This window comes from Quercus robur, chromosome 4, assembly GCF_932294415.1.
Source record: "Quercus robur chromosome 4, dhQueRobu3.1, whole genome shotgun sequence".
In the NCBI taxonomy this organism is placed as follows: Eukaryota; Viridiplantae; Streptophyta; class Magnoliopsida; order Fagales; family Fagaceae; genus Quercus; species Quercus robur.
In genome coordinates, this window is record NC_065537.1 from 60,237,357 (window position 1) to 60,308,965 (window position 71,609).

The 71,609-nt window shown below is 38.6% G+C and overlaps 5 protein-coding genes, 1 long non-coding RNA gene and 1 pseudogene across 8 annotated transcripts; 6 read left to right on the forward strand and 1 right to left on the reverse strand.

Moving 5' to 3' along the window:
* The first annotated feature begins 3,625 nt into the window (after nt 1–3,625).
* On the forward strand, nt 3,626–7,144 carry LOC126722297 (putative disease resistance RPP13-like protein 1). The gene has a single exon (XM_050425452.1). It carries the CDS (start codon nt 3,626–3,628, stop codon nt 7,142–7,144), a length of 3,519 nt encoding a protein of 1,172 aa, XP_050281409.1.
* Nucleotides 7,145–10,123: 2,979 nt separating this feature from the next.
* Nucleotides 10,124–10,985, forward strand: LOC126722298 (heavy metal-associated isoprenylated plant protein 7-like). The gene is made up of 3 exons (XM_050425454.1): nt 10,124–10,201; nt 10,369–10,450; nt 10,690–10,985. The coding sequence occupies exons 1-3, from the start codon at nt 10,124–10,126 to the stop codon at nt 10,983–10,985; spliced, it is 456 nt and encodes a 151-aa protein (XP_050281411.1).
* A 4,141-nt stretch (nt 10,986–15,126) lies between these two features.
* Nucleotides 15,127–17,606, forward strand: LOC126722299 (putative disease resistance RPP13-like protein 1). Its single transcript, XM_050425455.1, has 2 exons — nt 15,127–17,500; nt 17,580–17,606. The coding sequence occupies exons 1-2, from the start codon at nt 15,245–15,247 to the stop codon at nt 17,604–17,606; spliced, it is 2,283 nt and encodes a 760-aa protein (XP_050281412.1). The 5' UTR covers nt 15,127–15,244.
* On the forward strand, nt 17,536–19,346 carry LOC126723184 (putative disease resistance protein At3g14460). The gene is made up of 3 exons (XM_050426490.1): nt 17,536–18,790; nt 18,906–18,945; nt 19,053–19,346. The coding sequence occupies exon 1, from the start codon at nt 17,636–17,638 to the stop codon at nt 18,704–18,706; it is 1,071 nt and encodes a 356-aa protein (XP_050282447.1). The 5' UTR covers nt 17,536–17,635; the 3' UTR covers nt 18,707–18,790; nt 18,906–18,945; nt 19,053–19,346.
* Nucleotides 19,347–20,772: 1,426 nt separating this feature from the next.
* LOC126723185 (uncharacterized) lies at nt 20,773–28,806 on the reverse strand. Of its 3 annotated transcripts, none has more exons than XR_007654186.1 (5): nt 28,649–28,806; nt 27,996–28,047; nt 21,776–21,966; nt 21,550–21,634; nt 20,773–20,893 (listed from the first exon to the last, which is right to left on the reverse strand). It is a non-coding gene; the product is annotated as an uncharacterized LOC126723185 (long non-coding RNA). The 3 variants fall into 3 exon arrangements; XR_007654188.1 differs by having other exon boundaries at nt 20,773–20,896; XR_007654187.1 differs by having other exon boundaries at nt 21,776–21,981.
* A 797-nt stretch (nt 28,807–29,603) lies between these two features.
* On the forward strand, nt 29,604–39,704 carry LOC126723188 (LEAF RUST 10 DISEASE-RESISTANCE LOCUS RECEPTOR-LIKE PROTEIN KINASE-like 2.1). The gene is made up of 3 exons (XM_050426491.1): nt 29,604–30,337; nt 37,976–38,011; nt 38,302–39,704. Exons 1-3 carry the CDS (start codon nt 29,626–29,628, stop codon nt 39,420–39,422), a joined length of 1,869 nt encoding a protein of 622 aa, XP_050282448.1. The 5' UTR covers nt 29,604–29,625; the 3' UTR covers nt 39,423–39,704.
* A 25,776-nt stretch (nt 39,705–65,480) lies between these two features.
* The window catches only part of LOC126722300 (LEAF RUST 10 DISEASE-RESISTANCE LOCUS RECEPTOR-LIKE PROTEIN KINASE-like 2.1), a 7,218-nt pseudogene continuing 1,089 nt past the window's right edge, over nt 65,481–71,609 (forward strand).

A 71,609-nucleotide genomic window follows, 5' to 3' on the forward strand; every position in this document is an offset into this window, starting at 1 on the left:
TAACATGACTCCACTCATTCACGTGAGTTTGGCCCAACATCAATAAAAATAAAAAAATAAAATAAAATAAAATAAAGGGTCGAGGGAACGGTCTCTCACATACGTGGCTTACTCACTGACTTGAGAAAGATGTTGGCTACAAAGTTCTTCAATTCATCAACACGATGAAGATCACGAAGCTCCTTAATTATAAAACCCTACGGTGTACAAACACAACAGTTTCTTGAATAGAAAGATGAACAAGGGCATATGTCTCCAATTCACAATATGCTTGTGAAAAACTTTTGCATTGAGTTGCATCGAGTTTAAACAGCTTTTTAAATCTTGATAGATACTAGTTGTCGAGCTAGCTGTTGAGCTTTAAAATTCAGCACTTCTTCACTTGATTCTTGGACAGACTTGCATGGCTTTAACACTTGAACTTGAAACCTTGTTCCTTGAAGCATTAAACACTATCTAAATCTACCCAATTACAAGTAAAGTACGTTTTGTCAAATGATTAGTCAATTCTATATTGACATATGTTCCTAACATGATTCACATATGTTCTAACAAGTAGGAGATAAATTTTGTGGTCTATATGATTTTATTACAAATTTGTTCATAGTACTAAAATGATAATAAAAGATCAACTATAAGTTCTTTTGGTATATTGTTTTTTCATATAATGAGCATAATAATTATGATTGTTAAGATAAAGTCTTGTAAATAATCTATTGTTTCGAAATACAATACTACTACGCACCCTCACCATGATAGTCACTTCATAAATACAAGTTCTTATGGGAGGGTAAAGGCCAGATTTCAAGTCTTTAAGAGGAAGTTTCATACACATATATACTTAGATTAAACTAGAATGAGATTTCTATCTTAGAATAAAAAAATAATAATAAAAACAATAAACATATTAATTATTGTTATTAAGTTAACTTTAATTGTTATTGCTTAGAATATTTTTATCAATAAGTTTATATATTTACTCTGTACAATTCTTTTATTTAACAATTCAACTCAACTTTGACAACTAATGGTCTTTGTAATTCTATTAAGAGAATTTTTATTGTGTTAACATTTTTTTTTTCTTCACTCAATCTATAAGGTTGAATTTAATCAACCATTTTGTTGGCTTTATTCCGTGCCAAATTTACTTGTAATTCAGCATTTAGAAACCCTGTATTTAGGTGAGAATCATGTAAGGGTAGTGTGTGAGAGAGTGTGAAGAAAAAGTTCAAGAGTGTGCATTCAAGCAGGGCTTCGCAACTGGATCTTACGACTAACTCGCGGCTGACAAGTCGCCAAAGCTGGCACACGTGTGAAGCATGTAAGGGAGCTGAAGGGTCACGCCAGCTGTTGCACTACAAGACAAATCTTCCAGTTTGGCTAGGCAGTTAGCTCGCGACTCAGTCAAGTCGCAAGGCCAAGTTGCTAGAACACCCTATTTGTTACAAAACTGACTCTTCGCATTCCATACACACCCTACTATATATAGACCCTTATACCCACGAAATGTAGAGAGGTTCTAGAGAGAATTTTGAGAGGGAAACCCTAGAGAAAAACAAGATTGACTCATCCACAATCTTCATCCTTTGATTCTCCAAATTCCTCTACTCTCACCCTCTCAATTGTTACATCCTTGAGAGGCACATTAGCCAAAACCTTTTCTCACCATACCCATATCTGTGAGGAGGCTATTTCGTACTTGGGAAGTAGTTAGGAAGGGACCAATTGAGATTGGTTGATGCTATGGGCTATAGCGGAATCCGGTAAGTTAGAGAAGACAAAGGTTTGGCGTAACCTCGTTGGAGCAAGAAGCTTGGAGGGTTTAGGTACATTGAGTAGAATAGGCTTGGAGGGTCTTCTGCTGTTCATGTATCCCAACTTCATTCTCTAGTGGATTATTAACTGCTTGAAGGGCGGTGGAGAGGTTTTACGCTGAGGACTTCGGTTTCCTCTTTGATAACACATCGCTGTGTTGTCTTTGTGTTTGCATCTCTCTTCCTTTAATCTTTGCCATTTAATTTCTGCTGTGGTTGTGATTTTATTTGGTTGAGATTGTTTTATCAATTTTGGTTTAACTTATTTTCATATTTCACATATACATTGTTTGATAATAAGCTTGAATTGGTAATTTGTAATTTGGGGATCTAAACGTTCAAGATGTTTTACACACTATTTGAACATTCACAATCACTCCCTTGTCACACCCCCTTGTCTAATTTTTTTAATTTTTTATTTAGAATCACCCATTGTCTAATTGTTTAATTGTCTTTTAGTATTAACATGTACTAACTATCGATTGATTGATTGGCCCATGCTCTAATCCCTACTTAACAAGTAAAAAATAAAATTCACATTAAATTCAACCACACCACTTGCAAATTAGATCAAAAGTATAAATTAATTCACTTTATTTAACAATTCAACTCAACTTTGACAATAATTGGTTTTTTTAATTCTATTGAGAAAATTTTTGTTGTGTTAACATATGTTTTTTTTTTTTTCACTCAATCACTCCCCTGTCCCATGCCCATTGTCTTTTTTTTCTTTTCTTTTTTAAATATTCCTTGTCTAATTGTTTAATTATCTTTAATTTTTATTTTAATTAAGGGGTCAACTTTGACATTAAATTCTCCTAATATGAGAATACAACAATCTTACAAATTTTTTTCCAAACACCTTCACATCCTCTACCAGCATAGAATAATTAGTAATAAAGAATTCAAAACCGTGTTATGCAAGAAATTAACAAGCTACTTGTTTTTCTTCTAATTATTATTTAATATTTATTGGTGGGTGGATAATGGTGACAAAGAGCATGCACAATACAAAGCATGAACATTTATGCAATAATCCATGTACTCCACAAATAGCCTATGCTCCTCAAAAACCAATTTGAATTGTTGCAATAAAAACTTTTTAGACCGAGCAAGGTTTCACAGAAGAATCCAACAACTTCTGCTTTGCATAATTCCCTCATTCTTTCATTCCCTTTCTATCAAAGAAAACATTGGCTATGGCAGAGGCCATTCTTTCTGCCTTCATTCAAGCAGTGCTTGAGAGATTGTCTACAGAGCTGTTGGACTATGCACATCCAAAGGAAGTTAAAAAGGAGCTGGAGAAGTGGAAAAATACATTGCCAGAAATTAAGGCAGCGCTAGAAGATGCAGAGGAGAAGCAGCAAACTGAGGGGGCGGTGAAAAGGTGGCTGGATGATCTCAGAGACTTCACTTACGATTTGGAAGACATGCTGGATGAGTTTGCCACAGAAGGAAAGCTACACAAGTTGAAGGGTAAAGCTAAGGCCAGCACAAGTAAGGTACAGAAGCTCATCTCTACTTATATTACTTCTTTGAGTCCAAGTGCTCTTATGGGCAATAGTAGGATGGGGTCAAAGATAAATGAAATCAGTGCTAGATTTGAGGATATGATGACAAAAAAAAGTAAGCTGGATTTGAGAGAAAATGTTAATAGGAAGTCGTATGGAACAAGAGGGAGATTGCCCCCAACTTCCTTAGTGAATGAAGCTCATGTTTATGGTAGGGAAGATGATAAAGAGGGTGTACTTCAATTTTTGTTTAGTGAAAATTACAGCGCAGATGAAGTGTCTGTGATTCCCATTGTTGGTATGGGAGGTATAGGAAAGACAACTCTTGCCCAGCTTGTATACAATGATGCTAAAGTGAATAGCTATTTTGATATGAAAGCATGGGCTTGTGTTTCTGAAGAGTTTGATGGTGTTAAGGTTACAAAAACAATTCTAAAATCTTTCTCCTCTGATAACTGTGATGACAATGATTTAAATTTGTTGCAAGTGAAACTAAAGGAAAAACTGTACGCAAAGAAGTTTCTAGTCATTTTGGATGATGTTTGGAATGAAAACTACAACGATTGGACCATTCTCCGTGCTCCTTTTGAAGTAGGGGCTCCAGGAAGTAGGATTGTAATCACAACTCGCAATGAAAGTGTTTCATCAATGATGGGCACCATTCCAACTTATGCTTTGAAAGAGTTGTCAGATGATGCTTCTTTGTCTATATTTACCCGTAATGCATTGGGGACCAAAGACTTCAATGCACATCCAGACCTTAGAGATATTGGTGAGGAAATTGTTAAAAAGTGTAAAGGCTTGCCTTTGGCAGCAAAGACCCTTGGAGGCCTCTTACGCACTAAACTAGACCGTTCTGAGTGGGAAGATGTGCTAAATAGCAAGATATGGGAAATACCAGAAGAGAGAAGTGGAATTGTTCCAGCTCTTATGTTGAGTTACTACCATCTCCCTTCACATTTAAAGAGGTGCTTTGCATATTGCTCAATACTCCCCAAGGACTACGAATTTGAGGAACAGCAGTTGGTACTATTATGGATGGCAGAAGGTTTAATACAACTAGAAGATGGGAGAAAATCACCAGAAGATTTGGGTAGTGAGTATTTTCGCAATCTCTTGTCAAGGTCATTTTTTCAACAATCAAGCAAGGATATATCACGGTTTCTAATGCATGATCTCATCAATGATTTGGCTCAATGGGTTGCAGGAGACATATGCTTTAGAATGGGAGATAAACTGGAGGTTAATAACATAGGGAAATTTTCTAAACAGGTCCGGCATTTATCTTACCTTGGTGGCCGATATGATGGCGCTAAAAGGTTTGAGGCTTTTTCTGAAGCCACATGTATACGTACCTTCCTACCTCTTATGTTGCCAAATCCAGGGAACTGTTACTTGACTAGTAATGTTCCTTTTAATTTTTTTCCAAAATTAAGGGTGCTCTCTTTGAGTGGATACTGCATAACTGAGCTACCTGATTCCATTGTTGATCTGAAGCATCTACGGTACATTGACCTTTCTCACACTAGAATCAGAAGCTTGCCTGAATCAATAGCCTTTCTCTGCAACTTACAAACATTGATATTAGAGAACTGTGTTTATCTAAAGAAATTGCCTTCAAAGTTCGGGAATCTTGTCAAACTGCGCCACCTCAATATTCTAAAAGCAGATTCATTGGAAGGAATGCCTCCACAACTAGGTAAATTAACTTGTCTCCGGACATTGTCTAATCTAGTTGTGGGAAAAGGCCATTGCTCCAAGCTAAAGGAGCTTGGGTTTTTGACACATATTCGAGGGACACTTTGCATTTCAAGATTGGAGAATGTCACTGTACCCAGGGATGCCAGGGATGCTAATTTAATTGGTAAGCCCGGTCTTAATGAGTTGCTGTTGGAATGGAGTAGCAAAATTGATGAGTCACAAGACCGAACAAATGAATTAGACGTACTTGACATGCTACAGCCTCCCAAGGCTTTGAAAAAGCTCACTATCAGGTGCTATGGTGGTACAAGATTTCCAACTTGGTTAAGAGGTCATTCATTTCCTAATATGATGCTCCTGAGGATTGTAAATTGTAAAAAGTGCACATCCCTCCCACCAGTCGGACAACTACCATCACTCAAAGCCCTTTTTATCAAAGGAATGGCCAGAGTGAAAAATGTTGGTCCTGAGTTTTATGGGGAAGGTTGTTCACAACCTTTTAGATCCTTGGAAACTTTGTGTTTTGAGAATATGCAGGAATGGGAGAGCTGGACTCCTTACGGAGAATTCCCATGCCTATGCCAGCTTTCGATTACAAGTTGTCCCAAGCTATTGGGGAAGTTACCAAACCAGCTTCCTTCACTGGAAAATTTTGTGATAAATGGATGTGGACAGTTGGTGGTTTCAGTTTCAAGCTTTCCAATGCTATGCAATCTAGAAATTGAGAAATCCAAAGGGGTAGTACAGGGAGGTGAGGTTGAGTTTAGCTCACTAAACTTCACATTTCTTTCAAAAATGTCAGAATTCAAATGTCAAACGGAAGGGCCTATACAAGGACTAGAAAAGGTAGAAGACTTGACTATTGATAATTGTGAGGAGCTGGTGTCTTTGTGGTCAAATGATGTGGGATTACAACATCTTCGTTCTCTTCGTGTTCTGAAGATTTCTACTTGTCCCAAACTAATGTCTTTGGTGGCAGAAGAAGTAGAAGAGCATCTGCAATTGGGTTTGCCATCCACACTAAGAGAAATTGAGATCATAAATTGCAATGCCCTGGTATCTCTACCCAAGGCAATGATGTACAACATCACCTGTCTTGAGCGTATTTCTATTGATAGATGTGATTCGTTGACATCCTTTGCAATAGGCCAGCTGCCTCCAACTCTGAAGTGGCTAAAGATTGATCGTTGCAAGAATATGTTGATTTTGCTGGAAAAGGACGATATCAATTATTTCTGCAGCAACAAGTCTCTTCTTGAGTACTTGGAAGCTGTTGAATGTCCTTCACTCAAGTCCTTAACATCAAGTGGAGAGTTACCTACGACACTTAAACAGCTCCACATTAGCTCTTGTCAAAACCTTGAGTCAATAGCAAAGAGGTTACATGACAACTCATCTCTCGAACGCATTAGCGTCTCAGATTGTGACAACTTTAAATCTTTACCCATGGGCATACACACCCTCAGTTCTCTAGATGAGATTCACATTTGGAATTGTCCAAGTCTTGTAACTTTCCCAGATGGAGGGCTGCTCCCAACCAGCCTGAGAGTGCTTTGGATTTTCGGTTGTAAAGATATGCAGGCCCTGCCCAACTGCATTCACAACCTCACCTCTCTTCAAGAATTGAATGTATGGGAGTGTCCAGGCATTGTAAAATTTCCGGAAGAAGGTTTTCCCACCAACATAACATCACTTTTTATCTGTGATCTCAAAATCTATCCAGCCTTGTTTAAGTGGGGTTTGGACAAGTTCACCTTTCTTAGACAACTTAACATTAGAGGTGGATGTCCAAATCTAGTTTCGTTTCCAGAGATGATGCTTCCAGCCTCCCTAACGAGCCTCACCATTCAAATCTTTCCGAATCTGAAGTCCCTGTCTTCCAAAGGCTTTCAAATCCTCGCGTCTCTTGAATATCTTTCAATCTATCAGTGCGAACGGCTCAAGTCCTTCCCAAAGGATGGCCTGCCGCCCTCACTCCTTGAACTTCATATCCAAAGATGTCCTCTGCTGAAAGAACGCTGCAAGAAATTTGTAGGACAAGAGTGGTCCAAGATAGCCCTCATCCCTTGTGTTCAGATTGATGGCAGGTTCATCTATGACCCAGAAAATGAGAATTGAATTTTGTAAAGACTCCATAAGATAAGAAAGAATAGTAGAAGCAGACACTACACTCTTTTCCAGGTACTTTTATGCAAATATATAATAACAGTTCATAATAAGCATATCATCTGCCTTCCTGAAATTTTATGATAACAATTCTATATTGCATTTACAGGCAGAAAGCTAGCAGAACTCAGTAAGATCCAGAAAAAGTAGAATATGGTAGAATCCAGGGTCAGCTGCATTATTCTCTTTATCTGGTATGTTTTATTGTTGTTTTTATGTAGAGTAGATTGGATTTATTTTTTATGCTGTCGTGAAAACACTCTAGAATTTTTCAATTTCAATGGATTTATTTTGGTATTTAGTTAATTTTTGTTTGATAATTATATGCCGTTGCACTAATAAAGCTTGGCCTTGCCCCAGCCAAACAAAACCACCACAGCCATGGTGTTACCCTCAAGAGTTTTTGGTGATTCTCCTGGAGTGGACTCCACCATCACTCAATCTCATTGTATTGTAGTCATATGTACCTATGTACTTTTGTTTTACCAATATGTAACCATGTACTTGTTGGGCAAACAAAATAATTATAATTTTACTAATAGTGCACGACCTATAACTAGGGCGGCTCAAGGTATTGTGGGACCTAAGGCAACAACTTCAAGTGAGGTCTATTCTTATATTTTGAATATTAATAGAATATTTATTTAACTTTTTTTTTTTCATTTGAAATCTATTTTTTTTAGAAAAAAAATTACAAATTAAAACAAACTCATCGCATTATTCAATGACTATACAACTAAAATAAACACTATTCATTGAATGAAGTAACCAAATACTAAAAAATTATGATTGAAAATTTTAATAAAGTTATATATTTGATATTTCTAAATAGAATTTGAGTATAAATTTATTTACTAGTGTAAGATTAATGAGTTCTTTTAACATTTATGTGTGAGAGATTAAATGATTGACTCATTCAATGAAAATATTTTCTTTAAATAGTTTTTCTTTGATAAAAAACAACTACTTTTTTATTTTTTGGTGAATATTTAGGGCTTAATTAATACTTCTATTGGTATAGGAATATCTCTATTGGTAAAAATTTAGGGGTCTTTTTTCATTGGGGGCCTTAGGCGGTTGCCTATTTAGCTCACCCATTGAGCCGGCACTGACTACAACACTAAGGTTAGCTACTATAAATACCTTGCATTGTATCTATTGTAACAAATAGAATTTAATAGTAAGATCTGAAAAACAACATCTGCATCAAAAGGAATTAATCATTGATTATAGAATCAAATTATACTGCGAAGCAACAGAAAATTAAGAAATAAATAAATTTTTTAATATTCTTACAAAATTAACATCGACACTGTTTCTAAGCATTGCATAAGGAGGTATGAATTTTTCTATAAAATTTCTATTTTTAAGGTTGTATTCATTAACACTTATTTTATATATATATATATATATATATATATATATAGGTTAGGGTCAAGTTACACCACTCAATATTTTTTAATTGGATGCGAATTTTAACAAATCCACCGTTAGATTACATTATCTTCATATATTCTTCATGCTTGCAAAATTTCAAAGTGATCGAATATTAATAGCCATGTCATCAATCAATTGTTTAAATTCAAGTTTTTGTAGTTTAAAATAATGCATAAAAAATAAGTTTATTGATCGAAAGATAAATAACATCCAATTAACATGAAAATTGGTGTGAGTGTTAAGAATATACATATCATATAATTCAACGGTGAGATTTTCAAAATATGAATTTTATAATAAATTATTGGGTGGTATAACATTACTTAGAGTTACACCTGATGTAACCTGAACCCAGTCCTCTATATATATATATATATATATATATATATATATATATTTATTAATACTTATTGTTGAAGTTTCATGTATTGCATCTAGTTATTATATAATTTCCCAATAAAAGTAAGAATGCATTGTTTTGTTTTAGTCACAACTCTCTTAAGCGACACACGATCTCTTAGGTATTTTATAACCACGTCTTCATCTTAATCAACTTTTAGCATTGGTGCACAACATTTTATATTTATGGTAATGATATACTGTACTTAAAACAAATTATGGCCCACAATATTTAGTATTTTTTTTTTCTCTCGTTTATGGTGATGATATCATCACTGAAATATAAATTGTGTAAAATTTATAATTTATTTAAATTTTATTTTTGAGTATTTTATTTATTTTTTTGAGGAAAAAAGTTTTCTAATATTTTTTTCACGCATGCAAAAAATATGGTCAACCAGTAACCCAATCAACCCAACACACTCGTAACTTATTTAGAATGACCTGTATCCTAATTAACTTGACCCATTTGCCAAGTCTATAAGATAATTTTCTCATCTTTTGGCCGATTAGGGAACTCTGGCTATACTCTTCGAAGGTTCCTAATGTTCATGTTTGTCTACATCTCATCAATTATCTCAACTTTGGTGGAAGCATATAGGTTTGTGAAAGAATCGCTTCCAATTGAATTCTCCAACTTCCCCCCATTTTTAGTTGGATATGTAATATGTGATATTTATTTGATTTTTAAATGCTACATACATATCTTACATTTAAATAAAAATATGATAAAATTGAAAGATTTAACGGGAGGAGATTTTATCCCGATAGTTTAAAACCTTAGCCTTTTTTTTTCAATAAATGAGATTATTAAAAAAAATCATCACCTGAATACTATTTTCAACGTGTGTGAATTGATTGATTGACATTAAACACGCAACAGGTGGGAATTAACTTGGGCTCCAACTTGTGCATACCATCAATTTCGCATGCACTTGCTATATAAATTTTAATGCTAGCAAGCATGCATGCAAATGTCTCTCTCTCTCTCTCTCTCTCCTATATATTAAGTAACCAGATTGAAATAGAGAGCAAAAACAGGCACAAAGAAAACATACCAGAGTAACACAGAAGGCAGGTGAAGAAAAGGAAGAAATGACGTTCGATATTTTAGATCTTTTAAAGGGTAAAAAGAAAGTGGAACCCCCTACAGCAGAAGAATTAGAAAAACATGTATGTTGACAGGAGAGTGTTAGAATTTAAATTTTAGTGATGTTCTTTTCTTTTCTCAATTTAATGAAGGAGAGAAGATCTTTTAGTATCACATGTAAACATTTGGTTTATTTGTTAATATATGGGTCATCATGTTGGCTTCAACTTTAGTGCCCTTGTTGTTTCAGGGGATCAGAGTGGTGATACAGTACAACATGACTTGCGATTCTTGTGCAAAAAAAGTCCTGAAATGCTGTAAAAGTTTTCCTGGTATAATTCTAAATCTTTTATCCAAATCAACCTTTTTCTTAATATTATTCATTCTGATCATTTATTTTTGTTGGACATAACTGAAAGATTCATCATCAAATTTCTGTATATTCATTTTTTTTTTATATATAAATGAAATCTAGTTCTTGTCTGATAGAACTCACTTTTTGCAGTTAGGACCTTATGAACAATCAATTCCATTATCAGTTATAATTTATTTGAATTATTATATTTGTTAGGAGTTTCTGAAGCAAATCTTGATGCTACACGCTTACTGGTAACTGTGATTGGTGTGTTTGAACTAGAAAAGTTCGTAAAAACACTCTGGGAAAAGCGTAATAAAAAAGTAAAAATTGTAGAGGAAGAAAGGATAGGAGGAAAAACAAGCAAGGGAGATGGAGGAGGACAAGAGAGCATCGAAGCAGTGAAGGAAAACAAGCTAGCAATGAAGGAGGAGGAGGAGGAGCAAACAAAGAAAGGCAAACATGTAATGGACGAGGGACAAGCTAGCAATGGAGGACAACAAGGAAATTAACAATGGAGGAGGATAAGGGCGCAGTGGAAAACTAGGATTACACCCCCTTTGCACTTTAAAATAGAAGTTTTACATATATATAATCCCCTTTCGAAAGTTTCTTTCTGAGTTATCATAAGCTTATAGCAATATGATAATTGAAATAAAAATGCTTAGTAGCAAAATTGCTTCTGATTTAGTCGAATCTAAAATTCTCAAACTTTAACAAAACTGCTACCATATATGAAAGAATCCCAACATGCAAGAACCAAAAAGAGGCAGTCAAGTAATTCCATTCCAAGTACATAGAGCTTCACATATTTTTGCGTATAAATGTTAATTCATGAGAAATTGAATATCAATCTAAAAATGTTTTTTTTTTTTATTGGTGAAAATATATATACTAAAGAATATGTTCATACAACTCATGATGTTATTCATCCAAAAAATAAATACGTAAATGATACTCATCTTATAAGTTCACTTGCAACAATGTCTTGAAAAAAAAAATCACTGAATTAAGCAACCACATTGGGATGAAGTGAGATAGAGAATGATATTCTTGGGCTTATAAAGGAATGGGTTTTTCGGCCCAATTTTCTAGTGGAGTGGGAAATAATTTTATAGGCCCAAAATACTCAAAATAGCCTCTCTCTCTCTCTCTCTCTCTCTCTCTCTCTCTCTCTATATATATATATATATATATATATATGAAAGTTCAAATATGTGTATAAAACACCCTTGAATGTTTAGACCTCCAATTACAACCAATTCAAGTTTTATGTCAAACAACTAGTGTGCGGAAAATGAACAAAAGCTATAAACAAAATTGGTAAACAATCTAAGCCAATTAAAAACACATCCACAACAGAAAATAAAAGGCAAAGTGAAAGTTCAAAAACGTGTACCAATACACTTTTGAACGTTTAGACCCCCAAAAACCAACTTAACCAACACAAGCAATATGTCAAACAACTAGTGTGCGGAAACTTAACATATGCTATAATCTGAAATAGGTTAAAAACTATCTAAGCCATAACATAATAAAATCACAGCAGATAATATAAAGGCAGAGATAGAGAGGAAGGAAGATGCAAACACAAAGATAACACCCGATGTGTTATCGAAGAGGAAACCGAAGACCTCGGCGAAAAACCTCTCCGCCGCCCTCCAAGCGGTAATCAATCCACTAGAAAATACAGTTGGGATACAAGGACAGCAATAAACCCTCAAAGCCTAATCTACCCAGTGCACCTAAGCCCTCCAAGCTTCTTGCTCCAACGAGGTTGCGCCGAACCTTTTTCTTTTCTAGCTTTCCGGATTCCGCTACTACACCGTAGCATCAACCAATGAAGATTGGCTCCTTCCTAACTGCTTCCCAGAACTCCAAACGACTGTCTCACAGAGATGATAATGGCGAGAACCAGGTTTGGTATAATGCCTCTCAAGGTTTTGACAATGGAGAGGAAGAGAGTGAGGGATTTTGATGAGACTCTAAGGTAGGGATTGTGTGTGAAACAATCTTGTTTTTCTTTAGGGTTTCTCTCTCAAAATTCTCTCTGGAAGCTCTCTTTCAATCGTGGGTTAAAGGGGTATTTATACTAGAGTGGAGAGGAATGTGAAACGTCAGGATTTTACAAAACAGGGGTGGCTCGCGGCTTGACCTCGCGGCTTGACTAAGTCGCGAGATCCAGTCGCGAGTTAACCGTATGGCCAGTTGTCCTGTTTTGTCCTGTAGTGCTCCAGCTAGCATGACTGTTCATCTTCCAGCATGCTTGGCACGTGTGCAGCTTCTGGCGGCTTTCAGCCGCGAATCCACCCGCGAGTCCCAGCCGCGACACTCTGTTTTCTTGCACACTCTTGAGCAGTCTTCACTCTATCTCACTCACTACCCTTACAACAAACCCACCTAAATACAGGGTTACTAAATGCTGAATTACAAGAAAATTTGGCACGGAATAAAGCCAATTAGATGGTTGAATAAATTCAACCTTACACAAAGATAAAGGGAAGAGAGATGCAAATACAAAGACAACACACGATGTGTTATCGAAGAGAAAACCGAAGCCCTCGGCGTAAAACCTCTCCGCCGCCCTCCAAGTGGTCAATAATCCACTAGAAAATGTAGTTGGGATACATGAACAGCAATAGACCCTCCAAGCCTAATCTACCCGATGTACCTAAGCCCTCTAAGCTTCTTGCTCCAACAAGGTTGCGCTGAACCTTTTTCTTTTCTAGCTTACCGGATTCCGCTACTTGACCATAGCATCCGCCATCCTTGGCATCTTCCAATACTTCTCAAAACTCCAAAAACACTCAACACTCTAAATGGGTGTGGGTAGTGTTTGGATAGAAATCTCCTCTCAATAGGTATGACAATGAGAGAGGGAATAAAAAGAGACTACAAAGATTTCTCTCTAAGAATGAGTAGCTCTCTCTAATTGGGTGGGTGTTTTAAAGAAACCTCTCTTAGGGTTTTTCTTTCTGAATGGCCACACATATTTTGTGGGAATGAGGGGTATTTATACTGGTGTGAGAATAGAATGCAAAGAGTCAATTTTTCCAAAACAGGGCTAGCTGGCGACTTGACCTCGCGACTTGACTGAGTCGTGAGTTCAAGTTGCGAGCTAACTGAGTGGCCAGTCTGGATTTTTGTCCTGTAGTGCTCCAGCTGGCATGACTGTTCAGCTCCCTTGCATGCTCTGTGCGTGTGCAACTTTTGGCGGCTTGCAAGCCGCGAGCCTCTCGCGAGTCCCAGCTGCGAGTCTCTGCTTCACTGCACTGTCTTGAGCATTTCTTCACACTCTCTCACACACTACCCTTACATGATTCCCACCTAAATACAGGGTTTCTAAGTGCTGTATTACAAGCAAATTTTTCACGGAATAAAGTCAACACATGGTTGATTAAATTCAACCTTACGATATATATATATATATATATATATATATATGCACGCACGGCGAAATTGTATACCTATATTTAACGATATCAAAATAGAGAAAATATAAGACAACAATCTTTTGTGTCACAATTTTACTACAATTCTGATATGACAAATTGTGAGTAGTGGAGAAAAAGTTGTGAGTTCATGTAAAAGTGATAGACAATCTGTTACATTCTGGCACATAAAATATATATAATTGTGACAAATTGTGTGGTAAAGATTGTGGTCCTTAAATAATTTATAGAAATATTTCTTTCCAATCAAAACAAATGTATTCACTCCTTTAATCTCTTCACATGCTACCTACCAGACATTTTAAATTTTTCATTCAAGCTCATTAATTAGCTGATTACATCTGGTTAATTTCTCGTTACCTTCCAAAAGTCTTCATGCAGATGACTTTGACCTGCATAGTAGAAAAGTCTCATGCAACCAGACCACAAATTGGGGTAAGCCTAAGAAAAAATCAGAAAAACAAGAACCATTGTAGACTTTTTGACCTTTCCTAGAACAAATTAAGCAAAACTCTTCACTCCTAACTCATTTGCTGAGTCTCTTTGGCAACCAGACCACAAATTGGGGTAAGCCTAAGAAAAAATCAAAAAAACAAGAAATATTGTAGACTATTTGAACTTTCCTAGAACAAATTAAGTAAAACTCTTCACTCCTACCTCATTTTCTGAGTCTCTTTGGTTACTTTTCTATATTTCCTTACAAGCAAATCATGTCAGTTATTGGAGAGGCTGCTCTATCCGGTTTCTTTCAGGTGCTGTTTAGCAAGTTAACCTCCCCGGAATTGTTGGAGTTCTTGAACCAAGATCAAGTTCAAGCTGACCTCAAGAAGTGGAAGACAATGTTACTGAAAATCCCGGCAGTTCTAGATGATGCAGAAGAGAAACAAATGACAAGCCGGGCCGTGAAGATCTGGTTGGATGAACTCAGGGACTTAGCTTTTGATGTGGAGGACGTCTTGGACAAGTTTGCAACCGAAGCTTTGCAACATAAGTTGAATGCAGAACACAGCACAAGTAAGGAACACATGCTCATCCCTGCATATGTTAGTTTTAATCCAAGTTCTGTTATGTTCAATACTAACATGCGGTCCAAGATTAAAGAGATTAATACAAGATTGCAAGAAAGTATGACACAAAAGAATTATCTGGAATTGAGATACTATGATGGGGGAAGAACTAAAACAGCAAGACTACCCACAACTTCTCTTGTGAATGAAGGTCACGTTTATGGCAGAGATGAAGATAAAAAGGCTATTGTCAACTTGTTGCTGGGTGCTGGATCAAGTGACTCTCAACTCTCTGTGATTCCCATACTTGCTATGGGGGGAATGGGTAAGACAACTCTTGCTCAACTAGTTTACAACGACCATGATGTGAATCGTCATTTTGATATGAAAGCATGGATTTATGTTTCTGATGATTTTGACATTGTAAGGGTGACAAAAGCAATTATACAATCTGTCACTTCTGAGCCCTATGATGTTAATGATTTAGATTTACTTCAAGTCAAACTGAAGAACATATTATTTGGGAAGAAGTTTTTATTCATTTTGGATGATGTTTGGAATGAAAATTACAATAATTGGACTGTCTTACAATGTCCATTTGAATTTGGGGCTCTAGGAAGTAAGGTTGTTGTCACAACTCGAAATGATGGTGTTTCATCATTAATGGGCACTACTCCAAGTTACAAGTTGAAGGAGTTGTCACCAAATGCTTGTTTGCATGTATTTACCCAACACGCATTGGGAGCAACAGATTTTAGTGAACATTTGGAACTTCAAGAAATTGGCCAAAAAATTATAGAGATGGGTAAGGGCTTGCCTTTGGTAGCAAAAGAACTTGGAGGCCATTTACGCACTAAGCACAACCATGATCAGTGGAAACATGTGCTATATAGCAACATCCGAGATATACTGGAGGAGAAAAGTGCTATTATTCCAACTCTTAGATTGAGTTACCAATACCTCCCTTCACAATTAAAGAGGTGTTTTGCCTATTGTTCTCTATTCCCAAAGGCCTACGAATTCGAAGAGATAGAACTAGTCTTGTTATGGATGGCAGAAGGTTTGCTTCAAGAAATAGAAGGAAACAAGCAAATGGAAGATCTTGGTAGTGAGTATTTTCTTGATCTACTAGGGAGATCATTTTTCCAACAATCAAGCAATCATCCATCACGTTTTTTCATGCATGACTTGGTCAATGATCTAGCTCAATGGGCTGCAAGAGACATGTGTTATAGGTTGGACAACAAATTGAATGCAAATAATCAATCCAAGATTCCCACAAAGGTACGCTATTTCTCATATATTCCTTGCTTTTGTGATGGCATCAAAAGATTTGAAGACTTCCACGAAGGCATGTCATTACGGACTTTCCTACCACTACCAGAAAGGAAAGTTTGCTACTTAACAAATCATGTTTCTTATCATATGTTGCCACAATTGAAATGTTTAAGGGTATTATCTTTAAGTGGATATCAAATTATTGAGCTATCAAGTTCTATTGGTGATTTGATACATTTAAGATACCTCAACCTTTCTGGTACTTTGATTACCAGTTCACCAAAATCAGTAAGTTCTTTATACAATTTGCAAACATTGATATTGAGACGTTGTTTCAAACTTACAAGGTTACCAAAGAAAATTGGGAATCTAGTCAATCTTAGACATCTTGATACTACAGATGCTTATTTAATCAAAGAGATGCCAGTGGGACTAAAAAATTTAAAAAGCCTACAAACACTACCTGAATTTGTTGTGGGAAAAGATACCGGATCTAAGGTAGGAGACTTGATGAACTTGAAGTTTCTTCGCAAAACACTTTGCATTTCAGGCTTAGAGAATGTAATTAATGTTGAGGATGCTAGAAAGGCTGATTTAAATGGTAAGAACTTAGATGTATTGGTTATGAAATGGGGGTCTGTGCTTAATGATTTACTAGATGCAAGAGTTGCAATAGATGTTCTTGACATGTTACAACCTCCAACAATGGTAAAAGAACTTTCCATTAAGGGTTATGTTGGTGCAAGATTTCCAACTTGGTTAGGAGATCCTTTATTTTCTAAATTGGTGCTCCTTAAGATGAATAGTTGTGAAAAATGCACATCCTTGCCTGCGATTGGACAATTACCCTCCCTAAAGGATCTTGTCATTATAGGAATGGCTGGGGTGAGAAGTGTTGGTTCTGAGTTTTATGGGGATGGTTTCGTTAATCCTTTTAGATCTTTAGTTAGACTTTGCTTTGAGGATATGCAAGAATGGCAAGACTGGATTCCTTGTGGAGTTGAGCATGAAGAATTCCCTTGCTTGCATGAGCTTTCTATCATTAAATGCCCCAAATTGCAAGGAAAAATGTCCCACCATCTCCCATCATTGGAAAAAATTTCTATTCGTAAATGTGAGCAGTTGGTTGTTTCGATTCCAAATTTTCCAATGCTTCATGAGGTAGAAATTGTCGGATGCAAAGAGGGGATAAGCAAAAGTCCTGTTGAGTTAAGCTCACTGAAGTCCATGGTTCTTTCTATTTCAGATTTGACAAGTTTGACAGAGGAATTCATGCAAGGATCAACAAAGGTAGAATATGTGACGATAGATGATTGTAAGGAGCTAACATCTTTATGGCAAGAGAGGCTCATTTCCCTTGTAACGCTAGATATCAGATCATGCCCAAGACTTGTGAACATCAGTCTACCATATACGTTAAGGACAATGAAAATTAAAAATTGCAATGCTCTGAAATCCTTGCCGATGTCCAATAGTATGTGTATTGAATACGCATATATTGATAACTGCCATTCTCTCACCTGCATTTCAAGAGGCCATCTACCTCCAACTTTGAGAAGGCTACACATTAAAAATTGTGAGAATTTGCAAGTTGTGCTTGATGAGGAGGAGGCCTCTTCCTCTTCTTCTTTAGTGAGGAATGAGGGAAATCGTTATGGCAATAGCAGTAGTAATGAGTCACTTCTTGAACACTTGGAGATTAGGGAATGTTCATCTCTAAAATGCTTGTCATCAAAAAACCAGTTTCCTGCTGCCTTGAAAAACCTTTTTGTATACAAATGTCCAGAGCTGGAGTCAGTAACAAAAGAGTTACAAAATGATGCCTCTCTTGAACACTTCCAAATTTGTCATTGTGAAAAGCTTAAGTCCTTACCTGAGGGCCTACACAGACTCTGCCACCTCTATGTGATCAAGATATGGGACTGTTCTAGTCTTGTTTCCTTCCCGGATGGAGGTCTCCTCCCAACCAGCCTGAGAAAGCTTTCAATCGAAAACTGCGAGAAACTTGAGGCCTTGCCTAACTGCTTGCCCAACCTCACCTATCTTCAAGAACTAGTTATATGCCGGTGTCCAAGCATCATATCCTTCACGGAAGAGGGTTACCCCACAAATCTTACATCACTTTGGCTGTCAGGGGTTAATATCTGTAAGCAACTATTTGAGTGGGGGATCCACAGACTCACATCTCTTAGAGATCTCAACATTATGGGCGGGTTTCCGAATTTGCAGTCATTTCCTGAGGCTGAGGAAGGTGGGAAGACAATGATGATGATGCTGCTGCCTATCTCTCTCACTAGCCTGAGTATTATAAATTTTCCAAATTTAGTACTCCTGTCCAAAGGCTTTCAACACCTCTCTGCTCTTGAAATGTTGTATATCAAAGATTGTCCTAAACTTGACTACCTCCCAGAGAACGGTCTGCCTCCTTCACTTCTGAAACTTTATATTTATAGGTGTCCTCTACTGGAACAGCACTGCAAGAAAGGCAAAGGTTGAGAGTGGTTCAAAATTGCCAACATCCCTCGTGTTGAGATTGATTGGAGGTCTGTCTATGAGGTGGAGGAGGAGCAAGAATAATTGGTATTTCTCTCTCTTTCTCTCTAAATGTATATGTTTACATATGATTTTTTTAAATTTAATAGTACAACGTGATTTTAAGAATTCCAACCCCCACCCAAGTTAATTATTCTTGCAGTATCGCCTGAACTCCTAAAAATTCTTCTCAATACTTGGAGGTACGTTAAATTTTGGGTTGCACTGGTATCTTATTATTATTAGCTCATCAATATCTAGTTTAGTTAATAATATATTTGAAATATCTAAACGAGGTATTGTATTGCAGAATTTGATGATTGCTAGTTAGATATCATGTTGAGGAACACAATGATCAATGAGTATGTACAGAATATCAAGATGCCATTTTCATACTAGGCCTGAGTGGAATGACATTTCAACCAAAGGTCATGTCTTGCACAGATGAATAAAGCATTCTCACCTTTGCTGCAGGTGGGCAGGTATCTCATTTATTCCAAAGCAATTATGGTATGAAATGAAATGCCATAGTTTCATTAAAATGTGCACCAACCTTATACTAGAATATAAGAAATGATCTGGACCATTCCAGAATTTATGTTGATGTTTGGTCTTAATATTCTGTCAAATAATTATCATATGATGAATTGTTCTCCAAGTTAATGGATTATAAGACCTTGGTGATACAAATTTGATAATTTGATGACTGCTGCTTGTTTATCTCATTTGTCACCTGGTTTTCTTTTGCTATAAACAAGACTTTTCTCTATTTTGTGAACTATGGAAATTTTAATTACAACATTTGGTTAATTTTAGATGAGACTTGCTCAGATTCTGGAAGTGGGAATTCAAACTACATTAATTGGCAAACATCCAGGCCAAGCTCATGAGTTGGCTGTTGAGCCTGTGAGACCTCATATCTTTCATACCTGTGGTGAAGATGGATTGGTGCAGTGTGTGAGTTATGGTTTCCTATTGCTAATTTAATCGTTGATTGCTTGGTCTCACTCAAGAACCTGAACTTGTATCTTGCCAAATATGCAGAGTTTTGCCAAACAAACACTAACTTTAAGATAGCTATAAGTTTTGGACAGAAGTGAGAAACTTTGGCTTCATATTTCTACTTGTTTGATCTGGATTTAAGTTAGTTTTAGTGTTGCAAGATGAATCGTGTTTCGGTGAAAATAACCATCCATAGTATAATATGAAATTAGGAAATAAGAATACATTGCTGAAGATAGATCTGGTAGAATGTTTAAGGGGATTCCTTATATGCTTACTCCCCCACCTTCTTTTCCATTTTATTTTTCATGTTCCTCTCCACTGCCCATTTTATGTTCTACTTGGCATTGTGGCACAATCTCCAGTGGACTTAAAACAAAGGAAAGCAGGCATTCTGGTCTGAGAGGGCAAACAACTACTTGACTTTTTCATCTGTGTTAATGTAAATAACAATGTTAGTGCCCTTTTCTTTGATCTCATTCCTCTTCCAAAACATCAGCAAGTTAGAGATGACTACTAGAAGTTAATTGGTGATGAATTCTTTTCTCTTTTTTTTCATCTTCAAAGTTTTATCTCTCTAGTATAGTTTTTGCCATAGTAATTTCTTTTCCATAAATGTCACATGGCATTTCTTCCCTTTAAAAAAATGTCACGTGGCAGTATAGCACAAAAAACTTGTAATAATAAAATTTTTTTTTAAAAAAAATGCAAGATGAATATTGCCAATGTAAATTTACATAGATACTATAACAAACTTATAAATTTACATAATTATACACTCACTGATGTGGATCCTTTTTGGGCAAAAATGTATAAATTTTACACATTTTTTCTATTATACATCCACTAATGTGAGTGCTCTTATTCCCCATTGATTTAGCCTCTGCTCAACGTGAGCACATAGGGCATGACATCCTTCACAAGAGTTCTTTTTGGCAGAATACCTGCAGCAGGCAGTGCAGAAAACTGTCCAAGCCATTCCTTTTTCTTTTTTTCTTTTTTCTTTTTTTCTTTTTTTGATAGGAATCTAAGCCATTCTTGTTTCTCAAACACCAGAGCCCCTCCAAAAATTGACCTTCTGTAGCTCTCTCCCTCTAATCCAAGCAGTGGGCAAACTTGACAGAAGACTTGAGCATCAAATGCCAGAATCTGCTATTTTAGTATCTTGACTGTCAGTTACGGAATAAATATGTTTCCTTAAACTGTAATGGGGCATAAACAATTAAAAAGTAAGAATTTTAATTTGGGCAGTTGTACTCCTAAAGAAATAGGCTCATTGTCAATGCAATTTGAGGGCAGAATCAAGTAAAGTAGAATAAGAGAAGAAATAAAATCGCCGCACTGTTGCTTACTTTTCTGCTTGTGCATCGCTCTCCAAAGGTTAGTCCAACAAACAAGCCATAATTACCAAGCATTCCTTTTACAAGAGACTATTTCATTCAATTCTTACTAGAATTTGTATTACCATCAAAGGGAGAGTAAATAGATGACAATTTCTATAACATTTATCCTGATATAAACAGTTCTATAAAATAAATACAAATATCATCATGGTTATAGGTAGACCATATGGTCCATATCTGTAAATTTGCAACTGGCAACTAAGGACCCATTTAATCCAACAACACAAATTAGTTCCACACTACCAAATATGTCAAGTAATTTCCTTTATTTGATAAGTCCAAATTTAACCAATTATATGTCAAGTAATTTCTTATTTTGGGTTAAAAAGAAATTACTATATGTCAAGCAATTTCTGCTTAACCCAAAATGCCAAATTACTATGTCAAGAAATTCATTATTACCATTCACTTCTACAAGGTGCCCAGCAAGTGCCACACTGTCATCGTTATCTGATCCACATGATGCTTCTGGTTTCCAGAAAGCTGCCTGTGGAAAAAAAGAAAAAAAAATACCAAGTTGAGTATCCATGCCAGTTGCTCCCAAGAGTTTTGTAGGCACATTATCAAAGCCCCTGGTCTAGACTGCCAGAGTTCAAAATGGTGAACATTTCAGTTCAAAAGGCATCACCTTTCACCAGTTTGCAACACCCCTTGAGCTCAGAATAGCTCCATGCTTATGTGGCAGTTGCTTCTCTACTTCTCTGTATAGCACATCAATAGTCAAATTCAGAGCTCCACTCTTATGTGGCAGCTGCTTCTCTACTTGTCTTTATGGCACATCAATAACCACATTGAGATATTTCTATGGTCTCATAACAGCTGCATTTGAGCCATCTAGTGTAAATAGAATATTAAACACTGATGATAATATACCCGAAAATACACGGAAAATTAATGATTGTTCCAATACAAGTTGTGTTTGGACCTGAAGCAGTCCAAAAGGAATGTTAAACATAAATGCAATATGCCTGAAACACTGCAAAAGATTTAGTTATTCCAAATGGAATGCTAAGAATTTGATCTTTCAGTTCTACTATTTCCAATTCTTAGTCTCTTAACAACTACTCTTTCTCATTTCTTCATCTTTAGTGTATGTTTCACCCAGGCAACAGATTACCAGCCATAATACTAAAGGTACTCTAAATATAGAAATTTCAACTAATGTATCTCCAAACACACAAATTCTGAACATTCAACTAATTTCAGCGTTTAACTATGCACTAGCTAAGAATTGCAATGACAACGACTATAATTGATTGAGGATGCATCCTGTACGCAACTGGATACACTGTCAGGAAAGCAAATAGATAGCAAAATGAATGCTAAAGACACGTATCCTGGCAGCAAGCTCAGACAACAAATAAATAAATCTTCATCATTCTGTATGTCAAATTGCTACTGTAGTATGGTAGATTCCAGCTGAAACTACAATTGCAACACCTTAATGCACCAATACATTTCCAGTTACTGCTTTTTTGTTTAAATTATCAATGAAAATATTATTTCCATTTTGCCACTGCTGATTGTAACAAAGGGACGCTGATAGAAGCAAATATGTTGAGTAGGATTAGTGGTGTAATTTACTGGTTTTACAACTGGCTGATCAAATGGCTAATATGACCTCAAGAGCATATAACCAATAATACCGTAACTCCTCAAATTCTAACCTAAAGCTAAAACAAGATGATTAATTATGTATGTGAGACTAAAGAGCAAAGCCACCATCCTTTTCTTTTTTTTTTTTTCTTTTTTTTTGAAACATCCTAGTTTAATGATTAACCAAGAAAACTTTACTACTAAAAACAATACTGAATAACTCCTCTTTTTTTCCCAGGGAAAACATTCATTAACAACAAAGAAAACAAAACAAGAACAAAAGAATCGAAAAAAAAATAACCGTCGTAAACAAGATTGATGTACCGGTTCTCTGAATACGGCGTTAACCATCTGCGTGTTGGTTGATCCTGATTGCCCTGCGAAATCTCTCCTCAGATGGTTATTGTTGTATCGATCCAACCTGAAATCATTCCTCTTTTGAGGGATGATCTTCTCCTTTCCTTTCCCTTGCAGTTGGTCCTCTTCCACTCTTTTGTATTTGTCAATCCGGTTCATAAGTTGACGAACGCCGGTGACAGGCTTGCCAATCAAGGATTTCCTCAAGCCGTGCTCGGTTGGGAGATGGCTTTTAAAAGTGTTGATGGTGATGTCATCAAAGTTGCTGTCCATCTCATTGTACATTTCCCAATATCTATCCAAGTATGCTTTTAGAGTTTCTCCCTCATGCATGGATAATGACAACAACGAACTCAGAGGCCGAGGAACCCTACTATTCGTAATGAAACGAGAGACAAAGGCTTGGGTGAGCTACTTATAGGAATTTATGGAATCCGTTTTCAAGCCATTGAACCACCTCATCGCTACGGGTCCTAGGCTGGACGGGAAAACCTTGCACATCAAAGTTTGGTTCTAGGAGTGGATGGCCATTCTTTGATTAAACTGGCTCACATGCTCTACGAGGTCCATTCGACCATTATAAACGGTGAGCGTAGGCTATTGGAATCGCCGAGGTAGCCTAGCCCCTTCTATCTTGTGCGTGAAGGGTGACTTAGAAATCTGATCCAGAGCCTTATTCATGGCATCATTACCCAGGCCCTTACTAGATAGACCCTTGTGTTTTCATCTATGATGGTGCTCGTCTTCATAAGAGAAGGTCTCACTTTGAGGAGTTCTTGATCTCCGCTTGTGATTGCCGTCCTCTTCATCATTAGAGGATTTGTTGGAGCTGGAAGGGGACCGCCTCCACTGTGCATGGCGTAGTCTCTTTTTCAAGTCATCTATCTCCTACTGCATGGCTTGGTGGTTGTTTTGTCTTTAGGATACGCGACTACCCACTTGGGTGGGGCTTTTGCTCGTCTGGGTGGCATGCACACTCCCCTCTAGATTTCTTTCATTCTCCTAATTTTGTTCAAGTTCAGGGCCAGGAAAATTACCCTGTCGCTGGGACCCTATGGGTTCTGTCCGTTGGGGACCTGGTTAGCGTGGGTTTTCCTGGTGTAGACCTGATCCTTCCATGTCTAACTGTTGCACTCACTAACACACAAGTTCTCCCCACAGACGGCGCCAATTGTAGGAGCACGATTTGGGGCCCAAGCCCAAAATATATGGAGCCTTGGTCTAATGAGCCTAATACAATGAATTTGTAGAGTATGGGTCAAAGAACTAGATCTTAATGAATTGGGCAACGGCTAATGTTGAATTAAAAGACAATCAAGCACAAATAAGAGATATTGGTGTCAATGGATTTTTAGTCCGAGGAGGCCAAAGTTATTGTATATTGATCACAGTTGGATATTAAGATAGTTTAGTATGCTACAGTGTTCTCTCTTTGTTTTTCACGACCCCTTTCCCATGGGGGTTCTTCCACATTATATAACTCCTTTCTAGTCATCTAGACCCCACACTTGTTGATCATCTGGATCCCCACTTGAGTGCCTATCCCATCAAACACTCCTTCCAGCCTTTTGTGAGTTGTGGTAGCCAAGGCAGCATATTCAGAGGTTCTCTCCACATTAATGCAGCCAAAAAAGTAGCTGCAGCGCATTCAATGCAGTGATAACAGCTTTTCCTTAGATATTTCAAGTTCCCTTCCCCCTCACATGTTCATGGGGTGCATTTCAACTGCCAGAGTACATATTTGGGCTGCATTCGTCATGTCTAAGGAGGAATTCCTCCTCAGATTTCCTTCCCTTCCCCCTCGTTAGTGTCCTCGGACAAGGCTCAAGACCCAATACATTATTTTGGGCCCTAGTCCCTATAGTAGTGTTTAGCTGAGATAAGAAATGAATATAAAAGAAAAGAGTAACAGAGTCACATGGGTAGGAGTGAAAAGGTGAGTTTGGAAACTTCTTGGAAAGTACGTACTTTATAAATACCCTAAAAATGTTTGCTTATTTACAAAAATACCAAAATTTATGTATATAATATTTTATAAGCAATCTATTTCATTTTATCAAGATTTAAAAAATAAACAAATAAATTATATATATCTTGTGCGTTATTTCAAAACAATGCACCAGTATACTTTGAAAATTCCATGGAATGATCTTCGAAACAGAATTCAAAACTTTAGAATAAAGTTATAATATATAGAGAGAGAAGAGTCTATAGAGAACATATAATATTGTTTGGTGTTTGACACTTTGATTGTTTGTTTGTAGTGGGGCAATAGTAAAGAATAGGCGAGAGATAGAGATGCAAAAAAAAATAGTCTTTTGTTTTTGTTGATAGATAATTGCATCTTAATATATTAAGAAACAATAATTTTGTGTATTTATCTTGGTTGATAGTTTGTTAATATTATATAAATGTTTATTCGAAGTTTTTTTATTTTTTATTTTTGCTTATAGTCTGGCCCCCCAACTTGAAATCCTGGGTCTGTCCCTACTACAAAATGTATGGTCTTTGTTTCAAAGCAACTTAAAGAGTCAGTCCTTATCTTTGAAACCCACGTCACAATGTAGTACCAACTAAAGTCCCTAAAACTTTCCATCTTTGTTGTGCTTGGTTGTGGGGAGGGCATAGGGATGGCAATGGGGCGAGGCGGGGCCGAAGGATGGAGTCTTCATCTCCATCCCACATGGTTTTGTCTTACCACATCCCCATCCCACCCCGCCCTGCCCTGCATGATAGGGAAAAATTTCTCACCCCATCCCTGCCCCTTGGGGCCCCACGAAGCCCCACCCATCCCGTAAAACTCTACTTTTTGTTAATTTGTCCTACAACTAGTACAATTTTTTTAATGCAACCTATTTCATTAATAAAAATATACTTGAAATTACAACTAAATTTATCCCATCAAATCAAATCAATTTTTAGAAAGAAAAAAAAAATTGAATAATATATCCAAGTGTTTAACAAGACAATCAAACAACAACAACAACAACAACAACAACAACAACAACAAAAAAAACTCATAGTATAACACATAACAAAATAAAGGCAAAAAACCACATTAGGTGTAATAAAATAAGCTAATATTATATGTTTATTTAAATAGTAGGGTTTTAGGGTATGAAAATTTTAAAATTATAAATCTTAGCAACACGGGATGGGGCGGGGACGGGGAGGGGCGGGGTGGGTCTAAAAAGTCTAAACTTATCCCAGCCCTACCCTGCCCTGTGGTGCGGGGCTAAAATCTTGCCCCATCCTTGCCCCGCCACCTTTGTAGAGTGGGGAAAATCTGTGTGGGACGAAAGGGGGGAAAGGCAAGTTAAGCGGGGCGGGGTAAAATTGTCATCCCTAAAGTAAGGGATAGGGATAAGTCTTTAGGAGTGTCACGCCCCAAACCCCAAAGGGTCCAAAGCATGAGAAATACGTCTCAAGGTACCTATAGATTTTTTTCTTCCTTTTTGACAATTCAATCCATAAAAATCATAACAAGTACCAACATCAAGAATTATCATAATAATTCCATTGAATATACTCTCAGAGTAAGTCAGAGCTCTAAGCAATAATTACAAGGACCAATGGCCACAAAAGAATAGAGGTCTGAATAAATAATTATATATTAACAGCTTATCCTATTAGTAGGAATAAAGTCACAACCACTATAATATACAAAAGAATAAGTCAAGCCTATTCTAAGATGTACAACATCTAATATCTCCATTACAAAAGTTCAGCCTCCATCAGTAGTTAGTCTAACTACTATTAGCCACCAAAAAGCTGTCTCAAAAGATTGTTGCCTACTCTGAAAAGTTTATAAAATAATAGAATGAGACAGAGCCTAGTAAGTAGCATATTTAATGGGGGTGGGGGAAATGTAAGTTTCATCTTCAATAATAATAATATGATATGACAAGAATGATTGAATATTGAAACTCAAAGTTACTCAAAGTAGATACCTTGAAATTATATACTATAATCTATGAGCACCAACAATATAATTTCCAAAGTCATAATATCTAACGCAAGGTAAATTATCATAAATATATCACACTACCACATAGACCGGTCAGGGGATCCACCCATTCACAACCGGCATGATATTGTCCTTTCTGGTATACAGACTCTTGGCCCCATTGATAGCAGCCTCACCCATACCCTCAAGATTTTTCTCTCCCCCCATGGACAGCAGAGAAAGCGCGTCAAATAGGACATCTCTTGCATGTGGTCTCTTGGCCCCATGGGCAGCAGCTTCACCCACACACAATCAAGAAACTTCTTCCCCCATTGGCAGCAGGGAATAACTCGTCATCCAAAGTGAAAGAGCACTGACTTGGATCTGATTCCGTTGTCACAAAGACTACGGAAACCAAATCGGGTGATCACCGGGAAATCACACATGGCATGGTGTTAAAACCACATGAAGCTCACAGGTTACATATACTTTGAAACACATAATTTATGTCTAGGTAATTTTAGAAAAACCTTAAATAATCTATCTTCTACAAAGTTTGTAAGGTTTTCAACTTCATTCTTGTCAATGGATTTTCTATCAATTTCCCACATAACAAAACAAGATAAACATCTTTAAATTTTATAATATACCATAAAATCCATGATTTCCTTATCAAAGATTAAATAAAAGATGCTCATTTTCTTTTCATATCAACAATTCATACATTTCCCCAACTGCAATACCAAATATGATGCATTTTCATATATAATCATATATATAAATATAAATACATATATATATATATATATATATATATATTAAGGTTACGACACAATAGTTTTTAGGAAAATATAGTTTCCATAGGTAATTTCCAAAAGTGTGTCTAACCTAAAAATAATATTTATGTAACATGGTTATTTTTCAAAAATCCCATTAAAAAGCTACTTACCTCGCAACCGCAAAATCATAATTCTCCAAGCTCCAAGAAGATTAGCTAGAACCTAAACAATATCAAGTAAACCTATCAAAATAAGCATAGAGCTTGAAATTGTATCTAGCTACAATTTAAGAATTGCCAAATGAGCGCTTAATTAGGCAAGCCTAGTATTTAACCACATCAATAATAATATATCCCACTTCCAGAATTTCTTAACAAATTGATTCATAAGGCATAAACTCCAATTTATAAAGTTAACCCATTTAATATCATCTCCAACATTATGACTAGCTTCCAAAAATTTACACTACATCATTAAGAGACCCATGAAAGCAAAATCAATATATCCTCCAAGACAAGAAATTTAGAACTTCAACTAACTCCAAATAAACCCAATGGCAATGAAAAAATTAAATTTACCAACCATCACATGTTATAACTTGAAACTCCTAAATTTTCCACCATACATAAGCCTTAAGTAGTCATCATTAAAACAAATTATATACCCACTCATCAAATAATTCCACAATAAAAAACCCATGCATAAAAACACATAAATATCACTTCCAATACTCATAAATCACATGAGTATCATTATTAAAGTTTAGATAAAAATAACCTCAAGCAAAAGTGTAAAACCCACCAAAAAGATTAGAAATTTTTACCTCAAAAAAAAGATGTGAAGGTGTTTATGGGTTCACAACAATTTTCCAGTGATCTTGCCGGAAAAATGATGGTGGAGATGTTGATTTGGAGTGGGTACCATGGGAGAGGATGAAGGAGTATGAGAGAAATGTTTGTGTTGTGTTGAGAGGAAATGAAAAAGAAAGAAAATAATTGAAGTGAGCTAGCCAAAGAGTAAAGAAATAAGTGAATGAGTGGTGGGGAAGGGGGTTAGGTGGGGCACGTGTGGTTCACTAAAAATCTGACATTTCCTTTTTCTTTTTCTTTTTCTGACTGATTGGGACATCACAAGGAGTGAGCTTCACACATATATACTTAGAATAGACTAGAATAGAATTTCTATTTTGTAAAAAAAAAAATAATAATTATAAAAAAAAAAAACCATTTTTGTTGTGTAACTCAGAAGTCAACCAGTCAACCCTTTAAAACTCCTAGACACCGTCATCCCACACTCTCCTATCATGTTGGGAAAAAAAAAATTCCAACATAAAGATTTATGTGAAAAATCATTTTTCTTTGAAGGGAAAAATTACGGGACAAATTCCGAATAATTTGATTACAACACTTAAAAATATAACTTGAGCAAAGAAAAAATGCATTTTTTCTTTTCACTCACTTATCTTTCACAATTTTCTCACACTCTCTATTTTTCACTTCTCTTTTACTTGCTCACTCACTCAATTCTTCGAGACTACACTGGTCCTGGGACTTCTCTTCTTCTCTGCATCAAATGGCCGAATAGCCTCATTTATATTTCTTCAATTTTTTTTTTTTTCTTTCTTCTCTATCTTGTAGGACACGCACACGTAATACTCATCCTTTTATAAATGTTGCTTGACTTTTGTACATCCCTCCATTGCTTGACTTTTGTACATAATTAATGAGTTAAGATAAAGTGTGGGCTGGACTCAAGTGCAAATGCACCCAACACATCATTCCTCATTCCATTTCCACCACAATGCTGCACCCAGTCACCTCCCCTCTGCTTAATTTCTTCCTCTTCCTTTCACTCCTCTCCGTCGCTGTCGCCGTCGCCACCACGACGTCGTTTGCCGACGAATGTTATCATCAGCCGCCCTTCGACTGTGGGCCCTTTAAGAATCTCTCTTACCCCTTCACCTCCGAACTCCAGCCCTCCCAGTCCCACTGCGGCCAGCCCGAGTTACGACTCACCAACTGCGACCCCACCGCGTCACCCGAGTTGACCATCCCCCCACTGAGTTACCGAGTCCTCCGACTCAACCAGGCCAACAAAACCATGACCCTTGCCCGCTCAGACCTATGGAACAACACGTGCCTCGCGGATCAATTCACAAATTCCACGATTCTAAATTCTACTATTCTGAATTACACAACCGACAATGAGGACCTCACTATCTACTATGGTTGCTTCTTTAATTACACGGTGATGCCAATGCCTGCTAATCTCTTTAATTGTAGCAGCACTAATGAGGAGGAAATGAGCGCTTCTTTTTATCTGACCGGTCCGGTTCCGGGAGATCCAATTCTCAATATTACCACCTGCCACGTCGGGGTCACACTCAAAATCCTTCAAACGGCGGCGTTTCAGCTAACAAGCAAACAGGCCTCACTTAGGGAGGTTTTGATGGAAGGTTTTAATGCGACTTATAGTGATTGTGTCTCTCAGCCGTGTCCCAACTCCAAGTCAGGTATTAGAGAGTTTATTTCCAAATCAGTAACTTTTGGGCTTTTAGATTATTATTTTTTTACCAACGAAATAATAGGGAAAAGTCAACCTTCCATTTATCATGTTATTCTTCATTATGGTATTCGAGCTTTCTACCCTATGAAAATTGCATTTTGCTTGGGAGTGGTCATTGGGATGGAAATGAAGTTCCAAAATCAGTAATTTTTATAGCCTTTAGAGCATCTGGTCTATGTCAAAACAAAATATTCCCTATAATGTTCTCAATAATTGAGAATGAGACCAAAAAAAAAAAAGTCACTCCAATGAATTCTTTATATTTAAAAAAAAATTTTGGCTCATGAACAGTAACACATCAAGTCTGATGGGCTATTGTCCATTCTTCAAATTTTTTTTCTATTATAATAAAAAAAATGTTGGAAGATATGTAATTGTTAAAAAAATAATAAATAATTAATGAAAAAATAATATTTAAATGAGATAGAAAATTTGTTGAAAAGTATATTTGAAAAAGTGGGTAGATATAGGTAAAAGTCACTGTTCATTCTCCATACAGTACAAAAATTTGATGAATTTACTAGAGATGCTCTTAAAGTAAGAGATTGTTTATTGATATTATTGATAAATCTAGAACCCATAACTGTTTTATTTTTAAAAATAATTATTTTTGAGGACCATAACTGTTGCTTGTTCAAGAAATTCAGTTTATTAAGCCCCAAGAGGCCTGATTATATCGTAACTTGTAAGCACGTGTGGGGCTAATCCTAGCTCTTATATTGATACGGTGCTTTGTAACGTAACTTTTTTTTTCTTTTTATTTTTTTGAAAATTATAACACAAACTTAAAAATACTGTAAAGATGTAGCCTCTAAGGATTTATATCATATATGTAGTCGGTCAAGCTTCCCTTGTTCTCTCTCTCTCTCTCTCACTTACTTATCTTTCTTACTCAATATTTCATTTCAACAATGTCTAAAGATGGCCAAGACCGCTCAATTTGCATCTCTTATGGTCCATTTGGATTGAGAGAGAAGAAGGGAAAGTAAAGTAGAGTAAATTTGATCCAAAATTAACCTATTTTCAATCAACTCAACTCTACTTTCTTCCATTCCCCCTTCTTTCCCCTTCAATCCAAATAGGCAATAATTTTCCAATGAAGTCGTTTAGATTCATATCTCCTTCTTCCAGCTATCCAATCAAAAAAAAAAAAAAAAAGTGCCTAAAGATGCTCAGTGGTTTAGAGTGTATACTTAATTGAATAGCCTACTTCCCTTAGTTTCATGGGTTCTATGTGGGTTGGTCATGTGAGTGGCCATACTCTGCATTTAAAAATATTTTTCTGACTTCCATATATTGAAAAATCAAGCTTTCATTTCTTTTGTTTTCTTGATTAGTTGAATAATGGATCATGATCCATTCTCTTTATCCCCAACTAGGTTTTTTCTACGGGAAGAGTTGCCATTTGAACTAGAGCCTGCTGGTATACTTCCCTTTGTGCATAAGTAATCCTTTCACTAGTTTTATTGCTTTCTTTAGAATCCAGAAAATGCCTGAAGCTTTGCACTCAATCATCTAGTTTAGATTCTGATCGTATTTGCTGGAACAAGCTTTTTTATTTAATTTGGTACGTCTAGAACATCTCTCACTAGGTTTCTAGTTTTTCGGTAAGGAAATGTTATGATGCCAGTTACACGAGGGATGTCATGCTTATCATCTTGTCATTAGATATCATATATTGTATCCTTGTCAGACCATTATTGGCAGAGTTTACTTTTGATCCTGGTATGAATTAAAATAATAATGTGCTACATATCTTCTTCTTTCTACAATTTAATGAGATTTTTTGTTACGAGGTATATATGGAGCTGCTTTTTTGGTCACACTTTCCATCATTACCTCTATAGACTATAGATAATATCAGTTTGCATTTATTCTTCTCGATTTCTTAAAACTGGTTTCTTTCCAGCCAGGGACACCTCACCAGCATCATTTACCCTGTTTCAAATAAAACTGCTTCAAAGTGTCCTCTGTAATTTTAGTACATAATGCAGAATTTTTCTATATATAAAATCCTTATATTTGAAATGAAAGATAGTTTCTTATCTTTTTCAGTGGCGGCGCCACGTACAGGTCAGGGTGTTCCCAGGAACACCCTGACCTGAAAAAAATTAAAAAAAAAAAAAAAAAATTTATATTTAATCTATGCTAGGAACACCCTCATCCCAAAATTAGGAACACCCTGAATCAAAAAATTAGGAATACCCTCAAATTAAATAATTAAAAAAAAAATTTATCTGTCCTACTTTCAAGCCAAAAAAAAAAAAAAAACCCAAAAAAAAATTTTGAACTAAAATCTGAAAAAAAAAAAAAAAAAATTTGTTAACAGAACCAAGCCCACTGCCCACGGCAAGCCAAGCCCACGGCAAACCCGGAAAGCCCAACATAATACGGAGGTAGCAAAACCCATGGATTCGCACCCAAAAAAAAAAAAAAAAAAAAAATTCAGAGAAAATCAGAAATCAAACCACGGTCACGTCGTTGGCAGAGATCAAGACAGCCTATACTCTATACAAAGCCAAAACAAATCAAACCCCATTACCCAACACTGCAATACAGTCATACAGAGGCGTTTATCAAAAAAAAAAAGAAACCAAATACAGAGCAAAAGAGAAACAAAATACAGAGCAAAAAAGAAACCCCAAACCCAGAGCAAACCAAACCCACGGTGGCGCCTAGTGGCAGCTCGCAGGCGCAGGCGCAGCTCGCTCGCTCCGTGACCTCCGCCGCTCCTCGTCTAGTCGTCGTCGCTCGTCGCCCGCCGTCGTCGCTCGTCGCTGGCCCGTCGTCGCAGATCAGAACGGTCTCACCGTCTCAGCTGTTCCGCCGTCGTCGCTTGCCCGTCGCCAGTCGGCCTCAAGGTATTTCTCCCCCTTTTTCTCTCTGACTCTCGCTCTCTCTCTCTCTCTCTCTCACACTGAAATGCAAACCGTGAAATGATAAAATGCAAAAGTCTGATGCCTCTCTCTCTATTTATTCTAGTCTTTAAGTCATTATCTCTCTCTCTCTCTTTTGAAATTTGAACTGGAATAATCTGATTGGCTGGCTGTGCCAGTGTGCCGAATCTTTACTCTTTCTTTTTTTTTTTTTCTTTTTTTTTGGGAACCAATCTTTACTTTTAACTTTATTTTGTTTTTTTGTCTGTTTTTTTGGCTTTATCTTATAGCTTTATTCGTTGCTTTTGTCTGTTGGGCAGTGACTCAGTGTGTTGCTGATTAGTAATATGTATTGTGATTGTGAAATTTTCTGATTGGCAGGTTGTGATTGGGGGATGATTTGTGCTTGTCTGTTGAGTGGGGTTGAGTGGGGTAGGGATAAATGGGCTGATAGGCAGTGGGCACATGGGGCCGGACAGTAAATGATAATTAAAGCAGTGTAATGTGTTGCACATTACACTGCTTTTATTATGCTGCACATGAGATGTATAATGTTTAGCTCTTTTAGTGTAATGTGCACAAAGAACTAAACAATATAACAAATTAAAGTAATATAATTAATAACAAATAAATTAAAGTAATATAGTTTATTGTTACGCTAAACAATAATAATTAAAACAGTATAATTAATCAATGTATTATAAAAGACAAATAAATTAAATTATGTTAGGCTAAATAATAATTAATAATTTTATAATTAATGAAACAATAATGTAACAAATTATAGTTTATAAAAAACAAATAAATTAATAAAACAACTAAACAATAATAATTAATAATTTTATTAATATTTCAAATAAACTTATAGTTTTTTGTTTATTCTTTTGCTAGAATTATGGACAAATATTTGATAAGAAAACCACGTACCCAAGATTCAGCTCCTGCACAAGATTCATCTTCATCTTCTAAGCGAGTTCGTGTTGACTTTAACTTAGAGAATCTTCCTTCAGATCCTGGGCTACGAGAAAAAATATCATCTTATCATCCTAATCATCATGATGAAATAAGAAGATATTATTTAACAAAAGGCCCTTGTCAACCTGTTTTACACAGTGATGATTACCCTATATCTTTTTTTTCTGGAAAGCCCCGTCGATTTTTATCCAAATGGTATAAAGATAGATGCTGGTTGGAATATAGTATAGACAAAGATGCAGTATTCTGTTTTTATTGCTACCTATTTGGACAAGACGTTGGTAAGCAAGGGGGAGGTGACACTTTTGTAACGAAGGGATTCAAACTTTGGAATCAGAAAGATAAGTTAAATTCCCATGTTGGGGGAGTTAATAGTGCTCATTACCAAGCTGTCAAAAAGGGTAATGATTTGTTGAATGAAAAGCAACACATTCAAAGTGTTTTTGTTAAGCAATCAAATCAAGATAAAATTGACTATCGGATTCAATTAAATGCAATAGTTGATTGCATAAGATTCCTTTTATGCCGAGGATTAGCTTTTCGTGGTCACGATGAATCTCAAGATTCAAGTGATAAAGGAAATTTCCTTGAGCTTGTACAATTTTTGGGGGATCACAATGAATCTATCAATGAAGTGTTGCAAAAAGCTTCGAAAAATTGCAAGCTTACCCACCCTGACATTCAAAAAGATATTGTGAATGCAATTGCACGTGAAACATCCAAAGCCATCATCAAGGATCTCGACAATGGGTTCTTTTCAATATTAGTTGATGAGTCACGTGATATCTCAGTGAAAGAACAAATGGCCCTCGTTCTTCGTTATGTGAACAAAGAAGGAATTATTATAGAGCGATTCCTTGGTATTGTACATGTAGCAAGTACTACCGCTTTGTCACTCAAGCATGCTATTGAATGTTTACTTTGTGAACATAATTTGAGTTTATCGAACCTACGTGGGCAAGGTTATGACGGGGCTAGTAATATGCAAGGTGATATCAATGGTCTCAAAACTTTAATTTTGAAAGAGAACAAGTCAGCATTTTATGTCCATTGTTTTGCTCATCAACTTCAATTGACACTTGTTGCTGTTGCTAAAAATCACATTAACATTGCTGAATTTTTTTATGTGGTTAGTAATTTAGTAACTGTTGTTGGAGGCTCTTGTAAGAGACGAGATGCTCTTCGAGATACACAATTTGCCAAGATTAAAGAAGATTTAGAGAATGGTGTACGTAGAAGTGGGCAAGGTTTGAATCAAGAGACAAATCTTAAACGTCCTGGTGATACACGTTGGGGATCATATTATGGGACCATTCTCAGTTTGATTTTGATGTTCTCTGCTGTTGTTGATGTACTAGAGATTATTGAAGAAGATGGCCTCTCCGACCAAAAAGTTGAAGCTCGATCTATTATGAGGTCAATTCTTTCTTTTGAATTTGTCTTTGCTCTACACTTGATGAAAAATATTTTAGGGATCACAAATGAGTTGTCAATAGCATTACAAAAAAAAAATCAAGATATAGTAAATGCTATGGATCTTGTTAAAGTGTCTAAGCAACGGTTGCAAGTGATGAGAGATGATGGATGGGCATCTTTATTGGCTGAAGTATCTTTATTTTGTACCTCACATGATATTCCTATCTTGGACATGGAAGTGATATTTGTAGTTAGTGGGAGGCCGCGACGCAACACCCAACAAAATACAAATTTACATCATTATCGTGTTGAGCTATTCTACACAGTCATAGATATGCAACTTCAAGAGCTTAACAACCGTTTTTCTGAGGCGAATACTGATTTGCTACTTTGTATGGCTTGCTTGAATCCAAGTAATTCATTTGTGGCTTTCGATAAGGAAAAGTTGATACGTCTAGCTAAGTTCTATCCCTCTGATTTTCTTGGGACAGATATTTTGGCACTTGACTCTCAACTGCAAAATTATATTTTTGATATGCGCAGCAATGACTTCTTTTTAGAGCTTCAAGGAGTTAGTGAACTTGCTGAAAAGTTAGTGAGCACAAGAAAACACGAGACTTATCCATTAGTCTATTTGCTAGTGAAGCTAGCTTTGACCCTTCCAGTTGCTACTGCAACAGTAGAAAGAAGTTTTTCAGCAATGAAATATGTAAAGAATGAACTGCGCAATCGAATGGGAGATCAATGGATGAATGATTGCTTGATTGTGTATATTGAAAAAGATGTAGCTTGTAGCATTGATAATGAGACTATTATGCAACGATTTCAAAATATGAAAACTCGTAGAAAGCAATTGTAAATTCTATGTATTTGTGTATTTTTTGATTGTTGTTGTTGTCAATATATAAAATTTTCTTTTTATTAGATTGTGTAATTTATGCTTATTGAGGAACACCCTGAAAATATTTCCTGGAGTCGCCACTGATCTTTTTGCATGTCATCCTTTAGCGTGTGTTTTTTTCCTAGCCAGTCCCAAGCCTGTAATAGTAAAGTGGCATTGAAGGACTCATGTAGCTTACCCTGCAAGGCTTGGTTCAGTAGAGTTGTGTAGTGAAGCACTCATGTAACGTACCCTGCAGAGCTTAGTTGGGTAGAGTCGTAAAAATTTTGGAATGAACATATAGAGCAGTATTAATCAAAATATTAATATGTGGCTAGGGAAGAATTATCTGTTTTGCAAGTCAATGAGTAATGTGAAACCAAGCAAAAAGCTTTTATGGTCCAAGAACGAAGTTGTGGGATTGGGTTTTATTTTATTAATGGGTGACTCTCATTGAGTTTATGGATTTTATTTTGCAGAGTTTGGTTGAGCCCAATCTAGAGTTTTTTTGTTGGTCAAAGTGGGTGTTTGTCTTCTTTGGAAATTCAAGAGTCAAAGAGTATATACATGTCTTATTGTAACCAAAGAGTTAGGGATTTGGTAATGGGAATTGACTATTTTGGTTTATAGAAGAAGCATGTGTATTGTTTACCTTAGTGTGACTGTGATCTTTCTCTCTCTTTTAGCCTTCCCTTTTCTTTTTCCTTTTTTTCTCCTGGTTACCGTTTTCCTTATTATTCATGAAACTGTTCACAGCTTTAAATATTCTTCTTCCTAGCAACCCTTTGATCTTAAATACTCAACCTTTTTGCTTGATAATTTGAACCCTTTAATCTTGGAATTTCCATAGTGCAACCCATCAAATAAACCCTTCAAACAACCTTAGAAATATCAAAGCTTTTTGTTGCCAGAAAAATCCATGCAAGCTGTTTGCTTCGATATAGGGTTCTTCACCCTCTTGTCCCCATCTTTTCCAAACCTAATTTCTTATGTAAATCTTGCAAAAGACAGCGTTCTCTACTCCCAAGGCCGCCCACACCAAAATTAGTACACAGATTTCTCTGAGTCTCAACAAAATAAACTTCTATTTCCTTTTTAGATCTGAATCTGTACTTTGGTGCTGACATGAAAATTTTTTGGAGGTAAATGGAATGTAATGTGTGATACAGTAATTTTGTAGCAATAGAGAGGTGGCAAAAGTACAAGAGGAATTTCTTCTTTTTTTTCTGCTTTCATTTGACCTCTAAGTATATAACCTAAATGAGTCAACAGCTTCAATAAAGGCAAGCTGAATTACATCTTATAATGAATTGTACATCAACTTTGTTTATTTTTATCTGCCCTTTGCTTTCTTTGTCATGTCTTGAAATCATCTATAAGTTTGTCTGAGATTCTATTCCTAACAATAACTTTTGCTAAGATATTGTTGGTTTTTCAGGCTATTCCTCTAAGTGGTGGAATCAATCGTTTAAAGGTGCGGTAATAATGAGGGAACCCTTCATATCTTTTTATATCTTTTATTAGAGTATATTTTGCAAGAGTAAAATTTAGGTACATTTACTTAAGTACAGTACTCCAATTACATTTAAACACAATTGAATTGAATTTAAATTTTTATTGGAAAAGAAAACACAATTTGTGCTATATTGGCCAATGTAACCATGTGTTTGAATTTAATTGAGGAAGCTAATGTATTGCACTTAATAAGTTTTAGTTTTGTTTTATTTATAATTGAAAGCTCTTAATTACACTCTTTAAACGCAGGTGTTGTGGCTGGTATTGCTGGGACCATAGCAGTTATCTTTGTTATGATCATTTGCTACCTCAAAAGAGAACAATTATCAAATATGGGAGTGATTAGCAAGAAGAAAACCAAAGACAATCAATATGCCAAGGCTTTTGTAATGAATCAAGGCTCACTCGCTCCTAAGCGATACAGTTATTCAAATATTAAGAAAATGACCCATTCATTCAAAAACAAACTAGGTCAAGGTGGATTTGGAAGTGTATACAAAGGAAAGCTATTAGACGATCGTCTAGTAGCAGTTAAAGTCATCAATGAGTTGAAAGGCAATGGAGAAGAATTTATTAACGAAGTTGCTAGCATTAGCCGAACTTCTCATGTTAACGTCGTCACTCTTTTGGGTTATTGTTATGAGAGAACTAAAAGAGTTCTAGTCTATGAATTCATGCCTAATGGATCTTTGGATAAGTTCATATGCAACCCAGAATCTTCTAGCACAAATTGTCAGTTAGAACAGAAAACACATTTTAAAATTGCAGTTGGCGTTGCTCGAGGATTAGAGTACTTGCATCGTGGTTGTATCACGAGGATTTTGCATTTTGACATAAAACCTCAAAATATTCTACTAGATGATGATTTTTGTCCAAAAATATCTGATTTTGGCCTTGCTAGACTATGCCCAAAGAAGGAGAGTATTGTATCTATGTTGGGTGCAAGAGGAACTATAGGATACATAGCACCGGAGGTTTTTAGTAGAAATTTTGGAGGAGTCTCTCACAAGTCTGATGTTTATAGCTATGGAATGTTGATTCTTGAAATGGTTGGAGTGAATAAGAATTTTGATGCAGAAGTCTCACATACTAGTGAGAGATATTTTCCAGATTGGATTTATCAAAACCTAAATTTGGGTGAGAATGTCGAAAACAACACGGGCATAATAGAGGAGGACGAACAAATGAAACGAAAAATGATTTTAGTGGGCTTGTGGTGCATTCAGACCATTCCAACAAATAGGCCATCCATGACTAAGGTGGTGGAGATGTTGGAAGGTAGTGTTCATTCCATAAAAATTCCTCCAAAACCCTTCTTGTTTTCTCCTACAAGGTCAGTGCAATATTCTTCATCAACATCATTACCATAAAAATTGGTGTGGGGGCGAAAAATCTACATGATCCCATCAGCAACAATTCCATTTGCTGAAAGATTTCATTTTGCAAATGGAATCGTTGCTCACTAATGCTAAGTAGTAGTTTGGATGGAAGACCGAAGTATGGGGACAAATGTAACTTGAGACAAAGGGGGCCATGGTTCCCCGAGCCCCAAAGACTTTTATTTTGTTTTATTATTATTTTTTATGTAATATTTATATATAGCTAATTGTCTCATGTAATATGTATATATATGACCCTCTCTTAAGAATTAAGTTGCCCAAATCAACCTCCGAAAAAAAATAAATAAAAATCTTATAAAAAAAATGAAGATAATTAGCAGTTGACCATGACCATTCCCCCTAAAATAGGAGAAAAAAAAAGTTTATATATACCTAAATTCAAGTGATGCCATTGTATAAAAGCGTTAATTGCTTCAAGAAATATTACCAATTCATGCATGGATATTGCTACCCTCAATTAATTATGAAATTTATATTAGATGAGCACTACCAAATTTATGTGATTATCAAAGCATTTTTTATTGTGTTTTCCCCCCAGTTGAGTATATTGTTAGGTCGATTAGATTTGGTTGTTTACTTAGAAATTAAAGGGATTTTATAAAATATATATACATATAAAATTTCTATTTTAAGTGCAAAGGGGCGTAATCCTAATACAAATGAGTATACCCAAACAAAAGATGGATTCAATTGAGTGTTTCCTGTGGAAACATTCATATTGCATGATTGCATCCCTATTTCTAGCTGTTAGAAATAACAGCTAGAAATGAGCTCTGGTACTTAAACTATCTAAAAACGAATGACATTCGTAAATTCATTCTAACCATGACAAAGTAATAGATATTCCTTGTCCATCAAGGAATAGGATTGAAGCCTTATAAGTGGGTATTATTGCAAAGGGTTTTCTTGGAGTGGGCCGTGTGTGGCTTGAATTGCCACAAGCCCACGTCCACCTATTGAACAAATCCTATTTGTAATAGGATTTGCTACTCCAGCCGACTTTTGACATATATATATATATATATATATATATATTATGCTTAAGAAGTAGTGTAGCCGTGAGAATATATAGAGAGATTCAAGAAAAATTCCAATTAACCTAGTGAGCAAGCCGCATGAGAGAAAATAGAGAAAAGAGAGGCAGTTAGCTTCTATTCTTATTTTTCTGTGAGAGAGTGCTAGGGTATAATTGGGATTTGGGTTTCTTGAGAGTGTTCTTGTGCACTATTGTATTTTTCCCTGATAATAGTGAAATCCCTGCAACTCCGTGGACGTAGGCAAATTGCCGAACCACGTAAATATTGTCTTGTGCGTGTGATTATTTTCTTTGACGTGTGTTTTCTCTATTTGTTTTGTTTCTCACATGTTGGGATTTTGATTAAATTCCCTACAACTGGTATCAGAGCCTAGGGTTAGGTTTAAGTGAGAGCAATGGCAGAGGAAGCAGGAAAGGCGTCTGAAATAGAAAAGTTTGATGGCACAGACTTCGCGTATTGGAGGATGCAGATTGAAGATTATCTCTATGGGAGGAAATTGCATCTGCCTCTTTTGGGGACAAAACCTGAGGCTATGAAGGCTGAGGAATGGGCTCTTCTTGACAGACAGGTACTAGGAGTTATCAGGTTAACTCTGTCTAGGTCTGTTGCACACAATGTTGTAAAGGAGAAGACCACAGTAGATCTGATGAAGGCTTTGTCTGGTATGTATGAAAAGCCGTCAGCAAACAATAAGGTGCACTTGATGAAGAAACTATTCAATCTGAAGATGGCAGAGAATGCATCAGTAGCACAACATCTGAATGAATTTAATACTATCACAAATCAATTGTCGTCTGTAGGAATTGATTTTGATGATGAGATTCGTGCTCTGATCGTCTTGGCTTCTTTGCCAAACAGTTGGGAGGCAATGAGGATGGCAGTAAGCAATTCTACAGGAAAGGAAAAACTCAAGTACAATGATATACGAGATTTAATTCTGGCTAAGGAGATTCGCAGAAGAGATGCAGGTGAATCCTCAGGATCTGGTTCTGCCCTAAACCTTGAGACAAGAGGCAGAGGTAATAACAGAAATTCAAATCGGGGCAGATCAAAATCCAGAAATTCTAATCGGAACAGAAGTAAATCTAGATCAGGCCAACAAGTACAATGCTGGAATTGTGGGAAAACAGGTCACTTTAGGAATCAATGCAAAAGTCCTAAGAAGAAGAATGAAGATGATTCTGCTAATGCTGTAACAGAAGAGGTACAGGATGCATTACTTCTTGCAGTAGACAGTCCACTTGATGATTGGGTTTTGGATTCAGGAGCTTCGTTTCATACCACTCCACACCGAGAAATCATACAGAATTATGTTGCAGGTGATTTTGGTAAGGTATATTTGGCTGATGGTTCAGCCTTGGATGTTGTGGGTATGGGAGATGTTCGAATATTGTTGCCCAATGGGTCTGTTTGGTTACTGGAGAAGATTCGACATATTCCTGACCTGAGGAGGAATCTGATTTCTGTTGGACAACTTGATGATGAAGGACATGCAATACTATTTGTTGGTGGTACTTGGAAGGTTACAAAGGGAGCTAGGGTATTGGCTCGTGGAAAGAAAACTGGTACTCTGTACATGACCTCAAGTCCAAGAGACATAATTGCAGTTGCTGATGCAAGTACTGATACAAGCCTATGGCACCGAAGACTTGGTCACATGAGTGAGAAAGGGATGAAGATGCTGCTGTCAAAAGGAAAATTACCAGAATTGAAGTCCATTGATTTTGACATGTGTGAAAGTTGCATCTTAAGAAAGCAGAAAAAGGTGAGCTTCTTGAAAACTGGCAGGACACCGAAAGCTGAAAAATTGGAGTTAGTACACACTGATTTGTGGGGGCCTTCTCCGGTTGCATCCCTTGGAGGTTCAAGGTACTACATCACTTTCATTGATGACTCAAGTAGAAAGGTATGGGTTTATTTTCTGAAAAATAAATCAGATGTATTTGAAACCTTTAAGAAGTGGAAGGCCATGGTTGAGACAGAAACATGTTTAAAAGTAAAATGTTTGAGGTCAGATAATGGAGGAGAGTACATAGATGGATGGTTCAGTGAGTATTGTGCTGCACAGGGAATTAGGATGGAGAAGACCATTCCTGGGACACCACAGCAGAATGGTGTGGCTGAGCGCATGAATAGAACTCTCAATGAGCGTGCTAGGAGTATGAGGTTGCATGCTGGACTACCAAAAACTTTTTGGGCTGATGCTGTTAGTACTGCAGCTTACCTGATAAACCGAGGACCTTCAGTTCCCATGGAGTTCAGACTTCCTGAGGAGGTTTGGAGCGGTAAAGAGGTAAAGTTTTCACACTTAAAAGTTTTTAGTTGTGTTTCTTATGTTCATATTGATTCTGATGCTCGTAGCAAACTTGATGCAAAGTCTAAAATATGTTTTTTCATTGGCTATGGTGATGAGAAATTTGGCTATAGGTTTTGGGATGAACAAAACAAGAAAATCATCAGAAGTAGAAATGTGATATTTAATGAACAGGTTATGTACAAGGACAGGTCAACTGTAGTGTCAGATGTTACAGAGATGGATCAAAAGAAATCTGAGTTTGTCAACTTAGATGAATTGACTGAAGGTACTGTCCAGAAAAAGGGTGAAGAAGATAAGGAGAATGTAAATTCACAGGTAGATCTGAGTACACCTGTAGCTGAAGTCCACAGATCTTCCAGGAACATTAGACCTCCACAGCGTTATTCACCCACTTTAAATTATCTCTTGTTGACTGATGGTGGTGAGCCAGAGTGTTATGATGAAGCCTTGCAAGATGAAAACTCAAGCAAGTGGGAGTTAGCCATGAAGGATGAGATGGATTCCTTGTTGGGGAATCAAACATGGGAACTGACTGAATTGCCAGTAGGAAAGAAGGCTTTGCACAACAAGTGGGTATACAGAATAAAGAATGAGCATGATGGTAGCAAACGTTACAAGGCCAGATTAGTTGTTAAAGGGTTTCAGCAGAAGGAAGGCATTGACTACACAGAAATATTTTCTCCAGTTGTGAAGATGTCAACAATCAGACTAGTACTGGGAATGGTGGCTGTAGAAAACTTACATCTTGAGCAGTTAGATGTGAAGACAGCATTCCTTCATGGTGACTTGGAGGAAGACCTTTACATGATTCAGCCAGAAGGGTTCATTGCTCAAGGACAAGAGAATTTAGTTTGCAAACTAAGAAAGAACTTGTATGGCTTAAAACAAGCTCCTAGACAGTGGTACAAGAAATTTGACAGTTTTATGCACAGAATTGGGTTCAAGAGATGTGAAGCTGATCACTGTTGCTATGTTAAGTTTTTTGACAATTCTTACATCATATTACTGTTGTATGTGGATGATATGCTTATTGTAGGGTCTAGCATTGAGGAGATTAATAATCTGAAGAAGCAATTGTCCAAACAGTTTGCAATGAAGGATTTGGGAGCTGCAAAGCAAATCCTTGGTATGAGAATCATTAGAGACAAGGCTAATGGTACATTGAAGCTTTCACAGTCAGAGTATGTGAAGAAAGTTCTCAGCAGGTTCAACATGAATGAAGCTAAACCAGTGAGCACACCCTTGGGTAGTCATTTCAAACTAAGCAAAGAACAGTCACCGAAGACAGAAGTAGAAAGGGACCATATGAGCAAGGTGCCCCATGCCTCAGCTATTGGCAGCTTGATGTATGCTATGGTGTGTACAAGGCCAGACATTGCACATGCAGTGGGAGTTGTGAGCAGATTCATGAGTAGGCCTGGAAAGCAGCATTGGGAGGCAGTCAAGTGGATTCTGAGATATCTGAAGGGTTCATCAGATACATGTCTTTGTTTCACAGGTGCAAGTTTGAAACTGCAGGGTTATGTAGATGCTGATTTTGCTGGTGATATTGATAGTAGAAAGAGTACTACTGGGTTTGTTTTTACTCTGGGTGGTACAGCTATATCATGGGCTTCAAATCTATAGAAGATTTTTACTTTGTCTAGTACAGAAGCTAAGTATGTTGCAGCAACTGAAGCTGGAAAGGAGATGATTTGGCTACATGGTTTCTTAGATGAATTGGGTAAGAAGCAGGAGATGGGCATTCTACACAGTGACAGTCAGAGTGCAATCTTTCTTGCCAAGAATTCGGCTTTTCATTCAAAGTCGAAGCACATACAGACAAAATACCACTTTATCCGTTACCTTGTTGAAGATAAGCTGGTAATGCTTGAGAAGATTTGTGGATCTAAGAACCCGGCAGACATGTTGACTAAGGGTGTCACTATTGAGAAGTTGAAGCTGTGCGCAGCTTCAATTGGTCTTCTAGCTTGAGGACAGGAGGATGAGTTGCAGGGATGAAGGACTATGTTATGGAGGATTGTGGTTAATGTTTGCAGCTTGTGAGCCCTTAAGGGCTAAGGTGGAGCTGATGGAGGAGTTTGCTCGTGTAGCTTGATCAATTCAAGCCAAGGTGGAGATTTGTTGGAGTGGGCCGTGTGTGGCTTGAATTGCCACAAGCCCACGTCCACCTATTGAACAAATCCTATTTGTAATAGGATTTGCTACTCCAGCCGACTTTTGACATATATATATATATATATATATATATATATTATGCTTAAGAAGTAGTGTAGCCGTGAGAATATATAGAGAGATTCAAGAAAAATTCCAATTAACCTAGTGAGCAAGCCGCATGAGAGAAAATAGAGAAAAGAGAGGCAGTTAGCTTCTATTCTTATTTTTCTGTGAGAGAGTGCTAGGGTATAATTGGGATTTGGGTTTCTTGAGAGTGTTCTTGTGCACTATTGTATTTTTCCCTGATAATAGTGAAATCCCTGCAACTCCGTGGACGTAGGCAAATTGCCGAACCACGTAAATATTGTCTTGTGCGTGTGATTATTTTCTTTGACGTGTGTTTTCTCTATTTGTTTTGTTTCTCACAGGTTGGGATTTTGATTAAATTCCCTACAGGTTTGGTGGCTTTTGCCTAAAGTTCCTCTCATGTGGGGATAAGTGAAAGACTCCTAGAAGAACATGTTGTGTGCTGAGAGTTTGTTTGTTTTGTTTTGTGTGGTAGAGCTATTGGGTATATTGAGATTTTGGGTTTGTGAGTTTTGTGAGTGCTACTTGTGTGAGTTGTTAGTGTTGATTAATATCTTTATAATCCATATTGTTGAAAATTGATATTTTTTGTTGGAATTGTCTATGGATATTTTATTTTCTTGTTCATGTGAATGCGTTTCCGCTAACCCCAAATCATAATAACTAATGTTAAAGCTTCCGTTGCACAACATAGTCAAATCTAAAATTCTCAAACTCTAACAAAACTATAGTTGAAACACTACAATGAAAGAATCCCTGCATATAAGAACCAAAAAGAGGCAATCAAGTACTTCCAAGTACCTAGAGTTTCACATATTCTTAATTCATGAGAAACTAAATATTAATCTAGAAATGTTTATTTATTGGTTAAAAACCTATACTAAATAATATGTTCATTCAACTCATGATGTTATTCATCCAATAAAAATAAATAAATAAATAACACTCATCTAAGTTTACCTGCTGGAAAAGGCCAGAAAAGAAAAATTCATTCACTGCAAGAATGTCATGCAAAACATTTTCACTGAAGTAACATATTTAGTATTTACGTTGGGTTAGGCCAACATTGGGATGAAGTGAGAGAGAATGATATTCTTAGGCTTACAAAGTAGATATTCTTAGGCTTACAAAGTAATGGGTTTTTCGGCCCAATTTTGTGGTGAAGTGGGAAATAATTTGATATGGGCCTAAATAATTTTAATAGCCCTCTCTCTCTCTCTCTCTCTCTCTCTCTCTCTCTCTCTCTCTCTCTCTCTATATATATATATATATATATATATATATAATTCCAAAATAATATACCGATATTAAACTATATCGAAATAGAGAAAATTCAAGACCATAATCTTTTGTGCGACAATTTTGCCAAAACACTGATGTGGTTGATTATGAGTGGTGGAGAAAAATGTTGTGGATTCGTGTGAAAATGACAAATATTCTATTACAGTCTGACACATAAAATAATTATAACAAATTGTGTGGTAAAGGTTGTGGTCCTAAAATAACTTATGCAAATATTTCTTTCCCATCTTTTTTTTTTTTTTTTTGATGAAAGACAATAGCATTAAAAACTAAGCACCAAAGCAAGGTTCAGGACATATCTTGTAGAAATACATCCCATTGAGACCTCCCTCAAACACATCTAAAATGTCCATAAGCGAACTATCATAAATAAGGAAATCAGCATTCAACCTAAAGTTCATCCTAGCTAAGCCATCAGCACATTGATTAGCTTGCCGGAAGCAATGCTTAATACGGACATTGTGGAACCATGTAATCAGTTGCCTATAGTCATCTAAAATAGGGGATATAACATAGTTAACATAACCTGCATTCTAAAGCACCTCAACAATGGACTTGGCATCCATCTCAACTTCAAGACAGCGGATATTTAAGTTGCAGCACAACTTGAGGCCCTCATGCGGCCCCCACAACTCAGCGGCAAAACTACTAGTGATCCCAATACGCTTGCTAAAACCAACTACCCACTGCCCATCCTCATTCCTAACCACTCCCCCACAACCAGCCAGACCGTGAAGCTCACTACATGCCCCATCTGTGTTAAACTTCCTCCACCCTTGCTCAAGCTCTCCCATCAAATGCTCCTTAAAACTCTACGTGTTTGCAATTTTGGTGCAACCACACAATAAAGATACTCCTTAGCTTGATACATAGTATCCATTGCCAAATTTGGACTCCAACCTTTCCTATTGAAAACGATATCATTTCTACCCTTCCAAATAGCAAAAGGAAACACAATTTTCCATGGGGTACCCGAACCATGCAGCTTATCATTCTTCCTTACATTTAGTGACAACCAATCCACCAAATTAACATGCCAAAACTCATGATTAGAAGCCGTGACCCCTAGCTGATTTCACAGATGTTTCAAGTGGGAGCAATCCCTCAAGGCATGCAAGATAGTTTCACCCCCATTGCAGCAAAGAGGACACACTTCATCTTAAACCACTCCTCTTCTTCCTAGACAAACTTTAACACCAATACTATTGTGGGCACACAACCAAAGAAAAAATCTAACTTTTGGCAACAAATCTGCATTCCAAATTCAACTAGCCGAAAAAACAGTAGCATTAGAAGACTCCATAGCAATCCCATATGCGCTTTTGACATCAAATGACCCATTGGATGACCCGGACCAAGCCAACTTGTCCAAGCCACCACCTAAGGTTGAAATGGGAATCACACAAATCAATTCCTTAACTTCATCAGGTAATTCAAATGTTAGTTTCTCCCAATCCCACCCCACATCAAGCATAATATCTTTAATTTCCAAACGATTGGCTTCTTGAGAAATAGGTCCTTAAATCAACTTTCTAAGGGGACCCCCATTAGTCCAATTGTTATGCCAAATATTCAAAGTGCTATTTTTTGTCACCAACCATCTACACCCCTTACTAAAAGTGCCCATCCCTTTCTTCATAGCAGCCCATATTGAGGAGCAAGGGAGTTTATCTACATTTGCCACTGCTCTCCTTCGGTGGTTGCAATACTTCATCTTCAAAACATACGGTGCTTCCCCCACCTTATGAAATCTCCAATTAAGTTTGGATAAGAGACCTACATTCCTACCTTTGGCTATATGCAACCCCAATCCCCTTTCCTCCTTTGATTTTGTCACATTTTCCTAACCAACCCAATGAATCTTCTTGGCTAATTCTGTAGACCCCCAAAGGAAGTTCCTATTCACTCTATCTAGCCCATACCCTTCCCAGAAGGTAAGAGCACTGCATAATGTACGAAGGGATGGCAACTAGTGATGACTAAATGTGCACTCTACGACCCACCAAGGATAAAAGGTTTATCTTCCACCTGGATAATTTTTGCTTCACTCTATCCAACATAAAATTATAATCATGCGAGGAAGAACCCGGTTGTTTTAGTCGAAACCCAGGGTACTTACCAAGATATGGCATTGATGCAAATCCCAAAATATCACAAAGGAACTCCCTAGTATCCCTATCCACATTTGGAGAAAAATATACCCTTGACTTAGCTTTACTCACCGTTTGGCCAGAAATGCTACAGAATGTGTCCAACACATCTCTAATGGCTGCACAGTTAACCCCATCAGCTTTAGCAAAGAGGATCAGATCATCTGCAAAGAATAGATGGGAAAAAGCAGGTCCCCTCTGAGAAGCCTTCACTGGCTGCCACAACTTCTCACTACACTTCTCTTTAATAAGCTGCCTAAGAAAGTCCATACAGAGGATGATGTGGATAAATTAATAGGGAGAAAGATAATTAAAATTGAGAGAGAAAATATTAGAAATAAGTGGATGATGATGTAGTTCAACAGAAGCATAGCAACAATAAATGCTACATTTTAGCTTTTAGATATAAATATATATAGATTTGATTGTTTTATAAAATGCTAATGTGGCATAATGTTATCAGAGGTGTTAAATTGTAGTTTGAGCACGTGCTGATAACATTTTGTTATTAGATGTGGCATGCATAATGTTACCAATTTGCACTCAAGATGAAAATAGTAACTAATCCTGATTTTTATTTTTATTTTGAGCACACGATGATTGCAATTTCTTTTTCTTTTTCTTTTTCTTTTTTTGCAAATTATAACTTACTCCATGTGGTTTGGCGAAATTTAAATTGCTTATTTGTTTTTTGAAATTTGACACTTTACCCACCTGAAATTAGCTTAATTAGAATTTTGTAACCCACCTCTGTTAAAAAAATGGCTAAATATTTAATTTTGCTCCACTTTTATGTCCCTCTATCCTAAAAACACAAAAAATATAAAAATACAAGATCAAATAAGATAATAAAAAATAATAATAATAATTGTACGGCACCGAGCTCCCAAAGCCCATACTGACCTTGGGCCCAGACCCATCTAGGCCCCGGGCCCAAGCCCATACCGGCCTTGGGCGCAGGCCCAGCAGAAAGTTCCAGTTACCTTATGCCCTTCTTGAAACTGCCTTAGAGCCAAAAACAAGTTTTGGGTATTAAGTTCCCAAGGTTGACCGGTTAATATTTCCCGGTAGAGCGCATGAGTCAATACCCGGGAAGGTCATGATATGCACGGGAACGTGAGTTGCCGAACATAATCGGTGAAAATGGAGCCAAGTTCCAAGATCATAAATGCTGCACCGCCCTTTCACCTAAACAACCACTTTAACCAGATAATACTGGACCTTCAATAGCACTAACGGTGAATGTAATCATGATCTCCCCACTAACCTTGGCTATAAATAGAGGAAAGTTGGGAGAAGAAGGGGTTCAGAAAAATTGAGAGAAAATAGTCAAGGAGAGAGTATCAACTGAGTGTCGCTTTGAGTCCCTCTGCCGAGAACGACCCATTGTAGGAAATCCTTAAACCCACTACAAATAAATTATGAGCCCAAGTAATCTAAGGCCCAGGATTCTTGTACTTGGTTCTTACAATTGGTGCCCACCGTGGGGCTATCCTACGAAGCTGTGGTTCGAGTGAGACTCAAGCAAAGAAGATGTCTGAGGAGCGTTCAGGAGGGCACGTGCCGAGCAATTCCGCAGGATCTTCTCGGGGATCGACGTGGAGGGAGAGAAGGCAGAAGCGGCTGGAGGATAGGGAGCATCCAAGAGGAGAGGAAAGGTCCGGATTGGGAGAAGGATCGGCCCAGACACACCGGACGATTTCAAACGTTTCAGCACATCGGCAACATGATGATAGAGACCGGGAGCTGGAGCGGTTGCGCAGATTGGTAATGGACTTGGAGCTGGAAGCAAGGGGTCGGCGCCACGAAAGGAACCACAACCCCCAACCCAGGAGGAACCGTGGCGAGGAAGGTTCCAGCCGATCTGTTACACAACAACACCGAGACCGATCACGTTCTCAAGAGTCACGTCGTCACTCCCGGGAGACGCGTCGTAGACAGGACCGTTCCCGGTCGCATGGATATGATAACCAAGGGTCAGAGTCACCAGAAGAGCGGCGGCCCCACAACGCCGCGATGGACGCCATGAGCAGGGCCTTGCGGATGGCAGCCCGGTCTCCATTCTCTGATGAGATTGAACGGGCACCCATGCCGAGCAGATTCACGCGTCCACCATTCAATTCCTATGAGGGAAGGACAGACCCTGTGGAGCATGTCAGTCATTACATCCACATGATGTCGTTGCATGCGCACAACGATGCATTGATGTGTAAAGTATTTCCCTCTAGTCTCGGCTCTACCGCACTGAGATGGTTCAATGGGTTGCGGAAAGGTTCTATACACAGCTTCGCCGAGCTGATTCAGGAGTTCGGCAGCAGGTTCGTAACATGCAGCCGAGTGCAACAACCGGTCGACGCGTTGCTTTCCATGAAAATGAGGGTCGGGGAAACCCTTCGGAGTTATGCCAGCCGATACTGGGAACTCTACAATGAGATTGGTGGGGGAAACGAGAAAATTGCAGCTAGCACCTTCAGGATGGGGCTCCCCGAGGATTCTGAACTGCGGGAGTCGCTGACGAGAAGACCCCCGGAGGATATGAGGCAACTGATGAGACGCATAGAGGAGTACAAACGCCTAGAGGATGACCGGCTGCAAAGCAGGGGGAAAGCCCCTTTTACGGGGAGATCTCGGCAAAGCATCTTGCCGCCAAAACCGAAAAGGGACTTCAGAATGCAGGAACCAGAGGTGCAGATCGAAGGGGTTAATGTGTTGTTTAAAGAGCCCGTGCACAAGATACTGGAACGGATAAGGAACGAGCCATTCTTCAGATGGCCGAACAAAATGGGGGGCGACCCATCTCGGAGGAACCAAAGCCTATACTGCACTTATCACAGAGACAAGGGGCACACCACCGAGCAGTGTAGGGTATTGAAAGATCATCTCGGGCAGCTAGTGAAGGCAGGGCACCTGAAAGAGTTTGTAGCAGATTCCACTGACCGGGAGACCGAGCAGGGCGTCCAACAGAAAAGGAATCCCCTTCCACCACCCCGGGGGGTAATCAACGTCATTCATGCCGCACCGAGAGGGGCCGCAGCGGCAAGGATGGTGATGACAGTGGCTTGCGCGGAGGGAGAATCATCCAAGAAGCAAAGGAGAGTTGGACGGCTAGACATCTCGTTCGGAGAAGATGATTTCGAAGGAACCATCCAACCTCACGACGACGCTTTGGTGGTGACAACCCGGATAGGCGGATTCCTGGTGAAGAGGGTGATGATTGATCAGGGTAGCGGAGCTGACGTCATGTACCCGGACCTCTTCCAGGGGCTCGGGTTAAAAACCCAGGATTTGGCGAAGTATAACACGCCATTGGTCTCGTTTGACGGGAGAATTGTGATCCCCGAGGGGCAAATCTCTCTCCCAGTGGACATGGAGGGCAAGGAAGTTGTAGTTACATTCATAGTAGTCCGATCATTCGCACCTTACACCGCAATCCTGGGGAGGCCGTGGATTCACGCCATGGGGGCTGTTCCGTCCACCCTTCACGTGAAAGTAAAATTTCCTACTGAGTACGGAGTTGTAGAGGTAAGGGGGAATCAGCAGGTGGCGAAGCAATGCCTCGTAGCAGCGGTCCAGTGGGAAAAGGAACAGCTCGGCCAAGCTGAGCACGCCGAGAAAGAGACTGCATAGCAATTACAGATACCCCAGGAAAAAGGGGGAGACGTTGCCGAGGAGATGCTGAAGGTAAGAATTCTCCCAGATAGTGACAAATACTTCCAGATAGGTACAAGCATGAATGACCGGGAAAGAGTAGAAATGTTGTTGTTCCTGTTAAAGAACATAGATGTCTTCGCGTGGAACCCGTATGAAGTGCCCGGCGTAGACCCCGAGTTCATTGTTCACAAACTCAATGTGGACCCATCGTACCCCCGAAAAAGCAGAAGCCGAGAAGAGCATCAAAGGAGCACGTCGATGCGGTAAACCTGGAGGTCCAGCGACTGAAGGAAGCCGGGGTCATAAAAGAAATATTCTTCCCGAGATGGCTAGCAAACACTGTTGTAGTAAAGAAGAAGAGCGGGAAATGGAGAGTTTGCGTGGACTTCACCGATCTAAACAGAGCGTGTCCCAAGGATCCGATCCCGATGCCCAAGATTGATCAGCTAGTAGATGCCACGTACGGGCACCCGAGAATGAGTTTTCTGGACGCCTTCCAAGGCTACCACCAGATTGCCCTGGCGCCCGAGGACCGAGAGAAGACAGCATTTATATCCCCGAACGCAAACTATCACTACGAGGTCATGCCGTTTGGGTTGAAGAATGCCGGGGCCACCTACCAGCGTATGATGACACGGATGTTCCGGGAAAAAATTGGGTGCACGGTTGAAGTTTATATCGACGACATGGTAGTAAAAAGCAGAAAAGAGTCGCTGCATACCGAAGACCTTCAGGGAGTATTCGAGATACTACGGCAACACAGGCTGCGCCTCAATGCCGAAAAGTGCACTTTCGGAGTGGGGGCTGGCAAGTTCCTGGGTTATCTGATCTCTACTCGGGGAATAGAGGCTAATCCCGACCAAATAGAGGCCGTCAATCGCCTCCAACCACCGAGCAATCCTAAGGAGGTGCAAGTGCTCACCGGGATGTTGGCCGCCCTGAACCGATTCATCTCCAAGTTTGCCGATCGCTGCCGGCCATTCTATCAACTTCTGAAGAAGTGGAAGGGGTTTCAGTGGGACGAGAGCTGCGATGAAGCTTTTCGAGAACTAAAGGAATATTTGGCAAAGGCGCCGAGGTTGACGGCCCCGGAGCCCGGGGAAGATCTGTTTATGTACCTTGCAGTCACCGATCATGCCGTAAGTGCTGTGTTACTAAGGGACCGGGGAGTGCAGATGTCGGTGTATTACGTGAGCAAGACCTTGGTCGATGCCGAGACAAGGTACCTGCCTCTCGAAAAGTTGGTTCTGGCCTTGGTACACGCCACGAGGAAGTTACCACACTACTTCCAGGCACACACAGTGTTCGTCCTCACCGAGTATCCATTGCAATCACTGTTGAAAAGATCCGATTTCACAGGACGGATTGCTAAATGGGGGACTCGGTTGGGATCGTTTGACATAAGATACCGACCTAGAAGCTCGGTGAAGGGGCAGGTCCTCGCTGATTTCATCGCGGAATTTACACCTAAGGGTGAAGGCCAGGTAATCTGTAGTACGGGGATTCGCCCGTGGAGGTTATTTGTGGACGGCGCATCAAATGCTATGGGGGCTGGGGCTAGTATTGTCATAGTCACCCCTGAAGGCATGCGACTGGAACACTCCTTCAGACTGGGGTTCAAAGCCTCGAACAACGAAGCCGAATATGAAGCCCTGCTGGCCGGACTGAGGGCAGTATTGCATCTGGGCGCCAAGGACGTGGAAATCTACTCGGACTCTCGGCTGGTTGTTTGTCAGATCACTGGGGACTTCGAGGCTCGGGATCCCCGAATGAAAGCTTATCTAAGAACGGCAAAGCAAATTATCGGTCAGTTTGGAACGGTGAAGATATCCCAGGTAGCCCGGTCACAAAACAGGCATGCTGACTCTCTTGCCACGTTAGCCTCATCTGCTACCGAGGACACCCCGAGGCTTATCACGATTGAACTTGTAAGGGAGCCAAGCATCTGTGTGAAGACGGCTCTCGACCAGGCCGGAGTAGAAGTCGCCCAGGTGGCGATGGCCGGATCATGCTGGATGAACCCGATCATAGATTTTCTTTCCGAGGATAAAGTTCCTGAGGATGAGGCCGAGGCCAACAAGATTCGACGAATGGCTCCCAGGTACTGGTTATCTTCAGACCGAAAGTTGTACAGAAGGTCCTTCGCGGGCCCTTACCTCTTGTGCCTGCATCCTGAAAGAGTGAAGGAGCTTCTAACCGAGCTACATGAAGGAGTATGCGGCGGTCATGCTGGGGGACGATCTTTAGCACACAGAGCAATGACGCAGGGGTTTTGGTGGCCACAGATGCAGAAGGACGCCGCCGAATACGTTCGGGGGTGCGAGCAATGTCAAAAGCACGCCCCAATGATCCATCAGCCGGCAGGACATCTAAATCCTGTCAGCAGCCCGTGGCCATTTGCACAATGGGGGCTTGACATCCTCGGGCCGTTCCCCCGAGCAACGGGGAACCGCCGTTTTGTACTGGTGGCTGTGGATTACTTCACAAAGTGGGTTGAAGCTGAAGCCTTGGCCAATATCCGGGATACTGACGTGAAAAAGTTTGTGTGGAAAAACATAGTAACAAGGTTTGGGGTGCCGAATTCACTAGTGACAGATAACGGGCTACAATTCGACAGCAACGCTTTTCGGACTTTTTGCAGCGAGCTCGGCATCAAGAACAAGTATTCAACCCCGGCATACCCCCAAAGCAACGGCCAAGCTGAAGCAGTAAACAAGACTATTTTGAACGGACTCAAGAGAAGGTTGGATGGAGCGAAAGGAAGATGGGCAGAAGAACTACCCAGTGTTTTATGGGCCTACCGCATGACCCCCAGGAGATCCACGGGGGAAACCCCATTTTCTCTGGCATACGGGGCAGAAGCAGTGATACCAACCGAGGTGAGTTTATGCAGTGCACGGGTCGCCGGGTTTGACCCCGTACAGAACGCCGACCTTATGATGGAGCATTTGGATTGGCTAGAAGAGTGCAGGGAGGCCGCGACCGTACGTCTTGCCGAGTATCAGCAGAAGCTGGCGCAAAGGTACAACCGAAATGTAAAGACCAGGGAATTCAGTGCCGGGGAATTAGTGTTAAGAAGGGTAGTGGGGCACATGCGGGACATGGCTGCAGGGAAGCTTGCTCAGAGTTGGGAGGGACCGTACAGAGTCACAGCCGTCGCAGGTGCAGGGGCCTACCACTTGGAGGACCTGGATGAGAGGCCGCTCCCCCGACCATGGAACGCCAACAATCTAAAGAAATTCTACGCGTAACCATCAATGTAAGCCAAAACTTGTATTCTGTTAAGATTATGAGCATGATGAACTTTTTTGTCTGTGCTGTTTTCTTTTTGACCCTGTAACCACACCAAGAGAATCGCCAATAAAGCCTAAGGACAGAAACCTGACCCTCGGCTCGATCAACATCGCCGAGCAGGTGAAAACCTTACGAATAAAGCCTAAGGACAGAAACCTGACCCTTGGCTCGATCAACATCGCCGAGCAGGTGAAAACCTTACGAATAAATCCTAAGGACAGAAACCTGACCCTCGGCTCGATCAACATCGCCGAGCAGGTGAAAACCTTACGAATAAATCCTAAGGACAGAAACCTGACTCTCGGCTCGATCAACATCGCCGAGCAGGTGAAAACCTTACGAATAAAACCTAAGGACAGAAACCTGACCCTCGGCTCGATCAACATCGCCGAGCAGGTGAAAACCTTACGAATAAAACCTAAGGACAGAAACCTGACCCTCGGCTCCATCAACATCGCCGAGCAGGTGAAAACCTTACGAATAAAGCCTAAAGACAGAAACCTGACCCTCGGCTCGATCAACATCGCCGAGCAGGTGAAAACCTTACGAATAAATCCTAAGGACAGAAACCTGACCCTCGGCTCGATCAACATCGCCGAGCAGGTGAAAACCTTACGAATAAATCCTAAGGACAGAAACCTGACCCTCGGCTCGATCAACATCGCCGAGCAGGTGAAAACCTTACGAATAAAACCTAAGGACAGAAACCTGACCCTCGGCTCGATCAACATCGCCGAGCAGGTGAAAACCTTACGAATAAAACCTAAGGACAGAAACCTGACCCTCGGCTCGATCAACATCGCCGAGCAGGTGAAAACCTTACGAATAAAACCTAAGGACAGAAACCTGACCCTCGGCTCGATCAACATCGCCGAGCAGGTGAAAACCTTACGAATAAAGCCTAAGGACAGAAACCTGACCCTCGGCTCGATCAACATCGCCGAGCAGGTGAAAACCTTACGAATAAATCCTAAGGACAGAAACCTGACCCTCGGCTCGATCAACATCGCCGAGCAGGTGAAAACCTTACGAATAAATCCTAAGGACAGAAACCTGACTCTCGGCTCGATCAACATCGCCGAGCAGGTGAAAACCTTACGAATAAAACCTAAGGACAGAAACCTGACCCTCGGCTCGATCAACATCGCCGAGCAGGTGAAAACCTTACGAATAAAACCTAAGGACAGAAACTTGACCCTCGGCTCGATCAACATCGCCGAGCAGGTGAAAACCTTACGAATAAAACCTAAGGACAGAAACCTGACCCTCGGCTCGATCAACATCGCCGAGCAGGTGAAAACCTTACGAATAAAACCTAAGGACAGAAACCTGACCCTCGGCTCGATCAACATCGCCGAACAGGTGAAAACCTTACGAATAAATCCTAAGGACAGAAACTTGAAACTCGGCTCGATCAACATCACCAAGCAGGTAAAAACCCTACGAAGAAATCCTAAGCACGGAAACCTGATCCTCGGCTCGATCAATATCGCCGAACGGGTGAGAACCTTACAATCAAATCTATAAAGACGAAAGCACAATCCTCGGTTAAACCAAACCCTGATAAAAACCTAACCTTTTTTTTTTTTAAACTAAGTCCAATAGCGCTCTCAAAATTCTCACAGCGCCGCACAACAGGTTTTCGGGGGTACCATTCTATTAAGCGGCCATAGCACTGGTATAATTCAAGCAAAACACAATACAAAGATAATCTCATTCAACAAATTGGAACGGAAGCAGAAAACGGACTACTGATTAAACAGGTAAAAGAAATTGTTCAATCACCACATCCCGGTGACATGGGCAAATAAAACCGACAAACTAAAGCAATTGTTCAATCACCACATCCCGGTGACATAGGCAAATAAAACAAAATAAAGATAAACTAACAAGTAAAAATAAAATTAGCTGGGAGGTTGAATCGGTGTTGGCACTTCCTGCTGGACGGTCAGAGGAAAAGGCTGGCCCTCACCAAGAAGCTCCTGCACGGTAGGTATGCTCGTGGCCTCCATATCCTCGGGCTCGGTGTGAGAGTCGATTTGCTCAACCAACTCCCTCATACTGGCCGTCTCCTCCTCGTCAAAAGCAGCCGGGGCATTCTGGACGGCAGGTACAGGGTTCGGAAATGGAATCTGGCCGGGGTCTCTCAGCGGCGAGTCTTCAGGAACTCCCATTGCCTGAAGAGCAGCAAACCACCCGGCCTCGAAACCCATATGCCGAGCCCGAGCCACCACCGGCTCTGCGGAGTTCTCGGCATCGGCGAAGCCTACGTCGTACCACTTTTGCTCCGCGGCCGCCAAGCCTGCCCTGAGATCAGCTATCTCGTCGGCATGAGAAGTGTTAAGGCTGAGGGCTTCGGCCAGTTTGAGTTCCGTCTCATTTTGCCTGGCCAGGAGGTCAGTACACCTCTGTTCGGCCGATGCTCGGAACTTCTCCGCGGCAGCAGCCTTCTTCTCGGCAGCATCAGCAATCTTGGCCTTTTCCTTAGCCGTTTTTACTGCTGCCTCCCGCGCCCCCTTCTCGCGCTCATTTTCCTCATCAAGCTCCCGTGCCCGGGCAGCCACAATGTGAGCCAGTTGAGCGGCCTAGCAAGCGCGAAGGTTAGCAAAGTGACAAAAGGAAATCTACAGGTGACAAAAGGAAATCTACATGGAGCAAATAGACAAAAGAATTACCGCGATGGCGTGCCACTCTAACCGGCGCCCCACGGACTCCTCGGACCCATCATCAAAGGCGTGCACGTCCTCGGGAAGTTGGAGAGCTCTGGCCAAGGTTTGGGCAATACGGCCGCCCTCGCCCTTATCCCACATCCGAACAGAGGCCGTCGATGGCAATGGCTTGCCGTCCAGAAGGAACTTTGGCTCCCACGCTGGAGCCACTTGGGAGGAGGACGCGCCCCCCGTGCCGGCTTCGGTCTGCGGCTCGCGGATGACAATCCCCCCTGTTGGTCGGGGAGGAGTCTTGGCAGCGGCGTCCCCCTGGGACGTGGAATGCTGCTCGGTTACTTTCTGTTTCTTCCGGGCACGTCCTGACTGCGAGGGGGGAGGAGGTTGAGAAACTGGACCCCGACCCTGAGTAGGCAGGGGCTGGTTGGTCGGCCGGGCACCAGGCACGAACCTGTCAAGGGTCATTACTCTCCTTGCCACCATTCTTGCACCGGGCTGGATCGCTTCAGCTAGCAGGTTAGCCGCGTCTGTCACTTGCTGTTGATGCTCGGCGGGTGGATCCTCGGGATGGGGTTGCTCTTGGGCTTGGTCCCTTTGTTGTATAGCTTCGTGAGCTCTCTCTCTAAGGCGCCGGGATACCTGTTCCGCGGAATCGTCTCGAAGGGGAACTAGTTCGTCCGCGGCAGTGAACCGCCGACCAAATTCCCTCGCTTCCCCGGTTGTAAGCTTCGGCGGCAAGAAATTCACGTACCGGACGTCTATGTACGAGAGCAGGGGGCTGTCAACTATCAACGCCTGCTTGAAAGGTTGCCAAGTAGAGTAAACCGATTCCACGCCGAGGATCAGGTGTGAGGCCCGGAGTTACCCGTCCCAATGCACGTAGATCTCGGAACGAAGGACGAAGTTTAGGTCCCTGACGTGGACGGCTCTGAGGTCCTGAGCAAACACTTTGCCGTCTGCAAAAGAACAGATAACGCGTTAGCTTTTAACAATAAAAGATTTTCTTTTACTCAAACAACTATGAGAAGGGGAGGGTACGAACCCACTTCACGCCGTGTGAGGGGGCAAGGGATCTCCCCGGCAAACCAATTGCCGCGCACCCTGACAAACTCCCCGGCGGAGTTCCTGTTCGAATCGGGTAGGCACGATATCAGCCGTACCCGAGCATCCCTTGTCTTTAAGTAGTAATTTGTGGATTTGCTCCCACAGAGGCTGTACATTTGGTTAATATCATGGTGGTCTAGTTGTAAGTTAAAGGTATGGTTCAACTGGCCGACACAACTAACTACCCGGTAAAAATTGGGGGGAAGCTGGTCGGGGCACAGCGCATAGTAGGTGAGTGTGCTTATCAGGAGGGGATCTACCGGGAACCTAACCCCACCTTCTAAGATGGACATCAAAGGAAAGAAGGCTGTACCCTGCCCTCGGTGGAGTTCCATATCACTCTCATGGCAGTAAGCCACGTCCACGTCACTGGGGATACTAAATTTACTCCTAAAGGTGGCCAAAGCAGCCGGGGTATCTAGAAGGTAAGAATAACCCATCTATAAAGCCTAAAACTACAAGAATAAACTCAAAGAAACAAAGCTGAAGGAACAGGAAGGGGAAGAAAGACTTACTTTGGGTTCTAAGGAGGAAAAGAACGCTGAGCAAGCAAGCACACAGAAATGTGGTCGGCAGAGAGTAGGCACTAAAGATCAGAGGCGAAGGAAAAATGGAATGACGTTTGGAGAAGAACTATTTATAGAGCCAGGAGAAATGGGGAAAGAAGAAACGCTTGATCAAGCAATAAATGGGCACAGCGAACGAGCGACCCAGCAAATGCCAAGCGTAACCGATTTGCGCGCCGCTTCGGTTCACGAACCGTCAGGCAATAATGACGACTGCGCCTAGCGCCGCGAAACGGCGCGTCTTTTGAGATGACTATTAATGAGAAGTGACAGCCAGAAGTCCCAGACTAAAAGATTCCCGAGGTCAAAAGGCCCAGGCAGCTCCTTGATTCTCCTCGGCGACCGAGTATGAATCAAGGGGGGGCTATTGTACGGCACCGAGCTCCCAAAGCCCATACTGGCCTTGGGCCCAGACCCATCTAGGCCCCGGGCCCAAGCCCATACCGGCCTTGGGCGCAGGCCCAGCAGAAAGTTCCAGTTACCTTATGCCCTTCTTGAAACTGCCTTAGAGCCAAAAACAAGTTTTGGGTATTAAGTTCCCGGGGTTGACCAGTTAATATTTCCCGGTAGAGCGCATGAGTCAATACCCGGGAAGGTCATGATATGCACGGGAACGTGAGTTGCCGAACATAATCGGTGAAAATGGAGCCAAGTTCCAAGATCATAAATGCTGCACCGCCCTTTCACCTAAACAACCACTTTAACCAGATAATACTGGACCTTCAATAGCACTAACGGTGAATGTAATCATGATCTCCCCACTAACCTTGGCTATAAATAGAGGAAAGTTGGGAGAAGAAGGGGTTCAGAAAAATTGAGAGAAAATAGTCAAGGAGAGAGTATCAACTGAGTGTCGCTTTGAGTCCCTCTGCCGAGAACGACCCATTGTAGGAAATCCTTAAACCCACTACAAATAAATTGTGAGCCCAAGTAATCTAAGGCCCAGGATTCTTGTACTTGGTTCTTACAATAATAATAATAATCCAGCTGAACACTTGTATTATAAGATTTCAAACCACAGATAGACCATTTAAATTTTAGTCAAATCTCAGGTGGGTAAAGTATCAATTTTTTTTTAATGATTTGATTTTTTTGAGAATTCTCAATTATTGAAGTTGAAAATGATACACAGTTTCCACACAATCAATCAAACTTCACTTTTTATAACGTTTATCGCAAAATGTATGGTCTTTGTTTCAAAGTAATTTAAAAAAGTCTGCCCTTGTCTTTGAAACCACGTCACAATGTAATGTACTGTGGATTGTGAGAAAACAAGGTTGGGATCTAAGTTTTCAGGAGGGAGCTTTACACATATAGGGCCCGTTTGTTACTGTTGTTTAAACAACAATTTTCAGTATTTAAACAACATTACATGTATTTTCACATACTTTTTCACCCACATGTATTTCCAAAAAATACAAATAACGTTATTAGAACAACATTACCAAACAGCCCATATTAAGTTAGAATAAAAAAATAAAAAATAAAAAATTTCATTTTTGCCGTGCAATTCGGAAGTCAACTAGTCAACACCGCCATCCCACACTCTCCCATCGTTCCTCATTCCATTTGTGCAACTTGGAAGCAAGGAAGTCAATACCGTACTAGAGACTGTACCGGTTTGGCCAGCGGTATGATATATTTCGGATACCGATTAATACCGACGTACCATTTCAGGTTTGCCACTAAATATATATATTCTCTTAAAAATATAAAATGATTTTAAAGTCTGACATAATAATTCCTTTAAATATTAATAATTATGGTTGTAGTATAATTTTTTTTTTTTTAATAGAAGAGTTGTAGTTTAATAATAGTACTAAGTACATGTGCTTACTAAATGCAGTAATGAAAAAACAAAAGAAATAAAAATCAATGTGCCAAAGTTAAAGCTAGGACACGTTAGTGCTTGGAGATAAGTTTGAAAATTTTGAAAACTTTTTACTCATATAATGACTTCAGTTTTCACGTGGGAGTGGGACTCTAGTGTACAAAACAAGATATAACAATAGGCATTCAAAACTAGAAATACCAAAGAATAGAGAAGCGGAAAAGTCGAAGAAAAACAAAGAGTAGAGAAGTGAAAAGGCGAGGAAGAAGAAACTGAAGTAGGTGGGGAGACTGTGATTGACAAAATGGAAGTGGCCAGAGACATGGAAGTGATCGGCGACGTGGTGGTGAGTGGCTGTGATGACAAAAACTGATGATTTCTGGCTTTTTTTTTTTTTTTAAGTTTTTGTACTAGCCCGATATAAATTTACTGGCCAAAACATCCAATTTTTGCCGGTGAGGCCGAAATAGTCCGGTATGAGTCGGTACTCAGAGCAGTACGAATCAAGAGGGTTTTGGTACCGGTCAGTTCACTGGTACAAAAAAAACCGGTCGTACCAGCCGGTACGATACTGTATTATCTCCCTTGCTCGGAAGTCAAATGGTAGTTTTACCCAGATCTGGACCAATTTGCACTCAAGATGAAAATAGTAACTAATCTGGCTTTTTATTTTTATTTTGAGCACACACTTAGGGCTATAAATGAACCAAGTTGTTCGTGAACAACTCGGGTTCAACTCGATAAAAAGTTCGTTTATATTTGTTTGTTTATAAATAAGTCAAACTTGAGCCTTAGTTTCAGGCTAGTTTAATAAACAAGCTGAGCCTAAGCAAAAAAAATTGTTTATGAACAAGTTTGTGAGCTATATGGCTTGATACAAAACAATTCATGCATAAAATCATTTAATTTTATATGTGTTTGCTAAATAAATTCATTACATATATCTTAATAATGACATGGCCAATATGGGATTACTACCTATTAACTTAATTTTTTCCTTCCCTCTAAACTAACCAAGCACCGTTTAGACTTCAGTTATATTTAAAAAAATAAAAAATAAAAAAATTTAAGTGGGCCACATATGACATTTATTTCATTAACCATCTAATGTAAAGTTATAAAACATGTTAGTCTTTTCTCATTCATAATAGTTACAAACAAATCTTTTTCCAGCGCTTCACTATCTAACGTGAATGTAAAAATTGTATTTTAAATCATTGTTGAAATTGTAAATAAGGAATGATGAATGAATGAATTTAATTATGTAAAATTTAAATTTGAATAATGGTTAATCATAAGTATGACTAGAAGTATGATCAAATGAGTATACTATTTTTTTTTTCACTTGATTTTGGAGATTTAAGTATTTAATAATGTAATTTTCTTAAATCTCAAGCTCAAAAGCTTACATGAGCTCGAGTTTGAGCTTGATATTAAACTCAAGCTTGGCTTGACTAATTAATCAAGCCAGGTCAAGCCAAACCCAAGCTTTTTGTTCCCATAAGCTCAAGCTCAATCATTATTTTAGGCTTATCACAAACTCAAGCCAAGCTTGAGCTTTAATTTTTACTGGTGAGCCAAGCTTGAACATGTATTACTCGACAAAACTTGGCTCGTTTACAGCCCTACACGCGCTCCTCAATGATTGGAATTTCTTTTTCTTTCTTTCTTTTTTTTTTTTTTTGGCAAATTATAACATACCCACCTATGGTTTGATGAAATTTAAATTGTCTATTTGAAATTTGACCCTTTACTCACCTAAGATTAGGTTAGTTAGAATTCTGTAACCCACCTCTATTAAAAACATGGCTAAATATTTAATTTTACTCTACTTTTAATTCTCTCTATCCTAAAAACACAAAAAACATAAAAATACAAGATCAAATAAGATAAAAAATAATCTAGCAAGACACTTGCATCATGGGACTTCAAACCACAAGTAAACAACTTAAACTTCGATCAAATTTCAGGTAGGTAAAGTATCTAATTTTAAACCACAAGTAGGTAACTTAAATTTCAGTCAAACCACATGTGGTTAAGTTGGAAATTTTTTTTTTTTTTTTTTTTTTTTTTTTTTTTTTTTTTTTTATGTTTTGGTTTTTTGAAAATTCTCAATGATTGAAGTTGAACATGATACACAGATTCCACACACAATCACTCAAACTTCACTTTTTTTAACATTTACCACAAAATAGGGACGGACCCAGTAGGGGCCTGGGCCCCCTGGACCAATTTTTTTTTTTTTTTATTAGGCTTATTTTGTCTTTTTAATAGTTGGCCCCTCTTTTCAGAGCCTTAACCCCATTACTTGGCCCCCCAAGCCAGCCCAGAGTCCAGTTCAACTCTCAAAAAAAAAAAAAAAAAAACCATTAAAATCCTTTTTTTTTTTTTTTTTTTTTTCTTTTTTTTGCTGAACCATTAAAATCCTTTTAACCCCATGTTACGTATAAACCAAATTCAGGAAAATAGAAAAGAGAGAGACCGAAAGATAGAGGTTGGATAGAGTATAGACGAGGGAGTGAGACCAAGGATGTGAAAATAAAAATAATGAAGAAAAATGAAGCTAAGCAGAGGCACGGTGAAAACAAACATGTAGAGAGAAAGAAGAAAATGATGGGAGATTCATAGGTGGGTTTGAAATAGTGAAATAGTAGGGTTGAAGGAGATTTTGGCATTTTACCCTTAATTTTTAAAAAATTTGGCAATATGCCCCTGTTTGCAAACTATATAGGGGCATGCCCCTATTTCGATACTCTATTACCCAAAAATCGAGTCCAATTAAATACTCGATTCATAAAAAATCGAGTTATACCCGATCAAACTTAAATAAATAAAAAAATTTGCATGGAACTCGAGTTTCAGGAAATCGAGTTCCATGCAAAAAAAAATTTATGAGTGTGATCGCCCCATATTCAAGGAGCCCTTTAGTGGGGTTTTTAAACCCTATAATGACGTTTTAAAGCCCTATAACGGCATTTTCCTGCAAATTTTTTTATAAGTGTGATTGCTCTCATATTCAGGGTACCCTATAGTGGCGTTTTTAAGCCCTATAATGACATTTTAAAGCCTTATAGCGGCGTTTTCCTGCAAAAAAATTTTATAAGTGTAGTCGCCCTATTTAGGGAGCCCTATAATGATGTTTTTAAGCTCTATAGTGACATTTTAAAACCCTATAGTAGTGTTTTGAAACTCGACTTCCCTAAAATCGAGTTCCATGCATTTTTTTTTTTTTTTATAGTTTTATTAGGCATAACTCAATTTTCTACTATACGAGTATTTAATTGAAACTCAATTTTAAAGTAAACGAGTATCGAAACAAGAATATATGCCTATATAGTTTCGAAATAGGGACATATTACTAAATTTTTTAAAAATTGAGGGCAAAAGGCTAGAATCTCTGGTTTAGAGGAGATAAGAAATGAATATAAAAGAAAAGAGTAGCAGATTCCTTGCCTAGAAAAAAAGAGTAGCAGAGTCACGTGGGTAGGACTGAAATCCTTATCTAAAATAAAAAATGACTAGCAGAGTCACGTGGGTAGGACTGAAAAGGTTAGGTTGAAAACTTCTGAGAAAGTATGTACTTTGCAAATACTTTAAAGGCGTTTGCTCACTTACAAAAATACCAAAATTTATGTATATAATATTTTATAAACAATCTATTTCATTTTATCAAGATTTAAAAAAATAAATAAATAAATAAATTATATATATCTTGTGCTTTATTTCAGACAGTGCTCCGGTATACTCCAAGTACTGAAAAATTCCATGAAATAATATCAGAAACAGAATTAAAATAATAATAATAATAATAAAAAATAAAATTCCTCTTTTGTTGTGCAACTCGGAAGTCAACCAGTCAACCATGTAAAACTCCTACCAAACACACCATCATCACACACTCTCCCACATTCCTCATTCCATTTCCACCACAATGCTGCACCCAATCACCTCCTCTCCGCTTAATTTCTTCCTCTTCCTTTCACTCCTCTCCGTCGCCACCACGACGTCGTTTGCCGACGAATGTTATCATCAGCCGCCCTTCGACTGTGGGCCCTTCAAGAATCTCTCTTACCCCTTCACCTCCGAACTCCAGTCCCACTGCGGCCCACCCGAGTTCCGACTCACCAACTGCGCCTCTACCGATTCACCCGAGTTGACTATCTCACCTCTGACTTACCGAGTCCTCCGACTCAACCAGGCCGACAAAACCATGATCCTTGCCCGCACAGACCTATGGAACAACACGTGCCTCGCGGATCAATTCAATAATTCCACGATTCTAAATTCTACTATTCTGGATTACACAACCGACAATGAGGACCTCACTATCTACTACGGTTGCTTCTTTAAATTTACGGAGATGCGGATTCTTCCAACTAATCTCTTTAACTGTAGCAGCATTAATGAGGAAATGAGCGCTTCTTTTTATCTGACCGGTCCGGTGCCGGAAGATCCAATTCTCAGTATTACCACCTGCCATGTCGGGGTCACACTCAAAATCCTTCAAACGGCGGCGTTTCAGCTAACAAGCAAACAGGCCTCACTTAGGGAGGTGTTGATGGAAGGTTTTAATGTGACTTATAGTAATTGTATCTCTCAGCCGTGTCCCAAGCCGCCAGGTATTAGAGAGTTTATTTCCAAATCAGTAACTTTTGGGCTTTTAGATTTTTTTTTTTTTTTTTTTTTTTTTTTAACCAACGAAATAATTGGGAAAAGTCAAGTTTCCATTTATCATGTTATTCTTCATTATGGTGTTCGAGCTTTCTACCCTGTGAAAATTGCATTTTGCTTGGGAGTGGTCATTGGGATGGAAGTGAAGTTCCAAAATCAGTAATTTTGATAGCCTTTAAAGTGGGAGATTTTTTATAGATATTATTGATAAATCTAGAACCCATAACTGTTTTATTTTTAAAAATTATTATTTTTGAGGACCATAACTGTTGCTTGTTCAAGAAATTGAGTTTATTAAGCCCCAAGAGGCCTGATTATATCGTAACTTGTAAGCACATGTAGGGCTAATCCTAGCTCTTATATTGCTGGGTGTTTTGCAACACAACCTTTTTTTCTTTTTGGGAAAATCATAACACAAACTTAAGAATACTATAAAGACGTAGCCGCTAAGGATTTAGCTTCCCTTGTTCTCTCTCTCTCTCTCTCTCTCTATTACTTTCACTTCTCTTTCATACTCAATATTTCATTTCAGCAATGTCTGAGATGGCCTGCCGTTTATCCTCAAAAAAAAAAAAAAAAAAAAAAAAAAAAAAAAAATAAATTTGCATCTCTTATGGTCCATTTGAAGTAAGGGAAAGGACAAGAGAGTAGAGTAAATTTAGCACAAAATTAGCTTATTTTTAGCTTACTCTACTCTACTGTCCTTCACTCCCTCTCCTTCTCCCTTCCATCCAAACAAGCCATTAGTTTTTCCAACAGAGTCGTTTAGGTCCAACTATCAAATTAAAAAAAAAAAAAAAAAAAAATGTTGACTACGTGCACTCTTTCCGCCATTATATCATATTATCCAAAACCATACTCATAGTTACCTAACTTACCTCTGTCCTTTTTTTTTTACTACTTCTACTAATGTATTTTTTTAATATAGCAAGTAATCATATTTGGCACAATTACTTATAAAAAAAAAATGATATTTGGCTAGACATGGCAAAACGGGTCAGACCCGTTTTGACCCGACCCGTTTGACCTGCAACCCGTTTGACCCGTAACCCGATTGACCCGTTTAAAAATGACCCGTTTTGACCCGTGACCCGTTTTGACCCGCGACCCGATTGACCCGACCCGAACCCGAACCCGACCCGCACATTTTGCCACGTTTACCAATGTTGAGTAGATTTAGATTGAGGTGTAATTTTTATAAAATATTTACTTATTCTTTTTTACTTAATATGTTATGTACTCCATTATAGTTTGTTATTTTTTACTTGCCACCTTTATTTTCTCTTCCTACTTTAAATAGATTGAAGATTATACCAAGATTAGTTTCTAGAAAGCTGGAACAGGAGTTGCACCAAATTTGGGTATTAATTTAAGTGTTTAGTGGTAATTGGTAACAATATCACTAGTGAGAATCTAATCACAATTAAGGAACTCATAAACAATTGACAGATTGCATCTATTTCCAAAAAAAAAAAAAAAATTGTTTGAAAAATACGGGTCAACTCGACCCGACTCACGACCCGACTCAACCCGCGACCCGTTTGACCCGCAACCCGATTGACCCGTTTTAAAAATGACCCGTTTTGACCCGTGACCCGTTTAACCCGCAAACCCGATTGACCCGACCCGAACCCGACCCGACCCGACCCGCCCGTTTTGCCACGTCTATATTTGGCACAATCGAGTACACAATTTAATTTTCTCACGCCTTTTATTAAACATTTAGTATTTATTTTATTTTTTTTGAAAACATGAATCTAAGACCTGTTTAGTTCATGTATTTAAAAACAATTTTGAAGTGCACAAAAACAGAAAATACAGCAAAAACGTGTTTCTAAAAACTGTTTTCAGGGAATTACTCTTGAAAACATCGTTGTCGTTTTTACATAGAACATCAAAATTATGTTTTTGAAACAATTATTATTTTTTTTTCGCTGTAGAAAAAAAGACAAGAACACAAAACCATTAAAAAAAAAAAAAAAAAAAAAAAAAACATCTTCCTTCTTTTCTCTTGGGGGTATTTTCTCAAAAGTTTTAATTTTTACTAAACTATTTTTCTCGGGAACCAAACAACTAACCTGTATGAAATTGTGTGATTCTAGCATTACTCAAAACAAAGAGCCTTGGAACTGAACATGCAGTCTGGTGATGTAATGTATTAGGGTCTGTTTGGAAAGAACTTATTTTGCTGAAACTGAAAACTGAAAACACTGTAGCAAAATAATTTTTAAATGTGTGAATAATACCGTGAGACCCATTTTTAATGAAAAAGTTACTGAAAAGTGTAATTTGTGGGTCCATGAACGTGCACTGTTCACTGTGGAAAGTCAACATTTGCGGTTACTGTTCAATGAACAGTAACCGCAATACTCCAAAACGCGTGAAAACAAAAAAAAAAAAAAGAACAAAAACGCCGGAACAAAACGCAACGCAGCTTATAAGTGAACCCAAACACACACTTAGTGTGTGTTTGGATTCCAAGTCTGGGTTTTCAAGCTGCTTTTTGTTCCTTTTTTTCTTTTTCTTTTTTTTTTTGTTTTCACGCGTTTTGAAGTATTGTGGTTACTGTTCAATGAACAGTAACCGCAAATGTTGACTTTCTGCAGTGAACAGTGCACATATGCATTGTTCACGGATCCACAAATTTCATTTTTTATCAATTTTTTCATTAAAAATGGGTCCCACAGCATTATTCACACATTTAAAAATTATTTTGCTACAGTGTTTTCAGTTTTCAGTTTTCAGTTTTAGCAAAATAAGTTCTATCCAAACACACCCTTAATTGAATAGCCTACTTCCCTAATTTCATGGGTTCCATGTGGGTTGGTCATGTGAGTGGTCAAATTCTGCAGTTAAAAATATTTTTTTGACTTCCATATATTGAAAAATCAAGCTTTCATTTCTTTTGTTTTCTTGATTAGTTGAATAATAGATCATGATCCATTGGCTTTATCCCCAACTAGTTTTTTTCTACGGGAAGAGTTGCCATTTGAACTAGAGCCTGCTGGTATACTTCCCTTTGTGCATAAGTAATCCTTTCACTAGTTTTATTGCTTTCTTTAGAATCCAGAAAATGCCTGAAGCTTTGCACTCAATCATCTGGTTTAGATTCTGATCGTATTTGCTGGAGCAAGCTTTTTTATTTAATTTGGTATGTCTAGAACATCTCTCACTAGGTTTTTAGTTTTTCGGTAAAGGAAATTTTATGATGCCAGTTACACGAGGGATGTCATGTTTATCATCTTGTCATTAGATATCATATATTGTATCCTTGTCAGACCATTATTGGCAGAGTTTACTTTTGATCCCGGTATGAATTAAAATAATAATGTGCTACATATCTTCTTCTTTCTACATTTTAATGAGATTTTTTGTTCCGAGGTATATATGGAACTGCTGTGTTGGTCACACTTTCCATCATTACCTCTATAGACTATAGATAATATCAGTTTGCATTTATTCTTCTCGATTTCTTAAAACTGGTTTCTTTCCAGCCAGGGACACCTCACCAGCATCATTTACCCTGTTTCAAATAAAACTGCTTCAAAGTGTCCTCTGTAATTTTAGTACATAATGAAGAATTTTTCTATATATAAAATCCTTATATTTGAAATGAAAGATAGTTTCTTATCTTTTTTGCATGTCATCCTTTAGTGTGTGTTTTTTTCCTAGCCAGTCCCAAGCCTGTAATTGTAAAGTGGCATTGAAGGACTCATGTAGCTTACCCTGCAAGGCTTGGTTGAGTAGAGTTGTATAGTGAAGCAATCATGTAACGTACCCTGCAGAGCTTAGTTGAGTAGAGTCGTAAAAATTTTGGAATGAACATATAGAGCAGTATTAATCGAAATAATAATATGTGGCTAGGGAAGAATTATCTGTTTTGCAAGTCAATGAGTAATGTGAAACCAAGCAAAAAGCTTTTATGGTCCAAGAACGAAGTTGTGGGATTGGGTTTTATTTTATTAATGGGTGACTCTCATTGAGTTTATGGATTTTATTTTGCAGAGTTTGGTTGAGCCCAATCTAGAGTTTTTTTGGTTGGTCAAAGTGGGTGTTTGTCTTCTTTGGAAATTCAAGAGTCAAGAGTATATACATGTCTTATTGTAACCAAAGAGTTAGGGATTTGTTAATGGGAATTGACTATTTTGGTTTATAGAAAAAGCATGTGTATTGTTTACCTTAGTGTGACTGTGATCTTTCTCTCTCATTGAGCCCTTCCCTTTTCTTTTTTCTTTTTTTCTCCTGGTTACCGTTTTCCTTATTATTCATGAAACTGTTCACAGCTTTAAAGATTCTTCTTCCTAACAACCCTTTGATCTTAAATACTCAACCTTTTTGCTTGATCATTTGAACCCTTTAACCTTGGAATTTCCATAGTGCAAACCACCAAATAAACCCTTCAAACAACCTTAGAAATATCAAAGCTTTTTGTTGCCAGAAAAATCCATGCAAGCTGTCTGCTTCGATAAATAGGGTTCTTCACCCTTTTGTCCCCATCTTTTCCAAACCTAATTTCTTATGTAAATCTTGCAAAAGACAGTGTTCTGTACTCCCAAGGCCGCCCACACCAAAATTAGTACACAGATTTCTCTGAATCTCCACAAAATAAACTTCTATTTCCTTTTTAGATCTGAATCTGTACTTTGGTGCTGACATGAAAATATTTTGGAGGTTAATGGAATGTAATGTGTGATACAGTAATTTTGTAGCAATAGAGAGGAGCCAAATGTACAAGAGGAATTTCTTGTTCTTCTTTTTTCTGCTTTCATTTGACCTTTAAATATATAACCTAAATGAGTCAACAGCTTCAATAAAGGCAAGCTGAATTACATCTTATAATGAATTGTACCTCAACTTTTTTTTCCTTCCATATAGGCAAATTACACTTAAATCTAACTTTGTTTATTTTTATCTGCCCTTTGCTTTCTTTGTTGTGTCTTGTGGCTTAAATCATCAATAAGTTTATTGTCTGAGATTCTATTCCTAACAATAACTGTTGCTAAGATATTGTTGGTTTTTCAGGCTATTCCTCTAAGTGGTGGAATCGATCGTTTAAAGGTACAGTAATAATGAGGAAACCCTTCATATCTTTCTATATCTTTTATTAGAGTATATTTTGCAAGAGTAAAATTTAGGTACATTTACTTAAGTACAGTTCTCCGATTACATTTAAACACAATTGAATTGAATTTAAATTTTTGTTGGAAAAGAAAACACAATTTGTGCTATATTGGTAAATGTAACCATGCGTTTGAATTTAATTGAGGAAGCTAATGTATTGCACTTAATAAGTTTTTGTTAAGTTTTGTGTTATTTATAATTGA

Coding starts and splice junctions, on each gene's coding strand:
- LOC126722297 (XM_050425452.1), top strand. CDS start 3,626: ATGGGAGGTATAGGAAAGACAACTCTTGCCCAGCTTGTATACAATGAT.
- LOC126723188 (XM_050426491.1), top strand. CDS start 29,626: ATGCTGCACCCAGTCACCTCCCCTCTGCTTAATTTCTTCCTCTTCCTT. Junction 30,338..37,975: donor GTGTCCCAACTCCAAGTCAG/GTATTAGAGAGT, acceptor TTGGTTTTTCAG/GCTATTCCTCTAAGTGGTGG. Junction 38,012..38,301: donor GTGGAATCAATCGTTTAAAG/GTGCGGTAATAA, acceptor CTTTAAACGCAG/GTGTTGTGGCTGGTATTGCT.
- LOC126723184 (XM_050426490.1), top strand. CDS start 17,636: ATGAAAATTAAAAATTGCAATGCTCTGAAATCCTTGCCGATGTCCAAT.
- LOC126722299 (XM_050425455.1), top strand. CDS start 15,245: ATGGGGGGAATGGGTAAGACAACTCTTGCTCAACTAGTTTACAACGAC. Junction 17,501..17,579: donor TCATGCAAGGATCAACAAAG/GTAGAATATGTG, acceptor TTGTAACGCTAG/ATATCAGATCATGCCCAAGA.
- LOC126722298 (XM_050425454.1), top strand. CDS start 10,124: ATGACGTTCGATATTTTAGATCTTTTAAAGGGTAAAAAGAAAGTGGAA. Junction 10,202..10,368: donor CAGAAGAATTAGAAAAACAT/GTATGTTGACAG, acceptor TTGTTGTTTCAG/GGGATCAGAGTGGTGATACA. Junction 10,451..10,689: donor ATGCTGTAAAAGTTTTCCTG/GTATAATTCTAA, acceptor TATATTTGTTAG/GAGTTTCTGAAGCAAATCTT.